The 72,089-nt window shown below is 40.1% G+C and overlaps 3 protein-coding genes across 3 annotated transcripts; 1 reads left to right on the top strand and 2 right to left on the bottom strand.

The window, feature by feature from the left end:
• Positions 1-15,598: 15,598 nt before the first annotated feature.
• On the top strand, positions 15,599-18,894 carry LOC131227500 (membrane steroid-binding protein 1-like). The gene is made up of 2 exons (XM_058223285.1): positions 15,599-15,908; positions 18,309-18,894. The coding sequence occupies exons 1-2, from the start codon at positions 15,692-15,694 to the stop codon at positions 18,359-18,361; spliced, it is 270 nt and encodes an 89-aa protein (XP_058079268.1). The 5' UTR covers positions 15,599-15,691; the 3' UTR covers positions 18,362-18,894.
• A 9,195-nt stretch (positions 18,895-28,089) lies between these two features.
• Positions 28,090-29,541, bottom strand: LOC131226970 (uncharacterized). Its single transcript, XM_058222661.1, has 2 exons — positions 29,254-29,541; positions 28,090-28,713 (listed from the first exon to the last, which is right to left on the bottom strand). The coding sequence occupies exons 1-2, from the start codon at positions 29,539-29,541 to the stop codon at positions 28,090-28,092; spliced, it is 912 nt and encodes a 303-aa protein (XP_058078644.1).
• Positions 29,542-32,199: 2,658 nt separating this feature from the next.
• Positions 32,200-62,129, bottom strand: LOC131226969 (uncharacterized). The gene is made up of 3 exons (XM_058222659.1): positions 62,003-62,129; positions 32,822-32,979; positions 32,200-32,736 (listed from the first exon to the last, which is right to left on the bottom strand). Exons 1-3 carry the CDS (start codon positions 62,127-62,129, stop codon positions 32,200-32,202), a joined length of 822 nt encoding a protein of 273 aa, XP_058078642.1.
• Between the last annotated feature and the right edge of the window lie 9,960 nt (positions 62,130-72,089).

Below are 72,089 nucleotides of genomic sequence, written 5' to 3'. Positions count from 1 at the left end.
AACATGGCTGAGTTTTTATTACGACCCATGGTTTTTTACATTTACTATTTTCTTCTCCACTTTGCATTGCTTCTTCTCTCTAGCCCTCCTCTTAAGCCCTTCTTCAAAGCCCCTCTTCCAAGTCGTTTGGAGTATCAGAGGCCATCTTTTATGTCACGCCCCAAACTCGAAAACCGGGCTCACAAAATTTTTTATCGCCGAATCCGGTGCCAACAGCCTCCATAGTACCCCATTCTCGGCTCCTGGTGTCCATACGCTAGATTCCGATCCTGGGATCCTACAAGGAAGATTTTTCAATGTACATTTTACTCATAAGAAGCATAACCACAAGTATACCCAAATCACAAAGGCAACATCATCATCATCACATATCCACTAATATAAACATTTGAATGCAGTGCTGAAAGGGAGATACATATATCAAAAATCAAAGCTCCAGAAGACGGATACATGCTCCAAGCTCGACGTTGCTACAACCCTATGCAACCTGCACGCATCTATCGTGCATAAGCTTATAGAAAGCTTAGAAGGAGGTGTAAGTGTGTGCGCAAGGTAAGTGTCAAGTACTCAATACAATGCCATAATCATACAATATTAGAATTACTGGTAAGATCATGAATCATACGATATCAGAGTAAGCGGAAATACTGCAAGTCTATAAATCATACAATCAGAGTACGCAATACAGATCGGCTATGCAAATGAGGAGTCATAGAGAGCCAAATATTAGATGCCGAGGATACAATGCAATATGTAAATCCTGATAAGTCCGTCTAAGCCATATAAGTGCAGAAAAATAGCAACCCAAAATGCTATATGCCTGCGGATGTTAAGCAATATGCGATGCGAATGAAATGATCAAGCTAGAGCGTGAAGTTGAGATGATAGTACGTAGTATCGCAGGCTATGGGGTCCATCACAAGGGACTTCTATCCAAACCAGTCTCATTCCTAGATTTGGATAGTCAGACTCAATGTGGTAAACTCCTGATCTCAGGTTAGTCGCGTGCCCTACCCGAAATCCTAGCCATTATGAAGGTACACGTAACAAATAGTTACGCACTACCAGCCCGAGTGGATAGTGAATGAATGAATGAGTATGTAACTCCTGCTCAATAAGTCCACATATTAGTACTGTACATCTCTGGGATCATCACCGGGGTCTAGTACACTCTACACCAGCTTACCGCCCCATCAAGCGCACAATACAACTGGGTAAGTGGAAGAGACCTCACTACCCGCCTACCAATATCGGCCCAGCTCGTCGATAGTGAACCCATTTATGAGCTGGTCAAACTCAGTCTAACATTGCCTACTCCCCCAGGCGGGTAAGGTCATACCCCCTCTTAACCGACCACGGCACAGTGGGAGACGTGGCCTACTGGTATACGGCCCTCATGCGATCATATATATCCACTCGGTCTAGATGTTTGGGCGACCTCTGGCACCAAGAGGATTTAGAGATTTTTATCCAGGGCCATTTATAGCGGCCCGATGCTAGTAACAGATTTTCGATGTCCCATCTGGTCATCCACGACATGTCTGTGGATGCTACGGCCCTGATATCGCTAAGGCGTACAGTAATCACAACACACAATGCAAGATGCATGAGTCATACAATCCAGTCATGCATCAATCCCGCGTATACCGTGCGCTCATGTGAGATAATCTCTGCCTATCAGGGAGTCTCATAACAATCTTCCTAATGACATATGCAATGGTCAACCACATCTCACAATAAACATATAGATGATGCGTATGGGTATATATCATGATGTTATGCTGTCATATACTCATAATTGGTACTAATAACTGGCAATGATAATCAACATCGATAATCGGCCTCAATAATCGATATCGACAATCGACTTCGACAATCAGCCTCGATATCCGGCCTCAATAATCAGCCTCGATATGCAGCTTAACAAAGGGCCTAAGGGAAGGTCACAATGTGGACATTTAACCAACATTGCTCCCAAGAAGTGGCCCGCATAGGGCCGAACATATAGTGGGACCATGGCCTCACACAAGGGCCTAATATACAACATCATGGGCCTCACTCAAGGGCTTAATACACATCATGATGGGCCTCTCACATGGGCCTAATATACATCACAATGGGCTCCATCGCCTGGCCCTCAAATGCATCACAACATGCCTCATCACATAGGCCTCATATACATCACGTTGGGCCTTAAACATGAGCCGAATACACATCACAATGAGCCTCAAATATGCGCTGCATATATATCACATTGGGCCTCGACAATCGGCTTGGGTAATTGGCCTCGATATCTGCCCTCGACAATCAGTCCCGACAATAGGAATCGGCTTCGATAATCGGCCTCAACAATCAGCCTATATAATCGAAATCGGCCTTGATAATCGGAATTGGCCTCAATAATCGGCCTCGACAATCGAATTTGGCCTCGATAATCGAAATCGGCCTCGACAATCGAAATCGGCCTAACGAAGGGCCTCATATAATCACAATGGGCCACATTCAAGTCCCAATGGGCCTTACACAAGGGTCTCATACATCAAGCGGGCCGCGCATGGGCCTTATACATCACAACGAGCCTCGCTCATGGGCCTCATATACACAACAGGTGGGCCCTGCACATGGGCCTCAGATACATCACACGGGCCACAACCCATGGGCCTAATGCACATCATAATGGGCCTCATTAAATGGGCTACAAAAACATCACAATGGCCACGCCATATGGGCCAGAAATACATCTCAATGGGCCTTACCAAATGGGCCAGAAATACACCACAATGGGCCATGTCTCACGGCCTAATACACACCGTAATGGGCCTCATCACATGGGCCGCAATTGCATCAAGGTGGGCCTTAGCGGATGGGCCACAAATACATCAAGATGGGCCTCGTGGATGGGCCGCACTAATGGGCCTCAAATACATCTAGTCGGGCCCATCGTTCTAGGTGAACTATCTACACCATACATCTATTTTTTAGAGATCATTTACCCAAAAATGAATCGTATCAAAAGATCATCTAGACCATATCACAAATAACAGTGGTGATAATGATTTCCACTGTTTAAAATCCACAGGGCCCACCATAATGTTTATTTACCATACAATCTATTCATACGGTCACAAGGACCTGAACTAATAGGAAAAACTAATTTCATATAGATCCAAAACTTCTATGACCCCAATACGGTTTCAATGGTGGACGTTCAATCTCCACTGATATTTGCAGTGTGGTCCACTTGAAAAATAGATCTGTCTTATTTTTAATCTCAAGCCTTAAGACGAGCTCACCATTTGGATGGACAGTTTGGATGTAACACATACATCATAGGTGGGGGTACAAGTCCCACATGGACAATGTGGATCACATACCTCCTAGTGGACCCCACTCGAACTGCAGGTGGGTCCCACCGTCCCAGCGTGGACGGTGTGGATATACAACACATATATCAGGTAGATCCCACCGTCCTTTGCTAGACGGTGGGGATATCAAACACATACATCGTGTAAGTCCCACCGTCCACGTGTAGACGATGCTAGACACCATACCTCAGGTGGGTCCCACTGTCCCACGTGTGGATGGTGGACAGAATACACACATCAAGTGCGTCCCACACAGATGGACGTTCTGGATATAAGACACGTGCATCAAGTGGGTCCCACCATCCTTTGCTGGATGGTGAGGACACCATATCATCAAGGTAGGCCCCACGTCCAAATGGACGGTGAGGGATATCATGCATACACTAAGGTGGGTCCACACGTGTGGCCCACAAGCAAACCAAAATTTGAGTTTTCTCACCATCCAAACTCCACTGTCTGGACATTCTGGATGCAACACGTGCAACAGGTGGGTCCACGCACACATGGCCCCCTGATGGATGGTGGATGTACATACCTCATGGTGGACTCCACACGGATGGACGGTGCAGTTAACACCCATACATCACAGTAGGGTCCATGTGAGTGGGCCATCCCACTTCAGATCAATCTAATATTTGTGGTTTCCCCTTTAGATAGGGTCTGTCCAAACAGGCAGTAAGATTGGCCATGCCAAGCATCCAGCGTCAAGACAGCAAGGCTGTCTACTTGGATGGACAGCGGGGATCAAATCCTTGCATCGAGGTGGGCCATCAAACCAGAGAGAGAGAGAGAGAGAGAGAGAGAGGGAGAGAGATGGTGTAGTGGAGGGACCCCGCCATTATGGTTCCCCTCAAACGATTACAACATATACATCAAATTAGGTCCCAGCACAAGTGGGCCATCAAATTGAAAATCAACAGTAGATCACCCACATGAGGCCTCCTTCTTTAGCTCCTTGGATTCCTATGCTCCTTATCTTTGATCTTAATGGAGGTTGATGAAGAATGGAGGGTTAAGATGGGAGATGAGAGGGTAGGAAAGTGGGCCACACTTGGCTTTGGGAGAGCTTGGACGTTGGGTGCTTCTCTTGGGAGTTTGGAGAGTTGTTGTTTAGAGAATGAGCGAGAGAGGAGTGATGGATGAAAAGAGATGGATGGAATGGGTGTTGTAAGGAATGGGGATGGGAAGGTATGGGTTTGGTTGAAATTTGAGTAAAGAAGGAATGAGTGGGGGGAGAGAGAGAGAGAGAGAGAGAGAGAGAGAGAGAGTTGACTTGGGGGAAAAGAGGGAATGGGTGCTTGTACTTGTGATAAGATGAGGTGGCATGGGGTATGGATGATGTACTTGATTGATATGACGGATCTTAGAGAGTCCCTCAGAATTCGCAACGCGCGACGTTTATTCGAAATGAACGCGGGCCCACATCTCCTGGTTTGGGTATCGCATCGGCGTGCGAGACACAGTGTTGGAACCGCGACAATGGCGCGGTCGCTAGAGTATAAGTTTCGGGTCCAGCTGACTCAGGTTTGCATAACTCAGCTTAGGATCGCACGCAAACATCGGATATAAGTCAAGGGTTACCGAAATTCGACCGGGAGGACAGCAGAAGCCTACGGAACAGTACAGTTTAAGATACGGGTCTTACATTTTAAGCCCTTCCTCAAAGTATTTGTATTGTTTGGGTAAGATTCTCACTATATATTCGTGATTCTCTCATACATTTCGGTAGTGTGCTACAACCGATTTTGGGTTTTACAGATCTTACTTTATCACTCTTTAATCCATCCAAACAGTCGTAATGCCGAAGGAGAAAGGGAAAAGGACTGCGATTGGAGATCCTCGAGGAGTGCTCCCACTCAGGCTCCTCCTCCACCTGTTCAACCAGAGGTATTGATCCCATAGGTTCCTCCTCCTCCTGAGAACCTGTATGACAAATTTCGTATCAGAAAAATGGTGTACGAGAGAGATCGATCGCGAGTGCATCCGACCATTTGGGATACTTGAAATTTTGTAGAAAGTTGGTTAGAGTAACGTCCTAGATTTTGGAGGGACAGTTAGAAATGAACAAGTGATCAGATTTCTGTCCTACTGTCACTCACCGGTGTTGCACCCTGCTTCTTTTGTAGTCACCATTAGAGAGACCTCCACTACCATTACTCCTGGGGTAGTTGCCTCGCTTATAGGGATTCCAGCCACATTTCGAGGGTTAACTAATCACAACATTGATTCTGTAGATGTACGAATACAAATCACCAAGTATTTCTGTAAGGGATAGAATGTGTCATGGTATCAAGGTAATGCATTGAGAGCATCAAATATGGAAGACAAGTACAAAGTGCTCCACAATATCTTCTGCCTGAATGTTTATCCGAGTGGAACAAATAAGTCTGACATTACCCCGTATATGTTAGATATTCTCTACAGCATCTGTGAGGGTATTCCTTTGTGTCTTCCCAGCATCATGGTTCACCTCATTGCCGACTACATTCACAACATGAGATGCACATACATTCCATTCTCATACGTATTATGTTAACTCTCTCACCATGTTGGCCTGATGCCCACCACTGACCAACCCAGACCCATTCGCATGTTTTCAAAAACAATATTAAACGCATGAAGCTGGGGATGAAAAGGGCATCAACATCAAGAGTGCGCAGTGAAGATTTTGAGGAAGAAACAGAAGTAGAGGCAGCGGAGACAGAGGCAGCAGAGACGGATGTAGCTGAGACGGAAGCGGCCGACACCGACTATCCTACAGAAGGAGAGCAACGTGAGGTGCCACGAACCTTATATAGTCATACCAGTCAGCGGATGTCATACCGTGACCGCAAGGAATCCATTCTTTTGCGAATGGATGAGAAGGGCAGATGACTTATACGATTGGAGCAGCTTATCCAAAAGAGTTTGAAGTGGGTGGAGTAGAAGATTCAGACCCTTATCGCCACAATCACCTACCAGCGTGATGAAGTCATTCCGCCAGAGGGGGGATCCATCTAGCTAACCAATAGAGGACTTAGGCTTAGTAATGAATGTTCGCTTGCGCATCAAATATCTTTTTTAGGATGCCAAGCCATACTGATCTTATTTTGGAATTTTTTCCTTAGGTAATGACGTGAATATTATTTTGACTGATGATTTTACTACCTAAACTTGGGGTTGTCATTTTGGTTACAGTATGTGGTTTTATGATGATCTGTTTTGATGCACTTCATGTTATTTTGCATGTTCTCATTTATCCCACTACTGAGTTTGGAAATCCCTCTCTATTTTATTAATTTGTAGTGAGAAGATTATGTTGATAACAGGATTTAAATTATCTCCGATATTATCTTTATCTCTAGCTCAATTTGTTCAATTTGTATCGTGTTTAATTTGTCATTGATAATATCTCGATCTTATCGGTATCGCAACATGCGCGATATTGAGACCACAATCTTTCATTTTCCTTCCAATTGTTGATGGATTCCTTGCTGAAATATCATGTGTTGTTGATATTTTACAATATCGATGCATGTTTGGATGGAAGGTTGGATGGTTAAATAGGTAGGATGGGATGGTTCCACTGATTTCTTACAAGTGCGCATGCTTTTAAGGCCCTAATAAATGAAAAGTTGTGATGTATGTATTCTTTTTTTTGCAATTTTTTATTTCTAAATATACAAATATGTACATATTAACATCTCATGAAGTTCCAGTGCAAGTTCCACAGTTTTCCCGCATTTCCTGTTATCAGCGATATTATCGGTGATATCAATATTGTTTCTGCATTCCTGGCCAGCCAAAATGTCTAGCGATACTGATGTTTTGAACACTAATTGGTAATAGCAAGTTAACACCCTACACTTTATCTGTTTCTAACAGTTCTAAATTTTGTATTAACAAAACAGGCTTGCTATACGTTTAAGCAACAAGCACGAGATAGTATACTTATATAACTAACATGTTGCTAGCTGCCCGGTTAGGACTTTTCATACATGACATCTACTTTTGTTAATAGACATTCAGCGGGGCAAACTAGACATTTAGTGGGACAAATGGAAAATTGAGCGGGACAAACTAGAAATTCAGCGGGGCAAACTAGAAAATCAGCTGGGGAAACTGAAAATTGAGCGGGGGAAAATAGATATTCAATGGGGCAAACTAGAAAATCAACAAGGCAAACTGAAAATTAAGCGGGGGAAACTAGAAATTCGGCGAGGCAGACTAGAAATTCAGCGAGGCAAACTGAAAATTAAACGGGGAAAACTAGAAATTCAACGGGGCAAACTGGAAAATGAGCGGGGGAAACTGGAAATTGAGCGAGGCAAGCATGAAAATGAGTGAGGGAAACAAGAAATTCAGTAGGGCAAGCATGAAAATGAGCGAGGCAAACAGAAAGTTGATTTCATATTCCATCAAAATTTAATTATAAAGTATGTATCATACAAAACACTATATATCATACATCAAGTATAGGAAACTTGCACTTCCGGCGATTATGTCATGTTTGTTTACATCGACCGCATTTTACTATTTTCTTTTCCTCTCCACGCAAGAGAATTCTTAGCTTTTTTTAATCTTTCATACGACCTCCTCTATCCCGGGGGTTTAATCTGCGCATAATACTCCTTGAAGGCCACTGAAATTTCTCATTAGCTCTTGTCACGTACTAGGTACACCGATTCGCTATACGTGGTTAGGTAATTTTGTGCCATGTAGAATGGAAAGCAGTATGAGTAATGAGGAAGATTATAGTTTAGATATGCTGATAGGACATGTATACAAGGGTATCACTTCACGTCAAACTCACGACATGTACACGTAAACTCACTGAGCTTAACTATATCATTATAATCTCCCACAAAAGAGTACTCATCTCAAGAAATTGCGGCACAACCAACATCTCGCACCTTCTACACAAGATTCTTTAACTGTTCTTCCGCCCATAGTGTTAACGGACCTACAAACGATGCAATAGATTCTCTTCTCTTGTAAAGCAATTCTTGTATCTTAAATCTTACCGCCTCTATCAATTTAGTAACAGCGTATTCGCGTGCTTCTTTGAAGAGGGCATTAACACACTCGGATATGTTTGTAGTGACCAAGTTAAATATTTTTCCTAGAAAGTACGAAGATGCCCATCTTTTGCCAAGAATGATTGTTCAATATGTGTTTAGATTTATGGGTGATTCGGAAAATGATGCATGTGAAATTTGCCCCATTGTATTTGATGCCCAAATGTAAGAAGAATGCATCATGATGCATGATTTTGAAAGAAAAGATGTAGCAGAGAGGTGTTTGTGGGCCATCTCAGTTCAGCAAGTTAAAGATCTCATGAGGGGGAATGGCAGTTTTATAAAGTTTGTGGGGATTTAGATGGCTAATTATGTTGGATTGGTCTGCTAGGTGCCAGAATAGTGGACCCATTACACAGTTTGTGGGCCCCTCACGTCTGCCAATGGGACTCAGGATGGTGGCAGCCACGGGACAACCGCCATTGCCCATAGATCATGTAATGTTTATGAAAGAAAACTCAGTATTTGAGGCACTAAATTTTCACAAATTGTTGTGTATTTTTCAAGCTTATTTTACTGTGTTGTTTGGAGAACCTGTTTCGATACAAGGAATCCAAACATAGACATGGATAAATGGTAGTCTTTTACTTTTTCCAGTTATATATCAGCTTGGATGCAACAAATCTAAGCTGGAAGATGAATAAATGGGAGTCATTACTTCCAACTGTCTATGGATTCCATTCTTGGGGTCATATATGTTAAGTAGAAATCCTAGAATCAAGTCATTGCTTGGCTAGCATCTCATATCTTGCACCAGAGAAATGCTATTTAAGTCACAACTGCCACTTTTCATCTTGCATTAGAAAAATGCTACTTAAATCAAATTAATGGTTATAATGTGGGAATTCATGTTGTTGCAATCCAAACAAATAGCATCAATCCAACCTGACTCAAGTACATGTGATTGTACCAACCTGACCTAACCTAACATGAATTTGCTCAAACTGGAACCCAATCGGGTTGGCGTTCTCCAACCCAGACCTGACCAAAGGACTTTGATAACCCGAACACTCGGGTTAGGTCAATTGGCTTAGGGTTGACCCAAACCCAAGTTGTGTTAGTTATTGATTATTATTTTTAATTTCAGGCATATTTCAACTGTTTGGCATGGAATGTTGTTTTCTATTTAAATTTGATTTCATTTCCATATGTGCTGTTTGGAATGATCATACTTGAATCATGAAGAACTTGTGGTTAGTCCAAATTATTGGTGTGCAGGCATACACTAATATTTTTCTTGCATATTACTTAGAATGCTTAAGTGGAGGTAATACACTACCAAAAAGGGTGGGTAATACAATGGTAGAAAGTTTCCCACCATTGCTCAAGGTTTCTTCGGAAAAATGTTTTGATGCCTCTTTTTTTTTTTTTTTTTTTAACTGTATGATTCTGTGGAAATTGATTTTTACTATTTATGGGTGATTTAGCCATGAGAAGGCTAGAATGATGGAAAGAAAGGTTTTCCAAGAAACAGTTTCTCTAAGAAAGAGATTCTATTTTCATATTTGGGCTGTTGGAAAGAGGAGAAATTATAATTGCTTGCAATTACAATAACCCGACATTGCAATACTTGGTAATTGAAATATCCAAGGCATCCAAACAAAAAGAGTCTTTTAATATAGAGGAAAGTCTTGCATCTAATTGGACTCTTTGTCTGAATTGAAAGCCAACATATAACCTTTAATGACCTGATCCATAACTCAAGTGGTAAACTGAGTGAGAATAACCTTGTTTTCAACACTGAGATCTTGGTATCGATTACAAAGTGGGGCATATGCTTACTACATACTAACCAAAAAAAAAAAAAACCTTTAAAACGTTGGGCCATTTCCATCATCATTGGTGGCAATATTTATAGTGATCTTAACCGTTTATATAGTACAAAGTGCTTTACCTTATTTATTAAGGATTTGTACTCATTAGTTGAATTTACAACTAATGCATGATTCTTTATTGTCGATTAAACTCATGTTTAGGACTTCTTGAATAAAGTGACTGTGCAACAATTGGCTGTGTGTTTTGTAAATAGTACAAAGTGCTTTACCTGCATTTTTTACTGCTTTGGGTAGAGGCATTTGATCAGTAAAACTAAAATGGTGAGGATCGATCTTAATGGAGAACTGTGAATACCTAAATGGCCACTGAGTGAAACAGAAATGCTTACCGAAATGATTGGAAATTAAATAATAAAATAAATAAAAATAAAATAAAAACTATAAATTTCTGATTTAAAAATAAGATAAAAATGACTGAAACAAAACAAGGACGAATGAATTGTATGTACGGAAATACTTAATTCCAAAGGCATAGAGTTGTTTTCAACGAGGCAAAATTGATCAAGGACATCAATACATAAAATACATTACAAGCTGTATATCATACAAAACACTAAATAAATTACAAAATATGTTATACGTCAGGTATAGGAAACTTGCACTTCCAGCAATTATGCCATGTTTATTTGCATCACCCGCACTTGATTGTTTATCGTTCTTCTCCAAGCGAGAGAATTCTTAACTTTTTTGGTCGTCTGGATGACCTCTTCTGTCCTTGGGGTTTAATCTTCGCACAATATTCCTTGAAGGCAATTGTAGATTCCCATTCACTCTTGTCACGTACTGGGTACACCGATTCATTTTATGTGATCAAGTAATTTTGTACCTTATAGAATAGGGAGCAGTATGAGTAATGAGGAAGATTGTAATTTATACATGCTAACATGATATGGATACAAGGGTACCCCTTCAGGTCAAACTCCCAACATGTACACGAAAGATTGTCTTAAAATGTTGAACGTCCACAAATCATTTAAGACAGTCGAAGACTGTCTTACATGCGGTCATCTAAGACGGTTAAGGACCGTCCACATCAGAGACGATCTTTAACCATCTTATATGCGGTCATCTGAGATGGTCACTGGCCGTCTTTTACTTGTAATATGAGACGGTCAAAGACCGTCTCTAATAGAGACGGACCTTAGCTGCCTTATAGCCCTGGTAAAGTCCGTCTCTATTAGAGACTGTCAATGATTGTCTCTATGAGGGACTGTCAATGACCGTCTCTATTAGGGACTGTCAATGACCGTCTCTATTAGGGACTGTTCAGGACCGTCTCTATTAGAGATGGTCCTTAGCCGTCTTATAGCGGTCTTTCGAGACCGTCTAAGACCGTCTGCATTAGAGACAGTCCTTAACCGTCTCTAATGCTCAGAAAAATATAATTGAGAAGCTTAGAAAAAAAATAATGAATTTCGAAAGAAAAAAAAAAAAAGAAGTTAAGAAGCTTAGAAAAAATTATGAATTTCTAAAAAAATATATTTAAAAAGCTTAGAAAAAATAATTAACAATGTTTTTTAAAAAAAAAAACCGATTTTATAAAAATCAGGATTTTTAAAAAAAAAAATTAAGAACTTTGAATAAGAAGCTTAGAAAAAATAATTAACAATGTTTTAAAAAAATAATTATGAATTTTGAAAAAAAAATTTATGAATTTCGAAAAAAAATAATTAAGAAGCTTAGAAAAAATAATTAAGAACCTAAAAATTAAACAAAATTGTGAAAAAATTGACAAAAATAGTTAAGAAGCTTAGAAAAAATTAAACAAAAATAGTTAAAAAGCTTAGAAAAAATTAAACAAAAAATAGTTAAGAAGCTTAGAAAATAATTAAGAAAAAATTAAACAAAAAATAGTTAAGAAGTTTAGAAAATAATTAAGAAGCTTAGAAAATAATTAAGAACCAAAAATAGTTAAGAAGCTTAGAAAATAATTAAGAACCAAAAATAGTTAAGAAGCACCAAAAATAATTAAGAAGCTTGGAAAATAATTAAGAAGCTTAGAAAAATAGTTAAGAAGCTTAGAAAATAATTAAGAAAAAATTAAACAAAAAATAGTTAAGAAGCTTAGAAAATAATTAAGAACTAAAAAATTAAACAAAAAATAGTTAAGAAGCTTAGAAAAAATAATTAAGAACCAAAAAATTATGAATTTCGAAAAAAATAGTTAACAAGCTTAGAAAAAATAATTAACAATGTTTAAAAAAAAAAAAAAAAACTTATTTTATAAAAATCTAGAATTTGAAAAAAAAAATTAAGAACTTTGAATAATATTGATAACTTTGAAAAAAGAAAGATTTCGATAAAAAAATGATATTTAATAAAAATATAAAAAAATTAAACAAAATTGTGAAAAAATTGACAAATTGTAAAAAAAAATATATTTTAAAAAAGAAAACTAGATTTTGTATTTTGACAAGAAAATTGAAAAGTTATATAACAAAGTGAGATTTAAAAAATGATATTTTGAAAAAGAAAATTTAAAAAATTAAACAGAATTGTTAAAAAATAGAAAAATTGTAAAAAAAAATATATATTTTTAAAAAGAAAAGTAGATTTTGTATTTTGACAAAAAAAATTGAAAAGTTATATAATAAAAGTGAGACTAAAAAAATGATATTTTGAAAAAGAAAATTTAAAAAATTAAACAAAATTGTAAAAAAAATTGACAAATTGTAAAAAAATATATATTTTAAAAAAGAAAACTAGATTTTGTATTTTGACAAGAAAAATTGAAAAGTTATGTAACAAAAGTGAGATTTTAAAAATGATATTTTGAAAAAGAAAATTTAAAAAATCAAACAGAATTGTGAAAAAATTGACAAATTGTAAAAAAAAAAAATATTTTTAAAAAAAAGAAAACTAGATTTTGTATTTTGACAAGAAAAATTGAAAAGTTAGATAACAAAAGTGAGATTTTGATGATGTGTTATATATCCTTGCCACCCTATGTTTCTCCAACCCATTTTTGGGCCGGCTATAAAAAATTATGTAGATTTAAACATTAAGTGGACCACACCACTGGAAAGAATGAGAATATAGTACCTCGCTATTAAAAATTATAAAGAGCCCATCGTAAGGTTTTACTAATGTTTATTTGCAATCCAACTTGTTGATAATGTAAAGAAGATCTAGATGAAGGTAAACTATAAAGATCAAATTGATCCAAAACTTTTGTGGCCTTCAAAAGGTTTTTAATAGTTATTTATCATTGTTTTGATTGTTATGACCCACTTGAGATTATTGAGTTTTTATGATTTGAAATCACATCCTAAAATATGATGGAAAAAATATATGGACAGTGTCAATTACATAAAACATATCAAGGTGGGCCCTACACGGTTAGAGTAACACCCATGAAGGAGTTACCTAAAATAGTAAAATGGTACTATAAGGTCACCTCATGGGAACTTCCCATGAGGTTAATCTGTGTGCGCCCCACCATGATGTGTGTAGAACATCAACACCATGCATTTGATGTGTCCCCTTTAAGTCCAAAAATCAGTCATATACGAAACTCAGGTGGGCCATAGCATCTAAAACTATGTGAAAACATCCCTAAAACATATAAAAGCATTTGGTGGGGCCCACATGAGTTTTTGATGTGTATGAAACTTGGTTTGACTCCTCATCCAAGTGGGACACACATAATGAATAGGCTGGATCTATGAACCACATCCAGGTGGGCCCAATAAATGATTGTTAATGTTTTAATGGGAGGGTAACCCTCTCAACTATAGTATGTAGTGTGGCCCACCCAAGTCATGGATTGACTTTATTTTTAAGCTCGTAGCCTACCATGGAATGGTGCATCTGACTGATGGGGCAGATCCAACGTTCAAGGTGGAAATCATTATTCCACATTGTTTTGTGTGGCATGGTCCACTTGAGTTTTGGATTTATCGAAAATTTGGGATCAACACACACCGTTCATCCATTTTTTGAGATCATTTTACAGAATTATCAAAAAAAATGAATCATATTCAAAGATTAAATGGACCACACCACAAATAAGGGGAACAGATTGGCTACTCCCCCTACACCATCCAATGGCTGGTGGTTGGTGCTGTGTGGGCCCCACCATGATGTATGACCCCACGACCATTTTTTATTTTTATTTTTACTTTTGAACCAGTTGGATTTCAAATAAACATTACGATGTGCCTTAGGATAGTTTCAACGGTGGGAATCACCTTCCCGTTGTTTTCTGTGGTGGGGTCCAATACAGATTTTTATCTGTCTCATTCTTTGGCTCGTGACTTAAAATGATATCTCAAAATGGATGGACAGTGTGAATATAACAAATACATCATAAGTTTTTACATATATATGGAAAATGTTCTATTCGTCGAGCTCATGGGAACTCCCATGAGGTCGAGTTATGTGGGCCCCACCATGACGTGTGTCGAAAATCAACACCGTGCATTTGATGGGTCCCTTTTAAATTATAGGATATCCTAAAAATCAGCCATATACAGAACTCTGCTGGGCCATACCATCTAAAATCACATGAAGACATGCCTAAAACATATAAAAGCACTTGGTGGGGCCCCACCTAAAATTTGGATGCGCCTGAAACTTGGTATGACCCCTCATCCAAGTGGCACACATATAATGGATGGGCTAGATTTGTGAACCACATCTGTGGGCCCAAAAAATAATTATGAATGTTTTAATGGAGGGTAACCCCTCTCAACTTTTGTGTTCGGTGGTCTGTGGGCCCCACCATGATGTATGTGTTTCATCCATGCCGTCCATCTATTTTTATAGATCATTTTATGATATTACAAAAAAAAATGAGTTATATCCCAATCTCAAGTGGACCACATTACAGGAAAAAGTGTTAAATGAATGTCGACCATTAAAAACTTTTTGAGAGCCATAAAAGTATTGGATCAAGTTGATCTTTGTTTTCTCCCTTCATCTCGGCCTTTATGACCTAATCAATAGATTGGATGTCAGATAAACAGTACAGTGGGCCTTAGGAGGATTTAAATGATGGATATCCAATCATTATTGTTTTCCTATGGTGTGGTCCACCTAAGATTTATATCCCTCTTATTTTTAGGATGAAGGCCTAAAATGATCTTTAAAAATGGATGAACGGTTTAGATGAAACACATACATCATGGTGGGGCCCACAGACCACATGGGGAGTAGCTAATCTGTTCCACCCCAAAACCCACTCCTGCGCGCGCCCATCTCCCGCAACCCCAAATCCCTCTCGCGCGCCCGCCCCTCCCAAAACCCAAACCCTCTCTCGCGCCCGAAATCTCTCTCTCTCTCTCTCTCTCTCTGAAATCTGGCCATGGCTACTCTTGTCTCAACCGTCGATCTCGTCTCAACCGTCGATTAGCTGTGGGCCATCCTGAAAGATTCCATCACAGCTTACACAGGCCTCTCCCCGACTACCTTCTTCACGGTCCTAGCCCTAGCGATGGCCTTCTACTATGCCGTCTCTAACTTCTTCGATTCTCCACCTCCTCCGCAGAGATCAAGGGATTACGAAGAGAAGATGGAGCCTCTGCCGCCTCCGGTCCAGCTCGGGGAGATCACGGAGGAGGAGCTAAAGGTGCACGACGGATCAGACCCTAAGAAGCCACTGCTGATGGTGATCAAGGGCCTTCCGCTGCTCGTGAATCTCCGATTCTCAGGTATGATGTAAACCTTTTCCTTTCTTGCTATTGCTTTCTGCACAGGTGACAGCCATGGATGATGGCGAGGAGTTCCACATCCGTCGCGAGATCGAACGAAGTTCACTCCAGGTATGACAATGGAATCCCCAATCTGGCAACTGGATTTGGGGTTCGAATTCAAAATCCCTAATTGACTGATTTGAATCCAAAAAAAAAATCCCTATTTTCAACTGGATTATGGGGTAGTATGACTGGAATCCCCAATATGGGACTTAGGATTCGAAATCCCTAATTTCTGATTTGGAGATTCAAATCAGAAAACCCTAATTGTTGGATTTAGGATTCGAAATCCCTAATTTCTGATTTGGGGATTCAAATCAGAAAACCCTAATTGCTGGATTTGGGATTCGAAATCCCTAATCATCCTGTATGGGATTTGAAAATCCCTAATTAACGGATTGGAGGATTCTGACTTGAAAATCCCTGATTTTCTGATTTGGGGTAATTTTGTTTTTTTCCCATTTCTAACACCTTCAAATTTGGACTACTCACTATTTACTTTTGACCATCTACTTGATAGCCATCAATCAGATAGTAAGGATTGCTTGATCAGTGTAATTTTTGAGATGCTCCACTCATAATGAGTTATGAGACCCACAATTTCGATGATCTGGTTAAATCTACTAGATGTCTTTTCATTAGATTTTAATCGCCTGTGTATAGCTGAGCATTTAATAATAATTATTTTGATTTTGTTTAGTTGGGCAGTTTGAAATTTTCAATCGAAGAATATAGGCATCTCCTTTAGTAGGTCTTATGAAACTGCCTCAAATCGGAGATGCATCAACTGTAGTAGGGGTGTTTTTGCCCTAAACTTGGCTCGAATCTTGGGATGTTTATGGCTTAATCATGCTTTTTTTTTTTTTTTAAAACTTTCATAGCTCTGATCTGGTCGAAATGTTAGGGTTTTAATTGTTGATTGTAGATCTGGTTTATGTGTTTTCCTTTTTTTCCAGCTAGAAGATTTGATTGTAAGAGGACTAGAAACAAAGAATACCTTCATGAGCAGCCACCTCAGGAAAATATGTTATACTGTGCCTTGTGTTATAATCAGGGTCTTTTGCATGGCAACTTCTTCTTCTCTACTTTTGTTGCAGGCAAGATAACCTTTCTACTAACCCAGAGGTTTAGGTTGATTTTACAAAACGGGATTGACTTTTTTTTTTTTGGTATATATGCATTGGATTAATTGCAAAATAAGGTCATAAAGGTTTTTAAGTTTAAGATTCAGATGTTGATCTATTAGAGCAATCGGTGAAACAAAATCATAAGTGATGTATCATCCATTGATTACAGGCAATAGACAATTTTCAGATATATCACAAGCTCACGTGACACAATCTGGTGACTCTTAGAGCAGTAACCCATGACAATTTCCAGATTAGTACAACTCTTAGAGCAGTTACCCATGATAATTTCCAGATTGGTATTCTAAGTGTGATTGTGTATGCTTGCTTGCGAGGAATTTCAGGTTTAATTTGTAATAATTGTCTGCATCTCATTTTATCATTTGCAATCCTATTCCACTGATTTGGTATTGGAGCAGATAGCAACAACCATTTCAATGGACATGCATCTATTCCTCAGAATTTTAGAACTCCACTATTGTTACAAGTGGTTGCATCCTATTCCTCAGAATTTTAGAAAGAAACAAAACAATGTATAGAATTTGCATCTCATGTATGGTTTATGAACTTTCAACATGCCTAATAACTTTTGAAGGTCAAGTGGTGGACATGGGACTAACAACTACATGCTTACTGAATTCTGAGAAGTTTCTTGTCATAGTCTCAAATTCATTATTTTCCAGTCAGGTACATACTTTATTTCTTCCAAATTTGTATTCTTTGGCCCTTTCTGTAACCATTAGATAGATGATAATCTATGAAGAACAGTATGTCAGGCACTGGCACTCTTAACAATTACATACTGCTGCACTTTACACACTGCATGGAGACAGATTGATGGCAAATACATCTGTTCAAAGATGGCACATGTGGGCATTCATGTCTTGTGGCTGCAAGTAGTATTCCTCTGTTATGTAACTTTTGTGTAACAGTAACATGTATTGGTAACTAATAACCAACTCCACCTAGCTAGTTGTCTAGTTGCCAACATGCTGCAAATGAGTAATCCTCATCTTGAAAATTAGTCTGATCCACTCAGTAGTGGACCACAACTGATGCTTATAAGAGATGACTGTCGAAAGCTTTATTCGAGTTTTGGTTCATTGTAAGCTTTTCAAGTGACCTTTTTGCTGCATTTTTTGGCTTGGAATTACTAACTAAGTTCCTACTATAGCTGATAGATGGTGTGTTCATGGCTGTAGCTGATAGATGGTGTGTTTGTGCCTCATAGGTATCCATTTGGTCATGAGGAACTTGTTGTTTGTGAGGACATTGATCAGGTAAGTTTCTATGAAAATTGCATGAAAACATTGTGAGAAAGCACCATTGATTTTCTCATGTGTGGTTTAAGGTCACAAACATAAACAGAGAACAATGGAATCACTCTACATGGAACCTGCTTATCTGGATTCTCCTCATCTAAATAATTCATAAAATTGTACTTTGAAGGATTTTGTTTCATATTTGTCATTGATGATGCTTCTCTCTGTTTCTTTAAAGACAGCTATTGAGGACATTAGAGGTAATTCATTGCAATTATGCTACAATATTAGATGGTTTTTTTTTCCCGATAACTGCTTTAGGCATTTTCACAGTTTACACTACTTGATGAATGGTCAGATCTTTGGCATGTGTACTATCTGATGGTGGGAATCATTTTTGCATTTTTGCTATCTGATGAATGGTCAAATTAGAACACAAATTGCATTTTTGCAGGCAATCGAGATTGCTTTCAAAGTTGAAATCATGCAATTTTTAGGTTTTTCATAGTTTTTTATTTTTATTATTTTTATTATAGTTCAGACATGGTGATTTTGGACTCCAAATTTTGCCTTACAAATCTTCGAAGGCATTTTTGCCGGTGCCTTTTTTTTTTTTTAAATAGCTGATTGCCGCCTCTAGCATGTTTTAGATACATGATGCTCTAGACATGTGAAAATATGTTTATGTCTACATAACACTGCTTGTTTCATTCTGTGCTTTCCCCAACATGTTCACATAAAAAATCATTTGTGCTGTATCCACAGCTACATGGAGTCAGACCCTGTAAAAATTGCAGCAGAAGGTGTAGAACGGTTTAAGAAGGAAAATTGTGATCTGATAATTGTAGACACAAGTGGACACCACAAACAGGAAGCGGCTCTGTTTGAAGAAATGCACCAAGTGTCTGAAGCAACGGTATTCATTTTCTTATCCTAAAGGTTTATCACTCTTATTCATTTATGTTGGTTGCCAACATGCTGTCTATATCTAATTTAAGTTCCTTGATGTTGTAGAAACCAGATCTTGTTATATTCGTTATGGATAGCAGTATTGGCCAAGCAGCATTTGACCAAGCTCAAGCTTTTAAACAAAGTGTCACGGTTGGTGCTGTGATTGTTACTAAAATGGATGGCCATGCAAAAGGAGGCGGTGCACTTAGTGCGTAAGTGTTGTTTTGAAATCCACTACACATATAGGCCCCACATTGATGCATGCGTTTATCCCTAAGGTACTAATAGTCTTCTACTTGCAGTACCACTGGTACTAAAAGACACCAAAGTACACAAACAAGGTAAGAAAGACAGGGCAATACTTGAACAGAAATAGGTAGCTTTGTTAATACAGATGAGTAAATAGAAAGTACGTATAGTGAGTAAGGGGCTTGGAATTGTTAGGCAGGAATGGTCCATTAGGTAAGAGTGTCACTTAGTGAGCACACCTCTCCATGTATCAACATGGGTATATGCATCAGATTAGATGTGTTGATGCATTGAAATGGATGATCAATCTTAATGGGACAATCATTCTCCTTATGAGTGTCTCAAGATTTACCGGCAAGCTTTGTAGGCCATGCAGTTGCACAAATTGCCTAACTTGGTAGACATGATTAATGTGTCAGTTATGCATTGATGTGTATTGTGTTTATGTTGTAAGTTAAAGTTGTAACAAACTTATGGTATGCATTGATGTGTATTGTGTTTATGTTGTAAGTTAAAGTTGTAACAAACTTATGGTATGCATTGATGTGTATTGTGTTTATGTTGTAAGTTAAAGTTATAACAAACTTATGGTATGTAAGCCATGCAGTTACAACTTTTTTCTCCTTTGAATTGTAACAAACTGTATCGGTTGCATTTTTCTCTGTCATACAGGTTGTGGCTATCAAAGATATAATATCCCCTCCTTATAGGGAAACATTTAATGATGTGTACAGGTAAATTCATTTTTTCTTATTCCTTATATTGTTTCCCAGTTATATTCCAAATGTATCGGTTGCATTTTTCTCTGTTATACAGGTTGTGGCTATCAAAGATATAATATCACCTCCTTATAGGGAAACATTTAATGATGTGTACAGGTAAATTCATTTTTCTTATTTCTTATATTGTTTCCCAGTTATATTTGTGTTGGTTTCAGAGTACAGGTAGCAATAGAAAGTGTTGGTCGATTGTGGCTTATAGACAAAGGGATGAGTAACCAACAATACGAATATGGGAGGCCTTCCCCAGGTATCCAGATGCTTTTAGATATAATTATGTTGTTTTTAAATGTATTAGCTCGAAATTGATGGAGTAGACCCGGATGTGCGTCGGAGCTATCCGGATGTTGAGCGGGAGTCCCTGGAAGGTGGGAACTATTGTTATGACCATCATGAAGCTGTCCATTTCCTATGGACAGCATTGGAGTGGCCTGTCCATTTGGACAGTCCATGTTTATGTATTTACTCGAAATTGATGGAGCAGACTCGGATGTGCGTCGGAGCTATCCGGATGTTGAGCGGGGGTCCCTGAAAGATGGGAACCGCTGTTATGACCTAAACCTGAACCTAAAACTAAACCTAAACCTAAACCTATAATCTTAAGCTAAACAAAACTTATGACCTAAAACCTTAACTTATAACCTATAACCTAAACTTGTAACCTATAACCTAATTTTAACCTATAACCTTAACCTAAACCTAAACCTTAATGTAAAACCTAAAACCTAAACCTAAACCTAAAACCTAAATGTATTCTCAAATCCCTAGACCCAAACCTACACCTAATCATAATCTTAAATCCCTAACCTAAACCTATACCTAAACTTGAAAACACAAACATAAACCCGATCCCGAACCCGAACCCGATTTCCTAAACCTAAACCTTAACCTATACCTATAACCTTAACCTAAACCTAAACCTTAACCTTAACTTAAACCTATAACCTTAACCTAAAACGCAAACCTATAACCTAAACCTAAATCAAAACATATAACCAAAACCAAAACCTATATCCTAAACCCGAACGCATTCTCAAATCCTATAACCCATAATCTAAACCTAAACCTAAACCTAAACCTATAACCTATAACCAAAACCAAAACCTATAACCTAAACCAAAGCCAAAACCTATAGCCTAAACCCGAACCCATTCTCAAATCCAAAAACCTATAACCTAAACCGTTAACCTATAACCTAAATCAAAACCTATAACCTAAACCAAACCTAAACCTAAAACCAAAACCTAAAACCTAAACCTAAAATCTATAACCTAAATCAAAACATATAATCAAAACCAAATCCCAAAACCTAAACCTAAACCTAAAACCTAAACCTAAACCTATAACCTAAAGTCCAATCCCTAAACCTAAACCTAAACCTAATCCTATAACCTAAACTCAAATCCCTAAACCTATACTTATAACCTAAAACTATTCTCAAATCCCAAAACCTATAACCTAAACCTAACCTTTCCCTAAACCTATAACCTAAACTCAATTCCCTAAACCTAAACCTAGACCTAAACCTAAACCTATAGCCTAAACTCAAATCCCTAAACCTTAACCTATAACCTAACCTAAACCTATACTTATAACTTAAAACTATTCCCAAATCCCAAAACCTATAACCTAAACCTAAGCTTTCCCTAAACCTATAAGCTAAACTCAATTCCCTAAAGCTAAACCTACACCTAATCCTAATCTCAACTCCCTAACCTAAACCTAAACATAAACTTGAAAACTCAAACTTAAACCTAATCCCGAACTTGAACCCGATTTCCTAAACCTAAACCATAACCCATTCTCAAATCCAAAAACCTATAACCTAAACCTAAACCTAAACCAAAACCAAAACTTATAACCTAAACCCGAACCCATTCTCAAATCCCAAAACCTATAACCTAAACCAAAACCAAAACCTATAACCTAAATCCGAACCCATTCTCAAATCCCAAAACCTATAACCTAAACATAAACCTTAACCTAAACCTATAACCTATAACCAAAACCTATAACCTAAACCCGAACCCATTCTCAAATCCCAAAACCTATAACCTAAACCTAAACCTTAACCTAAACCTATAACCTATAACATAAATCAAAACCTAAACCTAAACCTAAACCTAAAACCTAAACCTATAACCTATAACCTAAATCAAAACCTATTACCTTTCCCTAAACCTTAACCTAAACCTATAACCTATAACCTAAATCAAAACCAAAACCAAACCTAAACCTATAACCTATAACCTAAACATAAACCTAAAACCTAAATGTATTCTCAAATCCCTAAACCTAAACCTACACCTGATCCTAATCTGAACTCCCTAACCTAAACCTAAACCTAAACTTGAAAACCCAAACCTAAACCTGATCCTGAACTTGAACCTGATTTCCTAAACCTAAACCTTAACCTATAACCTAACCTAAACCTATACTTATAAACTAAACCTATTCTCAAATCCCAAAACCTATAACTATAACCTAAACCTTAACCAAAAACCTATAACCTAACCAAAACCTAAACATATAACCTTAACCTAAACCTAAACCTATAACCTTAACCTTAACATATAACTTTAACCAAAACATATAACCTAAACCTATTCTCAAATCCCGAACCCGATTTCCTAAACCTAAACCTTAACCTACTCTCAATTCGCTAAACCTATAGCTTATAACCTAAACCGAAACCTAAACCTATACCTTAACCTAAACCTATAACCTAAACATAAACCTAAAACCTAAATGTATTCTCAAATCCCTACACCTAATCCTAATCTCAACTCCCTAACCTAAACCTAAACCTAAACTTGAAAACCCAAACCTAAACCTGATCCTGAACCCGAACCCGATTTCCTAAACCTAAACCTCAACCTATTCTCAATTCCCTAAACCTTAACCTATAACCTAACCTAACCTAAACCTAAATCTATAACCTAAACCTAAACCTATAACCTAAGTGTATTCTCAAATCCTTAAACCTAAACCTACACCTAATCCTAATCTCAACTCCTTAACCTAAACCTAAACCCGATCCCGAACCCGATCCCGATTTCCTAAACCTAAACATTAACCTATTCTCAATTCCCTAAACCTATATCTTATAACCTAAACCTAAACCATAACCTAAACCTAAACCTAAACCTATAACCTATAACCTTAACATAAACCTAAACTTAAACTCGTAACCTATAACCTAAACCTAAACCTAAAACCTAAATGTATTCTCAAATCCTTAAACCTAAACCTACACCTAATCCTAATCTCAACTCCTTAACCTAAACTTAAACCTAAATTTGAAAACCCAAACCTAAACTCGATCCCGAACCCGAACCCGATTTCCTAAACCTAAACATTAACCTATTCTCAATTCCCTAAACCTACATCTTATAACCTAAACCTAAACCTAAACCTATAACCTATAACCTTAACCTAACCTAAACCTAAACCTGTAACCTATAACCTAAACCTAAACCTAAAACCTAAATGTATTCTCAAATCCCTAAACCTAAACCTACACCTAATCCTAATCTCAACTCCCTAACCTAAACCTAAACCTAAACTTGAAAACCAAAACCTAAACCCGATCCCGAACCCGAACCCGATTTCCTAAACCTAAACCTTAACCTGTTCTCAATTCCCTAAACCTATAGCTTATAACCTAAACCGAAACCTAAACCTAAACCTAAACCTATAACCTATAACCTAAACATAAACCTAAAACCTAAATGTATTCTCAAATCCCTAAACCTAAACCTACACCTAATCCTAATCTCAACTCCCTAACCTAAACCTAAACCTAAACTTGATAACCCAAACCTAAACCCGATCTGAACCCGAACCCGATTTCCTAAACCTAAACCTTAACCTATAACCTAACCTATACCTAAATCTATAACCTAAACCTAAACCTAAAACCTAAGTGTATTCTCAAATCCTTAAACCTAAACCTACACCTAATCTTAATCTCAACTCCCTAACAACCTAAACTTGAAAACCCAAACCTAAACCCGATCCCAAACCCGAACCCGATTTTCTAAACCTAAACATTAACCTATTCTCAATTCCCTAAACCTATAGCTTATGACCTAAACCTTAACCTAAACCTAAACCTAAACCTATAACCTATAACCTAAACCTTAAACTAAACCTAAACCTAAACCTATAACCTAAACCTAAACCTAAAACCTAAATGTATTCTCAAATCTTTAAACCTAAACCTACACCTAATCCTAATCTCAACTCCCTAACGTAAACCTAAACTTAAACTTGAAAACCTAAACCTAAACCCGATCCCGAACCCGAACCCGATTTCCTAAACTTAAACCTTAACCTTTTCTCAATTCCCTAACCTATATCCTAAACCTAAACCTATAAACCATAACCTTAACCTAAACCTAAACCTAAACCTGTAACCTATAACCTAAACCTAAACCTAAAACCTAAATGTATTCTGAAATCCCTAAACCTAAACCTACACCTAATCCTAATCTTAACTCCCTAACCTAAACCTAAACCTAAACTTGAAAACCAAAACCTAAACCCGATCCCGAACCCCAACCCGATTTCCTAAACCTAAACCTTAACCTATTCTCAATTCCCTAAACCTATAGCTTATAACCTAAACCTAAACCTTAAAGTAAACCTAAACCTAAAACCTAAATCTATTCTCAAATCCCTAAACCTAAACCTACACCTAATCCTAATCTCAACTCCCTAACCTAAACCTAAACCCGATCCCGAACCCGAACCCGATTTCCTAAACCTAAACCTTAACCTATTCTCAATTCCCTAAACCTATTGCTTATAACCTAAACCGAAACCTAAACCTATACCTTAACCTAAACCTAAACCTAAACCTATAACATATAACTTAAACATAAACCTAAAACTTAAATGTATTCTCAAATCCCTAAACCTAAACCTACACATAATCCTAATCTCAACTTCCTAACCTAAACCTAAACCTAAACTTGAAAACCCAAACCTAAACCCGATCCCGAACCCGATTTCTTAAATGTAAACCTAAATGTATTCTCAAATCCCTAAACCTAAACCAACACCTAATCCTAATCTCAACTCCCTAACCTAAACCTAAACTTAAACTTGAAAACTCAAACCAAAACCCGATCCCGAACCCGAACCCGATTTCCTAATCCTAAACCTTAACCTATTCTCAATTCCCTAAACCTATAGCTTATAACCTAAACCTAAACCTAAACCTAAACCTATAACCTATAACCTTAACCTAAACCTAAACCTAAACCTGTAACCTATAACCTAAACCTATACCTAAAACCTAAATGTATTCTCAAATTCCTAAACCTAAACATACACCTACTCCTAATCTCAACTCCCTAACGTAAACCTAAACTTGAAAACCCAAACTTAAACCCGATCTCGAACCCGAACCCGATTTCCTAAACCTAAACCTTAACCTATTCTCAATTCCCTAAACCTATAGCTTATAACCTAAACCTAAACCTAAACCTAAACCTATAACATATAACCTAAACATAAACCTAAAACCTAATATATTCTCAAATCCCTAAACCTAAACCTACACCTAATCCTAATCTCAACTCCCTAACCTAAACCTAAACCTAAACTTGAAAATCCAAACCTAAACCCGATCCCGAACCCGAACCCGATTTCCTAAACCTAAACCTTAACCTATTCTCAATTCCCTAAACCTATAGCTTATAACCTAAACCTAAACCTAAACCTAAACTTAAACTTTAATCTAAACCAATAACCTATAACCTAAACCTAAACCTAAACCTAAAACCTAAATGTATTCTCAAATCCCTAAACCTAAACCTACACCTAATCCTAATCTCAACTCCTTAACCTAAACCTAAACCCGATCCCGAACCCGTACCCAATTTCCTAAACCTAAACATTAACATATTCTCAATTCCCTAAACCTATAGCTTATGACCTAAACCTAAAGCTTAACCTAAACATAAACCTAAACCTATAACCTAAACCTAAACCTAAAACCTAAATGTATTCTCAAATCCCTAAACCTAAACCTACACCTAATCCTAATCTCAACTCCCTAACCTAAACCTAAACCTAAACTTGAAAAATAAAACCTAAACCCGATTCCGAACCCGAACCCGATTTCCTAAACCTAAACCTTAACCTATAACCTAACCTAAACCTAAACCTATAACCTAAACCTGTAACCTAAACATAAGCCTAAAACCTAAACCTAAACCTAAAATCGAAATGTATTCTCAAATCCCTAAACCTAAACCTACACCTAATCCTAATCTCAACTCCCTAACCTAAACTTGAAAACCCAAACCTAAACCTGATCCCGAACTCGAACCCGATTTCCTAAACCTAAACCTTAACCTATAACCTAACATAAACCTAAACCTATTACCTGCACTTATAACCTAAACCTATAACCTAAACATAAGCCTAAAACCTAAACCTAAACCTAAAATCGAAATGTATTCTCAAATCCTTGAACCTAAACCTACACCTAATCCTAATCTCAACTCCCTAACCTAAACTTAAACCTAAACTTGATAACCCAAACCTAAACCTGATCTCGAACTCGGACCCGATTTCCTAAACCTAAACCTTAACCTTAACCTATTCTCAATTCTCTAAAGCTATAACCTATATACTATAACCTATAACTAAAACCTAAACCTTAACTTAAACCTATAACCTAAGCCTAAACCTTAACCTAAACCTAAACCAAAACCTATAACCTAAACCTTAACCTATAACCTATAACCTATAACCTAAACTTATAACCTATAACCTAAAACCTAATCCTAAACCTAAACCTAAACCTAAAACCTAAAACCTAAACCTAAACCTAAACCTATTTTAATGATCAATTTTATTTTTAAAAAGTGTCCACTTTTTTGGAAGAAGTTTATACAATTCTTCATGATTCTAAATTATAATGTTTTGTTGGTTTAAATTTTTTTTTTCAGGTGAAAGACACAAAAAGAAAATTGTTGCTGATTTTTTTTTTTTTTTTTTTTTTTTAATTTATGATGTTAAACTTATATGTATTTAAGTGTGGATGAATGTAATGTGGATAAGATTGCTTGTGTTTGCATGGATGTAGTTTATGTTTGGATGAATGTAGTTTATGTTGGATTTACATAGTTTGGGTTGTTTAGATGGATGTGAATGTGAATATGATGAAATATATTATATAACAGGTGTATATTAGGAAGAATATGGTGAAATATATTGTAATAGGTGTATATTGACTCTCATAAAAAGCATAGTCCTATGGCCGTCCTTTGAAGGCCCACAAGAGACGGTCCATGATAATCCTTTTAAGGATGGCCCATGACCGTTCCTTTTAAAGGACGGTTTATGTCCGTCCTTTGAAGGCTTATCGGAGACGGTCTACGGCAGTCTTTTTTAAGGACGGCCTGACCTTCCCTTTTAAAGGCTTATAAGAGACGGTCCGAGACCGTCCCCCTTTTCGCCAATAAAAATGACGCTTTTCGACCGTCCTTTAAGTAATATGACACGTCAAAATTTGACAGCCCTTGCGACGGTCCATGACCATCCTTTTTGGTCATTTGAGATGGTTTTGGACCGTTCTTTTTTCGCAGTTTTGGCGTAGTGTCAATAGTAACATGATATGGATACAAGGGTACCCCTTCAGGTCAAACTCCCAACATGTACACGAAAGGTCACTGAGCTTGACTGTATCATTATAATCGCCTACAACATAGTACTCATCTCGAAAAATAGCGTGACGGTGAACATCTCGTGCCTTCTATACAAGATCCTTTAATTGTTCCTCCACCCATGGTGTCAACGGACTTACAAATGATGTTGCAAATTCTCTTCTCTTGTAAAATAATTCTTGTATCTTAAATCTTACCGCCTCTATCAATTTCGTAACGGGGTATTCACGTGCTTCTTTGAAGAGGGAATTGACACACTCGGCTATGTTTGTAGTGACCAGGTTGAATCTTTTACCTGTAAAGTGTGAAGACGCCCATTTTTCGTACCCGATTTCTCTTAACCATGCATGAACTGGGGGATTGGCCATTTCAATATCATGTATTAACTTTTCAAATTCAACCATTCTACATGTCTCCACAGCCCGCCAGTAGTACATCTCCAATGACTTGTCTTTAAAGGTGTCCACCAAGTTTCTATAGATATGGTACGCGTAGTAGCCATGGATTGCATATGGGAAGACTTGAGGAACCTCTTTCATTAAACCTTTGTGTCGGTCGGATATTATCACACGACCCGAAAGAAACCCTAACGTATGGTTGGGGTAGTTAAGGAACCAATTCCAGCTGTTCTTGTTCTCTGATTCCCCGATGTCAAACACAAATGGAAATATATGATTGTCCCCGTCTAAGGCCATGGTGATGAATAGAACACCCTTTTATTTGTCATTTAAGTGTGTCCCCTCAATGGCCAATACCCTCCGCATAGAATTCTGAAAACTTCGAACACATTGTCCGAGCTCTACAAAACACCTCTCAAACCTGAAAGTCTCTCGGTTAACATCCAGGGCAGTCATCGTCCCCGGATTGACCGCCCTCGACTCATGCAAATACAAGGGGAGTTGACTGTAAGAGTCTTCATAAGTCCCCATCACGTGATTAATTGCGAGCTCCTTAGCTTTTCATGCCTTCTTATAACTGATAAGAATATTATATTTCTCTTGCATAACGAAGATAATATCACGTGGCATCAACCCTAGTCGCTGCTCTATACGGCTAACTACCAGATCACACACTAACTTGCTGCTTGCTTGCCATTGATCGCTCTTTATCCATGACATGCCGCACGTGTGTTCCGATGTATAATTTCGTATCTTGAATATCCCCGCAACATTCGCCCGAGATGCATGAACCCTTCATTCACATGACTTTTCATAGCACACCATGGTGAATCTCCTAAAATTTGAGTACAGTACCCTATACTGAAACTTATTGCGAATTGCAAAGTGGCTCAAAACATACTGGCACCGATTCTTGTCCTTAAACGTTTGCCCAACGGCTATATCAATCGGTTCACCTAACGAATCCGTATATTCCAGCAGTTCTGTATTGGTGAATGTAGCATCATCAAATGGCTCGGGAACTTGACAAGTGATGAAGTTTGATGTTTCAACAAGATCTAGAAGCGGAATGTCACTTACACGTACAGCTCGGGTGGTGGATGATGATGGTAGATCTACTGTTGTTGCTAAAGGCGATGCCATGTATTCATAAATGAGGCTAAGGTCACATGCCCCGCTAACTTGGCAAGTCACAAAGTTTGATATTTGAGGCAGCTCGGGTAGTTGATCGTTGCTTACTCCCACTTGTAATGACGATGTCATATATTCAAATTTCACACTATGCTCCTCAACCACACTATCCACGTGTATTGTCCTATTGATGTGTTGCGTTGTCTCGATGACTAAAGGGATGAATTTATCCGAATGCTCCCACTGTGTTGCTAGGAACTCTCTCACGTCATCGTCGTCTTCAATTTCGGTTGGAGGGATTGATTCGTTTGAGCAAGGATACAATACTTTCTTCCTAATATCACAATCTGTTGGGTTACTCTTAATAATCCTGTAAATTCTAGATAGAAGCTCCTCGTACGTAGTCTCGACACGTAGCGTAAAAGTTTTCAAATTTCCACTAGTGTACGAGTATCGCTTGTTTTCGCATTCTAACTCCCCGCCATAACAACAGATGATTCTCGTAGCCATTATCTGAAAACCAATATAATGACATTATATCAGTGAATCGTTAAGCAATGTAAGCTTGCCATAATACAGAACTCGATTAAATAATAGAGGACCAAGTACTCATGTTTTATAATAGATGAGAATGATACAAAACTTAAGGAAATAAAGAGTAAGTAATGTGTTAATTTTTTAAATAAACAAATCTGAAATATGAAGCTTGAATATGAAATCTGAAGCCTGAATCTGAAATTTGAAGTCAAAAACTTGTTTGGTAACTATGGCTAAAGTCTGAAAATTAAGTACTGAATTTGAAATAATCTATTTGTTAACAAACATCTGAAATGTCTGAAATATGTTAATTTGACACATTTGCCCCTATCTATCTCCTGTTTGGAAATGCTTTACATTATAAAGAAATTATTTTTTATTAAATGAAAATAAAATTATTCTATTTAATTCAAATAAATTATAAAGTACTTAATAGAAAATTAAAATATCATTATTCATAAAAACAAATAAAAAATTAATGATTTGCATGTATAAGTGTGGCGGCAATTTCTTCTCGCACATTAGACATAATAGTTTGTTCAAAGTTTCTAAAAACTCCTTCCACTTCAGGCATATCATTCTCTGATTCGATATTCATCTCTGAAAGAACATTTTCATTATTGTATTGATGGAAGAGTGGATCGAAGATGGATTCTTTTCTGATGTAGTTGTGTAGTGTCATGTATGCAATAACTATGTCTCTTTACGTCGAGAAGAAATATGGTGTCATCCGCTTCAAAATTGCAAAACGTGCCTTCAACACGCTAAAAGACCTTTCGATTATATTTCGTAACTTTGCATGCATATGATTAAAAACCTCATCTTTACTAATAGGCCGCCCACCACTATAAAAGTCACCCAACCAATACCGAACATTACAGTATGGTGCCATAAATCCTCTTGTGTGAGTGTAAGCAGCATCAACAAGATAATATTTATCTACATAAAAACAAATGACAGTTTAGCAAAATTTCAAGTTATAATTTTACCAAGTTATATGAAAAAGTATATTAAATATTACCAGGAGGGGGCAATGGAAATTTCTTTGTTGGATCAAGTACAGCATCCATAAGTACCCTTGAATCATGTGCCACCCCTTCCCATCCAGCTATGACATATGTAAAAATCATATTAAAGTCACAAATGGCCATAACATTCTGAGCACATTCACCCCTTCCTCTTCCTCTATAAGGTATTTGTTTATCTATCGGGATACATGCAAGAATGAGGGTTCCATCTAACACACCAACGGCACCCTAAACATTAAAGGTAAATTGTTAACCCTTAAGTAGGATGATTCAATTATAAGTAAATATATTTATATTTTTTTATATGAAGTTTTACCTTAAATATTTGCCGAAGATGTCGGTGTGTTCTGATTTCTTGGACATTTTGATCAAATGATGGAGTGACAATCATTTCTTTGGCAAATTTTAGCATAGCAAATAATACCTCATGAAAGTACTTATGCACCGTTTGTGTTGAATGTACAAATCGATTTCTTACCAATCTATTCCGAAGGTTATGACTAATTGTCATTATAAACATGGCAATCTTTTCCTCGAGTGATACATATCTACTATCAAATAACCACCTTCGAATGCGAAACAAGTTACACAAACTATTGAATGTATCTTTCTCCATTCTAAACAATTCGTAGCAAACTGAAGATGGACCATCTAGCAATTCTTTCACAAAATATGATCCAGGTAATGCAGGAGAACTTGCTTGTATTCTGTTGGTAAACGTCTCTAAATAATTAAATAGCAGCTTTAATACAATAATCTTCAATAATTTCTTCTGTTCATTTGTTAATGCCATAATTCTGTCAACATCGAAAGTAAAGACTTCAATTAGATGTTTAAACAATTAACTAGTTAAGATTAACAAATCTCTTAAATATCTTATATCGATAAAAATCGATATGCTCTATATAATAATCTTCAGCATATCGATAAATCAAGAGTTACAGTGGAATTAAAGACATGTGAAAGAAATAAAACTATTAAACTAATATTAAAATTATTCAAACCGAACAGCACTAATATAAAGTCTATAAGCAAAGCTAATGTCAAAACATTAAAGAAAAAGAAATAAAACTAATGTAAAAAATGTGAAAAAATAAACCACACACTAATCTAAAGTCTCTATCCAAAGCTTCATATCCTCTTCTTCCTCTAGAAGCATCCACACTTCTCTGTTCTCCTTCTTCTGGGTAAACGATTTTAGAGCTTTAAAGTACAATGGATCTGGTCTTCTTATTGATAACATGCTGTTTAATTTCATTAAACATTCTTTGATAGTGGGTCCTTCTGCATTTGTCTTTTCCAACTGATGTATGAGTGCATCTACGCTGCTTTGGATATCCTTCTTCCTATTTGGTTTGTGCCGTTTGCGTTGATGAGCTTCTAAATCGACAAGCGGTGCCTGTTGGCATTCTTTAGTAGCTAAATTTATGTTAACATCGAGACTGCCTAAATTAATTTCATTTTCACTCATAGGTGTATTTGAAGGTATTTGAGATGACGACCCAAAATACTCCTCGGGAAGATTGTAACTATGTGTTGTGTAGGCTTCAGCACCAGTTGCAACAAAACCTTCAAATAAGGCCCTCAATTCGTTCTTAAATGCTAGTGGTCTATTTCGGAATTGAGCTGCATTCTTATTTGCCTACAATAAAAATATCATAAAATCATGTCTTAATTTGATGAAAGGCAAATTCTTATTTAACTATATAACAAAATTTCATAATTACCTTTATGTACTCATCCCATCTTTCTTCAGGCCAATCGAATTGGCCCGTCAATGCATTGTACCCATGTCCCGTAATGCTTATCAATTTTATCCACGCAGTATATTGTACTTTCAGATAATCCCATAAATTCTTCAATTGCTTTTGATTAAATTCTTTTCCTGTACGCTTTTTCAACTCAATTATTAATTTGTTCCATGCTTGTTTGGTCAAGCTTGAACCTGACCTACCACCCTTATGTGCTTCTTCAAGACAACAATCAATAAATATTTTTTTTCTCCAAATCACTCCATCTTGCCCTGCCACTATCCCTTGAAGTCATCGCTACAATAGTCTACTATAAACTGAGAATTGTTTAAAGAAGAACAATTGAGTAAAAATCTTTTAATAAATTTACTTGATTAAAATAAATAGAAAAGACAAAAACTCATGAAAATCAAGTCAATTTTCAAAGATAAAGAGACTGTAATACTTGTCGAAGAGAAATATTTATAATCTTTTATAAAGATGCTGAAAAAATAATTGATGATGCAGTGGAGAAGTAAATGAGAAGCCTGTTGTATTTTAGAAAAAAATAAACGTGAATTGGTACTACACCAGATGATTTCCCACCAACTTTGATATCCTCAAAACTGTTCGTACAACTTGAGCTCGATGAGCCCCATATAGGCTTCCAACGCAGGAACTTCGTGCAAAGAGGAGCAGACGCGGACTTCTTGCTAAAGCCTTTCGTAGGAACTTCGTGCTCTGTTAGCCCCTCCATGATGTATGTGTTTCATCCATTCCGTTCATCCATTTTTATAAATTATTCTAGTGCATCACCCCAAAAATTAGAGGGATATAAATCTCAGTTGGACCACACCATAGGAAAATAATAATAATTGGATAAGCATCATTAAAATCCTCCTAAGGCCCACTGTACTATTTATTTGACATCCAATCTTTTAATTAGGTCATACAGGCCCAGATGAAGGGAAAAAACAAAGATCAGCTTGATCCAAAGCTTTTATGGTCCCCAAAAGGTTTTTCATGGTTGACGCTATTCAACACCGTTTCCTGTAATGTGGCCCACTTGAGATTTTGATATACCTAATTTTTTGTCCCATTCCATGAAATGATCTGAAAAAATAGATGAATGGCATGGATGCAACACATACATCATGGTAGGGCCCACAGAGCACCGACCATCAGCCACTAGCCGGTGGCAGTGGAGTAGCCAGTCCGTTCCCGTCTTGGAGCTGGACGGGAATTCTTTCCCAGGAAGTTTCCGTGTTGGGATGCATGGTGAGGGCCACCTTGATGTTTATCTTCCATCCAAGCCGTTTAAAAGGTCATTTTCATTAGGATGAAGTGAAAATACCAAAAATTAGACCCCTTTGTGGCCATATAAATGTTTCAACGGTGGTCACTAATCTCCACTGTTTCCTCTCGTGTGGTCGATTCAAGTTTTGAATATACCTTATTTTTGGCTGCATAACCTAAAATGATCTGTAAAATTGGATGGACGGTGTGGCTTTCACACAAACATCTCAGTGGGGCCAACCCAGATTCCCTGCGCAGGAACTTCCTGTGTAAGGCTTTTGCGGGAAAACCGCGTCCGTTTTTAAGGAGGACGCGGATTGCGTACTACCCTCGCCCGTCCCTGGCTTCGAACGGGCAGTTCTGTGGACGGGCCCACCGTGATGTATATGTACATCCAAACCGTCAATCGCCTTTCTCAAATTATTTTAAGGCATGGATACATAAATGAGGCAGATCCAATGCTCAAGTGGACCACACCAAATAATAATTTTGGTTGCATTAAAATGCACCAGGTGCATTAAATGCAAGAGTCATCTGTGATGTGGTCCATTTGATTGTTAGATCTAACTCATTTTTTCCTTGATGCCTTAAAATAATATGAGAAAAGGGATAGAGGGTTTGGATGTACAGATACATAATGATGGGCTTGCCCACAGAACAGCCTGTTCAGAGCGGGGGACGGGCGGGGGTACAAAGGATGCTGCAGTGATAATGACATCCACCATTAAAACCTTTCTAAGAGCCACTGTGACATTTTTTTACCATCCAACCTATTCATTAGGTCATGTAGACGTGGATGAAGTGAAAACACAAAGATCAGCTTGATCTGAAACTTCTCAAGCTCTCAAGAAGTTTTTAACGGTGGACGTTCAATCCCCACCTTATAGTCCAATTAATCATTGGACTTGCTTCTTTTATTGGATCACACCTTAAATTATCTAAAAAGGTTGATGGACGATGTGGATCAAACACATAAATCATGGTCGGGCATAAAGAAGTTCTACAAGTTAAAGGTTGATTTTGTATTGCACAAGCAATTGAAAAGAAAACTTTCCGTAATAACTTAAAAATGGGTACTTTTGAAATCAAAAAATTTTTGTTTAATGAAAAATCACGGAGCGCATTCCGCTTTCACCATTAAGCCAGACTCCTATCACTGAAAGAATTCAGTGAAAAACCACTTAGCGCTTTCCGTCTTTCGCATTAACAACGCATTAACAAACACCACTAAACATGGAAAATTTTCCATATTCCGCGTTAAGTGCAAAAATTCAGCGTTAACAAACACAGCCTAAGTAATGTGTTAATTTTTTAAATAAACAACTAAAGAGAGTAAGCTTATATGAATTAGGGCTTCAAAGATACGAATGACTTCATGTGGTGCTCGTTAAATTCAGCGACGCTATCTATCATGGAATTAAGTGAGGCAAGCATGAAAATTAAGCGAGGCAAGCACGAAAATTCAGCAAGGCAAGCTAGAAATTGAACGATGCAATCAAGAAAATTGAGCGAGGCAAACTATAAATTGAGCAAGGGAAGCATGAAAATTCAGCGAGGTAAGCTAGAAATTGAGGGAGGGAAGCATGAAAATTGAGCGAGGCAAACTAGAAATTGAGAGAGGGAAGCTTGAAAATTCAACGAGGCAAAGTAGAAATTCAGCGGGGCAAACATGAAATTCAGCGAGGCAAACATGAATTTCAGCGGGGCAAACATGAAATTCAACAGGGCAAATATGAAATTCAATGGGGCAAACATGAAATTGAGCGAGGCAAACATGAAATTCAACGGGGCAAACATGAAATTCAGCGGCAAACATGAAATTCAGCGGGGCAAACATGAATTTTAGCGAGGCAAACATGAATTTTAACGGGGTAAACATGAAATTCAGCAGGGCAAACATGAAATTCAGTGAGGCAAACATGAAAATGAGCTAGGCAAACATGAAATTGAGCGAGACAAATACGAAATTCATATAAAATAAGACATAAACACATAAACTAAACAATCAAGCACTTGATAAATTTGAGCGAGCTTCAGATAAAATGGAATAAACCTCAACTAAAATCGAGCAAGGCAAACATCCAATTTAATAAGGCAAATTTGCATTTCAACGAGGCAAACTACAAATTGGGTGAGGCAAACTTGAAATTGAGCGAGGGAAACATGAAATCGAGCGAGGGAAGTTCGAATTGGAGCGAGGCAAAACAAATAATTGAGCGAGGGAAGGAAGCATGTAAATTCAGCGACGCAACCTATAAATTGAACGATGCAAACACTCAATTAAGTAAGGGAAGAGCGAAAATTCAGCAAGGCAAACTAGAAATTGGGTGAGGCAAACTATAAATTGAGCGAGAGAAACATGAAAACAAGCAAGGGAAGTTCGAATTTGAGTGAGACAAAATAAATAATTGAGCGAGGGAAGCATGAAAATTCAATGAGGCAAGCTAGAAATTCAGCGAGGCAAACTACAAATTCAGCGAGGGAAGAGCAAAAATTGAGCAGGTAAACTAGAAATTGAGCATGGCAAACTGAAAATTGAGCAAGGCAAACTGAAAATTGAGCATAGCAAGCTAGAAATTTAGCACCGCAAACATGAAATTCAGTGAGACTGATGAGATGGTCCCACAATGATCCAGTCCATTCATAATTTGGGTCCCACAATGGTGAACGGACTGCAAACATTAAATTGAGCGAGCCTAGCATTAAATTTATCGAGGCAAATATTAAATTAAGCGAGCCTAGCATGAAATTGCGCTGGGCAAAAATTAAATTGAGCAAGCCTAGCATGAAATTGAGTGAGCTTCAAATGGAATTGAGCGAGTTTCACATGAATTTGAACGATCAACGCATAAAATTGATTAAGCTTAACAAATGAAATTGTAAAAGCCTGACATGAAATTCACCGATCGTAATATGGAATTGACCGAAATTCACATGAAATTGAACGAGTAGTCGATCAATTGTCATCGACTTGGGCTCGTCTCAATTTCCGTGAGTTCTTCTTCAAATTCAAGCGTGCAATGGCTAAGTTTGACCAAGCACCCTCGGTGAATTACTAGCTAAATATCCCTATGTAGTCAGTGAATTATCATTGATTTGTCATTCAATACTTCAAAGGGAAGTAACCATAAACCACACAGGTTTTTTAAAATATCTCTACCTCCAGCAACCATAGTACCGGTCAAATGCAAGTTGAGGAAGGGTGCTTTGGAGTGAGGGAATAATTTAAACCTTTTCAGAGATTACAGATGCAACTAGATTGGAGGATTCCACGTAACCCTAATCAAGATGGAAAGCGGCAAATGTAGAATGATAATATGTAGATTGATAAATAGAGATTTTAGTAGGGAAAATGAAAAGAAAAAAGAAACATGCGTGCGTCGGTTTTTTACGTTGCAATGGAGTGGAAGGCACGTGATTTGCAAATGTGCGCGCGTGGTTTTCCGTTAAATGAAAAGGAAGTGAATGGCAGTGAAAAAGAGGGGTATTTTCATCTATCCGTACGTGCAGGGTCAAGTTGGGAAATTAAGTTTCAGATGCTCCATGAAAGACCACTGAGTAAAAGGTGGCGTCTACAGTGGTCATTTTCTCTTATTTGGGAGGGTGCTGACAACCATAAAAACTTCCGCATGGAATATGAAGTCACCATACTGTGTATATTCCATCAGAACCAGTCATCATGTGCGCCCCATCTAGATGAAGGGACACACTGACACTCGGGCCATTCCAAAACTAAGGTGAGCCGCAGTATGAGAATATACAAGTTTTAGGCAAGATTGTTCATCGCTCGCTCCCTGGTGCGTTGAATCTGAGTTTTGGGACCCAGGATGATTCTTGGTTTGTACGGTTAACATAAGGAGGGAAACCAGATCTACGGTTTGGATTCCACCTAGGCATCAAAGGTGGGCCCACACACAGCTCAAACAATGGTAATTAACATACTATATTGAAACCTAAGTAATCATTTCACGTGTTCCACATGGGAAACATCTAACCATGAGAAGACTTCAAGTCTCTCACCTTTCCCCACCCAATGGTATCCTCTTGTCACCACGTGGCACAATCAAAGGACCACATACAGAAAGATCCAACGGCTCGAGGTCACTGTAAAAAATCACTCATGTTTCGTCTCCATGTGTGAGTGTCCATTTGAAGTACTTCCTTTGTCAGAGGAAGGATAACGTGATGCCAGTAGCTGCATCAAAGAGTATGGCAGAAATGCTAACTCCTAGCAAGGGAGTGTCCAACACAGGGCACCTTGGATGGGATTTTCCAATGGATCATGATCGGTTAATAGAGTTGTGATCAATACATTACATTTCATGTGCTATTTCACGTGCATATTGAATCTATGTTGTACATAACATTCATCCTCTTATTGACCCAATTGAGTGTGGGATCACGTATGATTTATACATTTTATTAGTTCATTCAATTCGGAAACCCATGTACATTGTTTTCTGTCTCTTATTTATGGTTTTTTAGCACGTGGGCCCCACTTACCATTGGATCTATTTCTTTTCCTTTGCACTCTCTGTTTGCTGAAATTTTTCTAAGTACATAACTTTATTGTATATAGGCCTCTTTGACACCTTGTAGTGGGTCTCATGATCTGTAGTTAAGGGTACCACTAAGGGAAATGTTTAATTCTTATATCAATGATATGGGATGTCCCAACCTTTTGTCTAGAATGATCTCTAAGTATTTGGAAATTAGGCCCTAAGTTGTAACGGACCCCATTGCTAAAAACTGCCTGATTATTTTTTGTGTTTTGTACCAACTTTAGGCCTCTGTAGTGGACCCCACGTACAAGATATGAGTAGGCCACCACTTGGAACCTTTAATCTATACCAATGAATAGAGAAATTATATTTTACTTGGGCCAAATAAGACCCCACATGATTAGGGAGTGGATCTCAAAATGGGGCAAGGCACAGTTATGCAGAAAATTAAAATATTTATGTTTGGCCCTATACCAAATATTATGTGTGCACAACCAATTGGTCTCAGCTTATACTTTTTGAAGTTCATATAAAGTACTACCAAGGTCACCTCACGTCACACTGAAAGGTGGTCCCTTGAAATCATGGGACATACTCAAAATCAGGCCGAAACTAATTCTACATTGTATTTCTTATGCATTTCTTTCAAGTACCCAAGTTTGAGTTTTCACCAAAAATTGTATATGCATAATTAAGTAAGGTTACCTTGTGGGTTTTGAAGTACATATATAACTCTACCAAATTCCCTTTTTCCTTCGAAAGTAGTAAACCCCATATAATTGGATTGTGGATCTCAAATAAGACCGGACATAGTTGTGTAGAAAATCCTGAGCAGAAAAATTGAAATGCCTATGTTTAGCCTTATGTCAAAACTCATATGCGCAAATCCAGTGAACCGAACTATTTATATTTTAAAGGCCACACATAGGGCTACCAAATGAACCTAATGAAATGCCAAAAGGTAGCCCCACCTGATCATAGGACACGCCCAAAAATGCCCAAGGGTCATTTCTGCACATCTCTTCTAAGTACCCATGTTTGGGCCTTCACAAATACTCGTGCATGCATGATTAATGAGAACTGAATTTTAGTTTTTTATTCTTATACACAAAACTATCATATGGATATTTTTTTCCTTCGGAAGTAAGTCCACGAAAGGAAACAACCTGACAACAAGAGAGGGCACCGACACGCTAATCAATGGACCTTAACCCTAGGGCGACACGAAAAATCGACGAACCACTTTTAGGTGCGGACCATTACCCTTAGGTTGCCAATTATCAAACTTATGCCGTAATTAATGGTTTATGTAGTGAATAGATGAATGTATGATAGTGTTGATTTGTGAATGCGTAAACGGATGCATGTTAACCGGTGTTGATTATTGATTTAGGTAATGTATGGGCCTATGCATGATAATTAGTGTCGATTTATGATTGTGTAGTGTGTAGACGGATGCATGCTAACCACTGCTAGTTACTATTTGTTACGCATGGATGTATATGTGATAATCAGTGCCGATTGATAATTGAGATACTACGTAGATGAATGCTTACTAACCAACACACTTGCATGCCTTTTGTTTGCCCATATTAGCTAAAATATCCTGAGGTACTGATGAATTTGGTTCATTATTCCTGAGTAGAATTTTTTGTGGCATGCTATAGAATTTTAGTCTAACGGTAATTGGGTTGGCCAACAAAATCAGAAAGATTAGCAAGGGCAGCCTTACTGGATCAGCTGCCTTAGGCCAATCTAACCGATTCAGGCTGAAGATGGACAACCGACAGTAGTTGGACTACACAGGATGCTTGCACCCAGTGCTGATTGTGTCGTAATTCGCTTAAGTCATCTGAATTAGTACACTAGTTGGCCAACCATATATATTCACCATGTATGGTCACGCTTGCCTAAATCTGAAGCACCTCATACCTTTAAGAGGCCTACTGATAACCGTTAGTGATACGATCCCACCAAGACTCGTAAACTAGGCATGGTGGAATGGGACACCGTGTCCGATCTATCGGCCTACGCTGAGGTGACGAGCCTTCCCGTAATGACCAGTGAGTAACCAAGTCTCGGGAGCTGAGTATGGTGGAATGGGACACTGTGTCCGTGTTGTCGGCCTATGCTGGAGTGACAAGCTTCCCCATAGTGACCAGTGAGCACAGGAGGTGATACATCCTTGTTCAAATGGCCCCTGTAAAATTACTCGACCGATGGTTCTGTGTCAGAGTACCGTTCGAACGACTCGGGCAAGAATGAAATTGGGTGACAAGCCCTTTTTCTTGTGGTAATTTGGTTATATGACAAGTCCGCACCTCAGAACTAAGTGATTATACTCGGTGTTTGGGTGATGACCCATACCGAGTTGATCCTCATATATTTGGGTATCGTGCCCTACCTTTGGAATTATTGATCTGTGAGACAAATGGGTGATACCTAAATTTGGATCATGGATCGCAAGCTCAGAACCGCTACGGCCGCCCTAGGCCAAGTGATATGGATAAGGCCATTGATTAAATGAAGGTGTTTCAACTTTCCTAATATTATTGGATTAACGGACTTAATTAAATACTCTGCTAATATAAATATTCATGTGGTATTGCATCAGCATAGGTTGGTGACTCGGCAATCGAGGTTGCACTGAGGGAGTGTTGGGCATTGCAAACATAAGATGATGTCGCTTGAGGGAGTATTAGATGGTGAGAACATGTATCATATCATAATAACATGCATATGCATTAAAAAGAGTAGCTATAAGCTTTATGTTTGATGCTTTTCATTAATTGTGCCTATGAAATTGATAACATGTGAAACTCATTGCTAATGGAACCCGCTGAGTTGATCACTCACTCCCACTCTAGGACGGTATTTTAAAATACCAACTAGGTGATATTAGTGAGCAGGTACTATCGAGATTTCAGACGGATAGGCTTAGAGTGGCTTGCACTACCGATGTTGTATTTTAGAGGATTGGACCAAACCGAAAACTTACACTTTAATCATTTTTTGTATGTATATTGTGTCTTGTATAATCCTTGTTTAGCGGACATCATATTTTAATTGTATTTTTACTATTAGCCCCATATTTATTTATCTTTCTTATCTCTACCGAGCTTTGGGTCCGCTAATTTGAATTGCACTACTCTGATTGCTTGTGTGAAAAATGATTGTGAATATAAACGAGGTCACACGTATATTTTATTTGGTAATTAACACCCGAAAACTCGGAATCGGGGTCTCTGTACTCGGTTGCCGATTTTCAGGGTGTTACAGTCTTCCTCAAGGATAACTACTTCGAATGCACGGAGCTTCTCTGGACTCCTCACAGAGACTTCTCGAATCCACGAGGAAAAAGCAAGAAAATAAAAATAGTGTTCAAAAAATTTGTAAATTGATTAATAGATAAAATAAATAAGTCTACAACCCTTTAAATATGGATACCAAGACCTGGAATAAGTTTAGGAATTAAACTATAACTAAAACTCCTTAAAATTCGTAACTTACTATAAATAGTAAATTTTTATTTATTTTAAAACACTTTTCATGTTGGACACAACTCCTAAAGCCGAACGGATGAAGAGTTATAATCAAACTAAAACTTACTAAAAATAGTAAAAACTGAAATAAAAATGAAATTTGACCGTCGATCTGATGGAATCTCACAAATTTGGCATGGGCAACCTAGTTATGCGGGTCAGTTGGCTAAAGTAGCTCGTCCTACCCCAAAATCATATGTGGTACGTCGAGTAACTCATTCTAGTTTGTGAGATATGTCTGTTTTAAGGTTCTGACGGTCTTGATGACTTTTGTCGTCAACGAGGCCTTTTCTGCTGCATCTTGGCCATGAAACTATCCGCGATCCGCTCTACATCAGTCTCCTCCACTTCAAAAGAACTCATACTCAAGTTTTCGTGCTGCAATTCGGTTCTTGATACTCGGCCTGTGTGTCGTAACAATACCTAGATCAAAAGTTATGATCAATTAACTAATGGTGCACCTTCTTTTGGCCCAACCATGCTAAGAATACAGCCGTAACAGACGTTCTACATCATCACGTCAGGTCAGCTACCCACCCTTAAATGAGATTTATGGGACCGTGAGTGGGACCAAATTCACGTTGCATGCCATGCGCATTAAAAGCCCTTTCTTGTTTAAGTCTTCGACGACAGGTCCGCTACCCACCCTTGGTGAGATTTACGGGTCTGCGAGTGGGACCAATCTCACGGTGCATGCCATGCGCATTAAAAGCCCTTTTTTCGTTGAAGTCTTCGACGACCCTCAGTCAACGAGAAAATTCAATTCTATGGTGGGTAACAAGCTGACGATACATGCACCACGTTGTAGGTGAACGTCATTACCTTCCAGAGAAGATCAATCCACCCACGTGGTTTGGGCCAACTTGATTTGTTTACTAGAAAGTGGAAAGACGTGGTGGGCCCAACTTCCATCAAAGAGCACAGTACAGCGTTAAAGCAGTGTTTCCAGGGGGGAATGACGTACTATCGCTCCTAGCTTTCAAGCATGTGGAGCCCACCGTGATGTGTGAGTGACATCCAACTTATCCATTAGATAAGCCCATTAGGCTTAGATTCCAAAATCCAGCTTAGTCTATAATACAAGTGGGCCACACCAAAGGAAATGAGGAGGGACTTTTGGTGATGCATAACAAGATCAAGGAAAATCTCATGCACCGCTGAGATGAAGGAAATTGGGTTAGAAAGTTTAACTCAAGGGTTTAGCATACACTATAGCTTCTATTAGCTATTACTTCGTGATTTATTAACTATTTCGTAAGTTGAAAAAAAGCTATTGATGAACTCTACAAAATGCCCAATGCTGAGTGCAGTTGATCTTAAATGGTTTTCCAGACATTTGTTAAGGGTTAATTTTAATTTTAAGTTATAATTTATTATTTTTAATAAATTCTAAATTTTTAATTTTAGGAATTTAGTAGTTTGGTTGTGGTCCAGAGTCTTTGTTTTATGATTTTTTTATCGATAATATTAGTTTGAATTTTTTACAAAATAGTACTCTATTAATACGGTATTCACATCCTAGTACTTTTTTAATTAATTTTTCATTAAGCTACCTCATTAATCAAGTTATTGTAAAAAAGTATATTTCATTAGTTTTCCAACAAAATTCTTGATTGCATGAGCACCTAGTTACTTGTTGTGCTCGACAGGCCCCACCATGATGTAGTGTTTTATTCATGCCGTCCATCCAATTTTCATATTATTTTAGGGCATTAGCCGGGAAAAAAAAAAAAGCCAAATCCAAATCTCAGGTGGATTGCACTATAGGAAACAGGGGTGATTGAACGCCCGCCATTAAGAACTTTCTAAGGCCCACCTTAATATCCACCACAATGTTTATTTTCCATCTAACATGTTGATTAGGTCACACAAACTTGAATGAAGGGAAAACGCAGATATAAACTTCATCCAAAACTTTTGTGCCTCTAAGAAGTTTTTAACGGTGGGTGTTCAATCACAATTGTTTCTTATGGTGTGGTCCACCTGAGATTTAGATCTGCTTCATTTTTTTAGCTTAGGCCATAAGATGATCTAGAAAAATGGATGGATAGTGTAGATAAAACACATACATCGTGGTGGGCCCACATAGTACCGTATGCAATTTGCCTAGGTTAAAAGGGCTATGCTGCCACACGTTACGGTTTAGGTGTGGCCGTGACAGTAAAGCCTGCCTTGGTGTGTGTATTGTATATCCCCACCGTCTATCCATTTTTCCGGCTTATTTTAGGACATGAGCCCAAAAATAAAGTAGATTCAAATCTCAAGTGGACCATAACATTAGAAATGGTGTTGACTGAACACCTACCGTTAAAAACTTCCTAGGGCCCACCGCAATGCCCATCATAATGTTTTTTCCATCCAACTTGTTGATAAGGACACACTGACCTGGATGAATTGGAAAAACAAAATTAGTTTGATCCAAAACATTTGTAGCCCATAAGAAGTTTTTAACGCTACAGTGTGGTCCACCTGAGATTTGAATATGCATCATTTAAACACATAATTATGGTGGGGCCCAAAGACCATCAACATGTGGCTAAAACAAATGGACTACTAGTCCGTTGAGAGAAACATGTAGGAAAGTAGGGCGGTAAACGGGCCAGGCCTGGGGAGGTTTTGGCCCAAATTTTGAACTGTTTCGGGCTAGGCCTATTCAAATTCTGATTTTAAGGCACGAGTGCGGCCCATTGATACTGTACAAGAAAGAGAAAAAAAAATGTAATTCCCTACTAACCCCACTACTCGCTATTGGTTCGTGTTCTCTTAGCCCCGCCATGATGTATGTTGTTGATGCAAAAATCGGGTCCACCCTCTTTAGACCTTCAAGTACCTACACCCGGGAAAGGTCGATAGACTACCCCTAGGTCAGGTCGGCAGACTACACCCAGGTCAGGTCAGCAAACTACCCTTAGGAAAGGTTGGCACTACTACACCAAGGTAAAGTCGGCGGACTACACCCAGGTTAGGTCGGCATGCCTCGTACTGTACATTTCCGTTGATTCCGAATAATAAGATCTTATCTAAGAAAGATCCGCCCGAGATCTTCTCCAAAGATCCCGGGGGATATCTGCGATAGGATCGGGATCTCGAGATCTTCGCCAAGGATCTCAGGAGATTCCTCTAGGCATTCAGGATTCGAATCCCTCTACAGTATATCCCTACTAAATAGGGAGATCTCATTTATGCCACCACCTTCTTTCAACTATAAATAGGAGCATATCTAATGGTGAAAGGTATGCAGAATCTCTCACCCAAAACCCTTCAATACTACAAGACCCAGATTCATAGCCTGACTTTGGCATCGGAGGGTCCCCTACTCTAGTCAGGGTCTCCTTTGTCTTCTTCCTGTACAAGTACTCAAAGGTCTAAAGAGGATGGATCAGATTTTTGCATCAACATATGTATTTAATACCCACCATTCATCTGATTCTCTAGCTCATTGTTGGGCATGAGACCAAAAATTAGATAGACCCAAATCCCAGGTGGACTACACCGCAAGAAAAAGTGGCAATTGAATGCCCCATTAAAAACATCTTATGAGATAGACCCAAGCTGATATTTGTTTTTTCCCTTCATCCAGGTCCGTCGCCTTATCATGGATGGCTAATAAACATTACGGTGTGCATTATGGTGAGCCATTGCAAACTTTCAACGGTGGTCATCCAATAAGCACTATTTCCAGTGGTGTGGTCCACCTTAGATTTAGATTGCTTCATTTTTGCCATAAAATGAGCCAATAAAATAGATCGACGGCCTGATTTATCTTACATAAATAAAGGTGAGCCCCACGCTTAGGGCGGCAACATCTTCGGTGAGGACGGGGTGTCACCTAAACAAGGATAGTTGACGCAATGCGGCCATTAAGAGGATTGCATAAAGTGCTCGGTGAGCCTCACCATGGTGTATGTGCTTTATCTACGCCATCCATCCTTTTTTTTCAGATCATCTTATGGCATGAGCCAAAAATTGAGTCAGATCCAAATCTTAGGTGGACCACGTGAACTACCACCGTTAAAGGCATATTCTCATGGATTTTTTAAGATCCATCCTCTTTTTACTATTGCTGGTCATGGATTAAAAGAAAAATCTTGAAAAAATAAATAAATAATCTCTTCTTTTATCCATGTATCCGCTGCATTATTAAGGAGGGCGCCTGCAACCATAAAATCTTTCACACGGAATACGAGGTCCACCATGCTGTGTGTATTTCATCAAACCCAGTCATCAAGTGCGCCCCATCTGGATGAATGGACACACTAACACTCCAGCCATTCCAAAACTAAGGTGAGCCGCATGCACCACCAGAATATACAAGTTTCAAGCCTGATTGTACATCACTCACTCCTTGTGGCACGTCCAACTTGAGTTTTGGGTCAACATGATTCTTGGTTTTTACAGTAAACATAGGGAGGAAAACCAGATCCACGGTTTTGATTCCACCTAGGCATCAAAGGTGGGCCCCACACAGCTCAAACAATGGTGACTAACATATTACTGAAATCTTTGCGATCGTTCCACGCTTCCGCATTGCATCAAACAACTCGAAGACTTCAAGTCTCTCACCTTTCCACACCCAATGAAATCGGATTTCACGCTCTTATCGTACTGAGTAAACTCGGTTGGGCCCACCGTGAATACATGTGGTTTATCCACGCCGTCCATCCGTTTTTCCCGATCATTTTAGGGGTTGAGCCCAAAATTAAAACATATACAAAGTTTAAATATACCATACCACAGGAAATAGTGGAAGTATTGATTTCCACCGTTGAAACCTTTCTAAGGCCCTACAGTGATGTTTATTTGTCATCTAACCTGTTCATAAGAACACACATACATGGATGAAGGGAAAACAAAGATATCAACTTGATCTAAAACTTCTGTGGCCCCCAAGAACTTTTCAACGGTAGACGTTCAATTCACATTGTTTCCGGCGGTGTGGCCCACTCGAGCTTTGGATATGCTTCATTTTTTGTTTAAAGCCCTATAATTATCAAATAAAATGGATGGATGTATTGGATAAAATGCATGAATGACAATGGGCCCCACAGGGTTTACTCGGTACGCAATCCGTTTCCCCACCCTATGGTATCCCTTTTCTGCCACGTGGCACAATCAAAGAACTACACTAGAGTGATCCAACTCGTTGAAGTCACTATAAAAACTGTTTGCATCTTGTATTTCAAAACTTTTTAGTTGCTTCATGTAAATCTACTCTTCAAATTCCCTGTGCAGGAAGGTAGTCTCCACATCCATCTGTTCTAGCTCAAGATTATATTGGACAACCAGCGCTAATACAAACCTAATAAATACTTGCTTCACTATCGGTGCAATATCTCAATGAAGTCCACACCTTCTCTCTGAGCATATCCCTTCACTACCAACCTTAATTTGTACCTATCATGTTTCTTCTTGAAGATCCACTTGCACCTGATAGTTTTTAGGCTGACGGGGAGCTCCACCAACTCCCTTGTCACATTCTTGTACAGAGAGTTCATCTCATCATGCATCGCTACTTTTCACTTTTTGGCATCTGAGTCATCAAAAGCCTCATAAATACTAGATGGATCTCCCTCATCCGTAATGAGGGTAAATGCGACATTTAAGTCATTCATGTATCTCACCAGTAACCTGAGATCCCACGATAGATTCTTTCTCACGAGTGGTTCTCCACCTGCTCTTGTACCTATGTTTGTGTCTCGGTATCAACCTGTGTCTCATCGTTAACTAAATAAATGTCCACAACCAACTTTTCAACTTTCTTGTACTTATCCTTACGGAACAAGGATCCTTAGTTGAATTTGGCATCATGACTAAGGATAATTTTTTGTGGTCCGGCCTATACCCCTTTACACTATTTTCGTAGTTGATAAAGTTGTACTTTTTAGCCCTTTAATCCAACTTATCTCTCACAACTAACGATACATAAGAGTAAGCTCCATATGCCAGATTCCGAGCCTGGGATACTACAAGGAGGATTTTTTTTTTGTATATACATTTAACTCATAATAAGCATAACCACAAGATTACCCAATTGACAAAGGCAACATCATCATCACATATCCACTAATATAATCATTTGAGTACAATGCTGAAAGGGAAAATACATATATCGAAATCAAAGCTCCAAAATACAACTGCACGCTCCAAGCTCAACGCTGCTGCAACCTAATAACACCTGCACGCATCTATCGTGCATAAGCTTATAGAAAGCTTAGGAGGTGGTGTAAGTGTGTGCACAAGGTAAGTGCCAAGTATTCAATACAATGTCATTATCATAAAAACTGGAAGTACTGGTAATCCATAAATCGTACAATATCGGAATAAGCAAAGATACTAGCAAGATCATGAATTATCTGAGTAAGCAGAAATACTGACAAGAGCAGGAATTATCAGAGTAAACAGAAATACTCACAGGATCATAAATCATACGATAACAGAGTAAGCGGAAATACGAACAAGTCCATGAGCCAATCAATATCAGAATACGTAATAGCTACGCAAACGAGGAGTCATAAAGAGCCAAATATCAAATGCCGAGAATGCAATGGGGTATATAATTCCTTATTTGTTCACAAATACGTCATCCATATCTAGACCATATAAATGCGAAACAGGAACCCAAGATGTCGTATGTCGCGGATGTAATGTAATATGCGGTGCGAATGGAATGACCATGCTTTGGAGTGTGAAGTCGGGATGGTAGTGCGTAGTATCACGGCTATGGGGTCTATCACAAGGGACTTCTATCCAAACCAGGTCCCATACCTAAATTTGGATAGTCGATTCAATGTGGTAAACTCCCGATCTCGGGTTAGTCGCGCGCCCCAACCGAAATCCCGGCCATTGCGAAGGCACACGTAACAACTAGTTGCATACCACCAACCCGAGTAGATAGTGAATGAATGAATGCATGAATGAGTATGCAACTCCTGCTCACTAAATCCACATATCAGTAGAATTCTCATTCTGGATAATCACCGGGGTTTAGTACACTCCAAATGGCACTGCCGCTCTCCCAGCCACACAGTCCAAGTGAGCATAAGAAACCTCACTATCCGCCTGGCTAATAGTCTGTCAATACCTATCCAGCACGTCGATAGCGGACCCATTCACGAGCTGGTCAAACTCAGCCTAGTAATGCCCCCTACCCTTGGGCGAATAAGGCCACACCCCCTCCCAACCGACCACGACACAGTGGGAGACGCCGCCTCCTGGTATTCGGCACTCGGGCGCCTATGTATCCACTCGGTCTCGACGTTGGGGCGTCTCCTGGCCTCGAAGGTTTAAGAATTTTCACCCAGGGACATCTATGGCGCCCGTATGCTAGAACTAAATATTTTCGATGTCCCATCTGGCCATCCACAATATGCCTATAGAGGCTACGGCCCTGATGTCGCTAGGGCACACAATGTAAGATGCATGAGTCATACAATCCACTCATCCTGCACATACCGTGTGCTCATGTGAGATAACCTCCACCTACCAGGAGTCTCATAACAACATGCTCAATGACATATGCAATGATCAACCACCTCTCATAACAAACATGCAGATGATGCGTATGGGCATGTATCATGATGCTATGTGTCACATACTCATAATCGGTATCCACAACCAGCATCGATAATCGACCTCGACCATGTGGACACTTAACCAACATTGCCCCCAAGGAATGGCCTACATAGAGTCAAACATATAATGGGCCCACGGCCTCACACAAGGGCCTAATATACAACACAATGAGTCTTACTCAAAGGCCACATATACACAACAGTGGACCCCGCTCATGGGTCTAATACATATCACAATGGGCCTTGCCCATGGGCCATGAATACATCACAATGGGCCTTGCCCATAGGCCTCAAACACAGGACATGTGGGCCCTACACATGGGTCTTGAATTCATTAAATGGACCATGCATCATAGGCTTAATACATATCACAATGGCCCTCAACTACGGGTCACCTATACATCATGACGGGCTCGACAAGCGGCCAGGGCCCTCGAATTCGATACTCGAGAATCGGCCTCGACAATGGGCCATTCGCCAATACAATCGACCTCGACAAATCAACATCGATAATCTACATCGATAATTAGCACCAACAATCGGCTTCGATAATCAACACCGACGACCGGTCACATAGACAAGATCGGGTCCATAGATGAACATCTCGATCAATCATAATATAAAGATCACCCTCGACCATGGTTTTATCAAATGGTAGCATGGAGCCATCCGTCCATGGTAAATGGGGCCCACTTATTTGGGTTAACCCACTAAGAGAATGATGAGAATGGGCCTGATAAGGCCTAAGGAAGGGTCACAATGTGGACATCCAACCATCACTGCCCAGCAATGTGGACATTTAACCAACATTGCTCCCAAGGAGTGGTCCACATAGAGTCAAACATAAGATGGGCCCAAATATCCAACAAGTGGGCCTCAAATAGTCATCACAGGTGGGCCTTACACATACAGCACGTGGACCTACACATCACGGTGGGTCGATACATTGGGCCGCACGCCACACCAATGGGCCTCAATTCAACAAGTGGGCCGCATCAATGAGCCAGAAATACATCTCAATGGGCCTCATCACAAGAGTAGGAATATTTCACAATGGCCTCACTAAATGGGTCGGAAACACATCTCAATGGGCCACGACGTATGGGCCGAGTATATATCACAATGGGCCACGACCCATGGGCCGCAACCCGTGGGCCTCAAATACAAGTGGGACACATTAATGGGGCCCATATATAAACCTCAGGTGGGCCCTGCTCATGGGCTTCAAATACATAATATGTGGGCCCTACCCATGGGTCTTATACGCTTCAAATGGGTCACGCGTCATGGGCCCAATACATGTCACAATAGGCCTTGCATCAATGGGCCGCACTAATGGGCCTCGTACACATCAAGTGGGTTGTATCAAATAGGCAGCACTAATGGGCCTCGACCCTTGAGCCCTGATATATATCATAATGGGGTGCCTACCCTGGATGGCATGGATAAAAATACATCAAAGTGGGCCTGACAAATGGGCCACAACATACATCAAAGTAGGCCTCATAACATGGTCATACATACATCAAATGGGCCACACCAATGGGCCCCATATATATCAAATGGGCCACACTCAAATATAAGTGGTGATAATGATTTTCACTACTAAAATTTTCAAGGCCCGCCATAACATTTATTTCCCATCTAATCTAATCATAAGGTCTCAAGATTTCAAAGATAGCCGTTCAATCCTCACCGTGCACTATGGTCCACTTGATAAATAAATCTGTATTATTTTCATCCTAAACCTTAAAATCATTTTTCCAAAAATGGTTGGACGGTTGGATGAAACACATGCATCGTGGTGCGTCCCATTGGGATGGAAGGCATAGATAAGTCACATATCCCGCTATGGAGGTCCACAATTGTGGACACAACACATGCATAAATGGGTCTTAAGTAAGACCCACCAAAATGTTTATTTTCCACCCATCCTAGGGCCCAACATACTGTCCATCCAAACTGGGGCCAACATGATGTTTATTTTCCATCCAAACTAATCTGGTGATAGGGTCACATGGGCCTAGGGCCCGCTATAATATTTATTTGCATCCAACCTAGGCCACTGTAATATTTATTTGCATTCAACCTGGGCCACTGTAATATTTATTTGCATCCAACCTGTTAATAAGGTCATATAGACCTGGGGCCCACTACAATATTTATTTATTATTATTATTATTATTATTAGGGTCACACGACATTGGACCCATTACAACATTTACTTGCATCCAATCTGTTGATAAAGTCACATGGGCCAAGGGCCCACCGCAATGTTTACTTGCCATACAACCTCTTTATAAAGTCACGTGGACTAAGCCACTGTAATATTTATTTGTCCACCAAACTTTTGGTACGATTATGTGATCTTGGGGTCTACCATGATGTAGTTCACAAATCCAACCCATTCATTGTGTGTGTCCCACCAATTTAAGGGTCCAAACAGAGTTTCAGGTGGATCCAAGCTGCATGTGGACCCCAACAGTTGATTCCATGTGGCTTGACATACCACCGCATGAAAGATGATGGTGTGGGCCATACGAGAACGTTTTATAACTGATTTTTAGAACCAACGTATCAAATAAAGGGACCTATCAAATGAATGGCGTGGATGTAGAACATACATCATGGTAGGGTCCACCATTGGGGCCAATGGGATCCTCCCTACTTAACGTTGGACGTCCAGAGAGTCTGGACGTCAATGTACATGCATGCATATATATTTATATATTTTTTTTAATCCTAGGTGGGACCCACATTAACCAGATCTACTCCGTCCATTATATCTGTCCCATAAAGTTAGGGGTCCAAACCAAGTTTCAATCACATCCAAAACTCAAGGAGGCCCCACCAGATGATTTTATATTTTTAGGCATGTTATCACATGATTTTAGATGGTATGGCCCACCTGAGTTCCGTATACAGCTAATTTTTGGGATGGACGGCTGGTCCATGGGGACCCATCAAATGCACGGTTTCGATGTTCAAAATGCATCACGTGGGGCCCACGGCTGGAGCCGTGAGGTCCAGCCAAGCCGTCCGCCCGCCCATGCAGTCTTCTGACAGCAGCAGCGTTGCTGCCTTATGATTCTGTGTTTTTTTTTTTTTCTCTAAATCCAATTTTTCTAGGGAATTTCTTAGGTGGGGCCCTCATCAGGAAAATCTATCCTGACCATTGCATCTCACGGCTCAATATTGACCAAACAAGACCAATATTGAGTATTTTTCAGCATGTAGAATCGTTGGGTGAGTTTTCAACGGTAAAAATTTCCATTTCCTACAGTATGGCCCGCTTGATTGTCAGATTAGCCTCATCTTTTGGCTCAACGCCTAAAATGAGATGAGAAGTGAAATGGGCGGCGTGGATTTTATACATACATCAAGGTGGGGCCTGCATGAGCAGCCCACCTCCAAATACTATTCTTCTTCCTCTCCTTTGCTTATTAGTACACCACCATTTCAGTGCACGCACACCACTTTAGCCACTCTCTGTCCAGCGTCCCTTGGACGTTGGACAGCATAGGTATAACACAATCATCATAGTGGGTCCTACGTGTAGGTGGTCCACGTGTCACCAAGGTGGGTCCCACATGAACGTGGCCCACCATATTTAAATCAACTTGATATTTGTGTGTTTCCATCACTATAAAGTAGGGTCCACATGACTTGTACGGTTGGGATAAAACATACCTCAAGATGGGATTCATCCAAGTGGGCCACACATCACAAAAAAATGAGAGGAAAAGAAAGGAGCACCCACCTCGAGATCTCTTCTTCCTTCTTCCGCCAATGCATGATAGAGCCCCAAAGAAACAATTTCAATGGCGGAGATGATCATTGGATGGTGGAGATGGGAGATAGGGAGGTGGGCCACACTAGCTCTCTCATGGGAGCCATGGACGTGGGTTGCTCCATGGAGGGATTGCTTGGAATGGAGAGAAGTGAAAGAGAGAAATGATGTAAGGGAGTGATGGGAGAGAGGGATGGTGAGGTAATGGGAATTAATGAGTTGACTTATGGGGAAAAGGGAAGGTAAGGTGGTATGGTAGGGTGATGTCACCCCTAGGGTGACATCATAGTAATTAATGTTTTTAGGGAAGTACAACAATAGGGATAGGTGGGTCCCACAATCAAGCGATCAACGGCCTAGATAATGCACGGGCCGGATCTTATAATCTGAGCATCGTATTGACGCACAAGACGCATCGTCGGAACCGCGGCGACGACACGGTCAAAATGACATAGGTCTCATTTTGAGTCGGCTCGGGTTTACAGGATGTGACTCAAGAGCATGCGCCAATGCTATCTACTCGTCCCGGGTCGCCGAAACTCGACTAGAGGGAACCGTAGAAGTTTATGGAATGGTACAGGCTAGGTTACGGGTCTTACAGCTCTCCCCACCAAATAAAAATTTCGTCCTCGAAATTTACAGAACAGACAAGGGAAGATGAAACATCATCAAGTATATATGTTAAGGCTCAATCAATCTACAAAAGGATGAAGATAACGTTCTCTAATCGCAACCTCGCCCCCAAGGTGCATCATCAACACTATGGTGACCCTACTGATCTTCGGACGGATCAGAGACGATCGAGACTTGAATACTATGCAGCCTCACAATCCCAACGGTAGGGCGCTATATTAGAAAAATTTCTAGGTTATCTGAACTTGGGGATCTAACCATTCTAAGTTCTCAACAATCATAAAGTGTAGGGTAGCTATCAGCAGATATGTGATGTTATTTTCAGGTATTCCCAAGTTATGCTCTGATACCAACCGTCACGCCCCAAACCCAGAAATCGGATTCGCAGGAATCCGATCACCGAATCCGGTGCCAATGACCTCCGTAGTACCCCATTCTCGAGTCCTAGCGTCCATATGCCAGATTCCGATCCTGGGATCCTACAAGGAGGATTTTTTTTTTGTATATACATTTAACTCATAATAAGCATAACCACAAGATTACCCAATTGACAAAGGCAACATCATCATCACATATCCACTAATATAATCATTTGAGTACAATGCCGAAAGGAAAATACATAAATCGAAATCGAAGCTCCAAAAGACAACTGCACGCTCCAAGCTCAACGTTGCTGCAACCTAATAACACCTGCACGCATCTATCGTGCATAAGCTTATAGAAAGCTTAGGAGGTGGTGTAAGTGTGTGCACAAGGTAAGTGCCAAGTATTCAATACCATGTCATTATCATAAAAACTGGAAGTACTGGTAATCCATAAATCGTACAATATCGGAATAAGCAAAGATACTAGCAAGATCATGAATTATCTGAGTAAGCAGAAATACTGACAAGAGCAGGAATTATCAGAGTAAACAGAAATACTCACAAGATCATAAATCATACGATAACAGAGTAAGCGGAAATACGAGCAAGTCCATGAGCCAATCAATATCAGAATACGCAATGTATAACAGCTACGCAAACGAGGAGTCATAAAGAGCCAAATATCAAATGCCGAGAATGCAATGGGGTATATAATTCCTTATTTGTTCACAAATACGTCATCCATATCTAGACCATATAAATGCAGAAGCACAGTAACCCAAGATGTCGTATGTCGCGGATGTAATGCAATATGCGGTGCGAATGGAATGACCATGCTGGAGTGTGAAGTCGGGATGGTAGTGCGTAGTATCACAGGCTATGGGGTCTATCACAAGGGACTTCTATCCAAACCAGTCCCATACCTAAATTTGGATAGTCAGATTCAATGTGGTAAACTCCTGATCTCAGGTTAGTCGCGCGCCCCAACCGAAATCCTGGCCATTGCGAAGGCACACGTAACAACTAGTTGCATACCACCAACCCGAGTAGATAGTGAATGAATGAATGCATGAATGAGTATGCAACTCCTGCTCACTAAATCCACATATCAGTACGGTTCATCTCTGGGATAATCACCGGGGTTTAGTACACTCCAAATGGCACTGCCGCTCTCCCAGCCGCACAGTCCAAGTGAGCATAAGAAACCTCACTATCCGCCTTGCCAATAGTCTGCCAATACCTATCCGGCACGTCGATAGCGGACCCATTCACGAGCTAGTCAAACTCAGCCTAGTATTGCCCCTACCCTCGGGCGAGTAAGGCCACACCCCCTCCCAACCGACCACGACACAGTGGGAGACGCGGCCTCCTGGTATTTGGCACTCGGGCGCTCATGTATCCACTCGGTCTCGACGTTGGGGCGTCTCCTGGCCACGGAGGTTTAGGGATTTTCACCCAGGGACATCTATGGCGCCCGTATGCTAGAACCAAACATTTCCGGTGTCCTATTTGGCCATCCACGATATGCCTGTGGAGGCTACGACCCTGATGTCGCTAGGGCGTATAGTAATCATAATGCGAGATGCATGAGTCATACAATCCAGTCATGCATCAGTCCTGCACATACCGTGTGCTCATGTGAGATAACCTCCACCTACCAGGGAGTCTCATAACAACATGCTCAATGACATATGCAATGATCAACCACCTCTCATAACAAACATGCAGATGATGCGTATGGGCATGTATCATGATGCTATGCTGTCACATACTCATAACTGGTATCCACAACCAGCATCGATAATCGACCTCGACCATGTGGACACTTAACCAACATTGCCCCCAAGGAATGGCCTACATAGAGTCAAACATATAATGGGCCCACGGCCTCACACAAGGGCCTAATATACAACACAATGAGTCTTACTCAAAGGCCACATATACACAACAAGTGGACCCTGCTCATGGGTCTAATACATATCACAATGGGCCTTGCCCATGGGCCATGAATACATCACAATGGGCCTTGCCCATAGGCCTCAAACACAGGACATGTGGGCCCTACACATGGGTCTTGAATTCATTAAATGGACCATGCATCATAGGCTTAATACATATCACAATGGCCCTCAACTACGGTCACATATACATCATGCAGTCTCGACAATCGGCCATGGCAATCGAATTCGATACTCGAGAATCGGCCTCGACAATCGAAGCCAATACAATCGACCTCGACAAATCAACATCGATAATCTACATCGATAATTAGCACCAACAATCAGCGCTTCGATAATCAACACCGACGACCGGTCACATAGACAAGATCGGGTCCATAGATGAACATCTCGATCAATCATAATATAAAGATCACCCTCGACCATGGTTTTATCAAATCCAATAGCATGGAGCCATCCGTCCATGGTAAATGGGGCCCACTTATTTGGGTTAACCCACTAAGAGAATGATGAGAATGGGCCTGATAAGGCTTAAGGAAGGGTCACAATGTGGACATCCAACCATCACTGCCCAGCAATGTGGACATTTAACCAACATTGCTCCCAAGGAGTGGTCCACATAGAGTCAAACATAAGATGGGCCCAAATATCCAACAAGTGGGCCTCAAATAGTCATCACAGGTGGGCCTTACACATACAGCACGTGGACCTACACATCACGGTGGGTCGATACATTGGGCCGCACGCCACACCAATGGGCCTCAATTCAACAAGTGGGCCGCATCAATGAGCCAGAAATACATCTCAATGGGCCTCATCACAAGAGTAGGAATATTTCACAATGGCCTCACTAAATGGGTTGGAAACACATCTCAATGGGCCACGACGTATGGGCCGAGTATATATCACAATGGGCCACGACCCATCGCCCGCAACCCGTGGGACTAAAATAAAAGTGGGAAACATAAATGGAGCCCATATATAAACCTCAGGTGGGCCCTGCTCATGGGCTTCAAATACATAATATGTGGGCCCTACCCATGGGTCTTATACGCTTCAAATGGGTCACGCGTCATGGGCCCAATACATGTCACAATAGGCCTTGCATCAATGGGCCGCACTAATGGGCCTCGTACACATCAAGTGGGTTGTATCAAATAGGCAGCACTAATGGGCCTCGACCCTTGAGCCCTGATATATATCATAATGGGGTGCCTACCCTGGATGGCATGGATAAAAATACATCAAAGTGGGCCTGACAAATGGGCCACAACATACATCAAAGTAGGCCTCATAACATGGTCATACATACATCAAATGGGCCACACCAATGGGCCCCATATATATCAAATGGGCCACACTCAAATATAAGTGGTGATAATGATTTTCACTACTAAAATTTTCAAGGCCCGCCATAACATTTATTTCCCATCTAATCTAATCATAAGGTCTCAAGATTTCAAAGATAGCCGTTCAATCCTCACCGTGCACTATGGTCCACTTGATAAATAAATCTGTATTATTTTCATCCTAAACCTTAAAATCATTTTTCCAAAAATGGTTGGACGGTTGGATGAAACACATGCATCGTGGTGCGTCCCATTGGGATGGAAGGCATAGATAAGTCACATATCCCGCTATGGAGGTCCACAATTGTGGACACAACACATGCATAAATGGGTCTTAAGTAAGACCCACCAAAATGTTTATTTTCCACCCATCCTAGGGCCCAACATACTGTCCATCCAAACTGGGGCCAACATGATGTTTATTTTCCATCCAAACTAATCTGGTGATAGGGTCACATGGGCCTAGGGCCCGCTATAATATTTATTTGCATCCAACCTAGGCCACTGTAATATTTATTTGCATTCAACCTGGGCCACTGTAATATTTATTTGCATCCAACCTGTTAATAAGGTCATATAGACCTGGGGCCCACTACAATATTTATTTATTATTATTATTATTATTATTATTTTAACCTGTTGATAGGGTCACACGACATTGGACCCACTACAACATTTACTTGCATCCAATCTGTTGATAAAGTCACATGGGCCAAGGGCCCACCGCAATGTTTACTTGCCATACAACCTCTTTATAAAGTCACGTGGACTAAGCCACTGTAATATTTATTTGTCCACCAAACTTTTGGTACGATTATGTGATCTTGGGGTCCACCATGATGTAGTTCACAAATCCAACCCATTCATTGTGTGTGTCCCACCAATTTAAGGGTCCAAACAGAGTTTCAGGTGGATCCAAGCTGCATGTGGACCCCAACAGTTGATTCCATGTGGCTTGACATACCACCGCATGAAAGATGATGGTGTGGGCCATACGAGAACGTTTTATAACTGATTTTTAGAACCAACGTATCAAATAAAGGGACCTATCAAATGAATGGCGTGGATGTAGAACATACATCATGGTAGGGTCCACCATTGGGGCCAATGGGATCCTCCCTACTTAACGTTGGACGTCCAGAGAGTCTGGACGTCAATGTACATGCATGCATATATATTTATATATTTTTTTTTAATCCTAGGTGGGACCCACATTAACCAGATCTACTCCGTCCATTATATCTGTCCCATAAAGTTAGGGGTCCAAACCAAGTTTCAATCACATCCAAAACTCAAGGAGGCCCCACCAGATGATTTTATATTTTTAGGCATGTTATCACATGATTTTAGATGGTATGGCCCACCTGAGTTCCGTATACAGCTAATTTTTGGGATGGACGGCTGGTCCATGGGGACCCATCAAATGCACGGTTTCGATGTTCAAAATGCATCACGTGGGGCCCACGGCTGGAGCCGTGAGGTCCAGCCAAGCCGTCCGCCCGCCCATGCAGTCTTCTGACAGCAGCAGCGTTGCTGCCTTATGTTTTTTTTTCTCTAAATCCAATTTTTCTAGGGAATTTCTTAGGTGGGGCCCTCATCAGGAAAATCTATCCTGACCATTGCATCTCACGGCTCAATATTGACCAAACAAGACCAATATTGAGTATTTTTCAATCAGCATGTAGAATCGTTGGGTGAGTTTTCAACGATAAAAATTTCCATTTCCTACAGTATGGCCCGCTTGATTGTCAGATTAGCCTCATCTTTTGGCTCAACGCCTAAAATGAGATGAGAAGTGAAATGGACGGCGTGGATTTTATACATACATCAAGGTGGGGCCTGCATGAGCAGCCCACCTCCAAATACTATTCTTCTTCCTCTCCTTTGCTTATTAGTACACCACCATTTCAGTGCACGCACACCACTTTAGCCACTCTCTGTCCAGCGTCCCTTGGACGTTGGACAGCATAGGTATAACACAATCATCATAGTGGGTCCTACGTGTAGGTGGTCCACGTGTCACCAAGGTGGGTCCCACATGAACGTGGCCCACCATATTTAAATCAACTTGATATTTGTGTGTTTCCATCACTATAAAGTAGGGTCCACATGACTTGTACGGTTGGGATAAAACATACCTCAAGATGGGATTCATCCAAGTGGGCCACACATCACAAAAAAATGAGAGGAAAAGAAAGGAGCACCCACCTCGAGATCTCTTCTTCCTTCTTCCGCCAATGCATGATAGAGCCCCAAAGAAACAATTTCAATGGCGGAGATGATCATTGGATGGTGGAGATGGGAGATAGGGAGGTGGGCCACACTAGCTCTCTCATGGGAGCCATGGACGTGGGTTGCTCCATGGAGGGATTGCTTGGAATGGAGAGAAGTGAAAGAGAGAAATGATGTAAGGGAGTGATGGGAGAGAGGGATGGTGAGGTAATGGGAATTAATGAGTTGACTTATGGGGAAAAGGGAAGGTAAGGTGGTATGGTAGGGTGATGTCACCCTAGGGTGACATCATAGTAATTAATGTTTTTAGGGAAGTACAACAATAGGGATAGGTGGGTCCCACAATCAAGCGATCAACGGCCTAGATAATGCACGGGCCGGATCTTATAATCTGAGCATCGTATTGACGCACAAGACGCATCGTCGGAACCGCGGCGACGGCACGGTCAAAATGACATAGGTCTCATTTTGAGTCGGCTCGGGTTTACAGGATGTGACTCAAGAGCATGCGCCAATGCTATCTACTCGTCCCGGTCGCCGAAACTCGACTAGAGGGAACCGTAGAAGTTTATGGAATGGTACAGGCTAGGTTACGGGTCTTACAGATAAAGTTGTACTTTTTAGCCCTTTGATCCAACTTATCTCTCACAACTAACGATACATAAGAGTAAGCATCGTAACTAAATATACACAATCCCGAGTAGTCTACCTACTGACTGCTCCACATTTCTTCTAAAATTTTACATTCAATGGTTGTAAAAGGGGACCGATTCACCAATTAACAAGCCATGTTAATGGCATCTGTCCACAATTTCTTTCCTAACCTGGCATTAATAATCATACATCGGGCCCTCTTCAAGAGAGTCTGATTCATTCGTTCAACCACACCATTTTTCTCTAGTGTGTGACGTAATGTGTTGTTCCTTACAATCCCTTCATCTTTACAATATCGATTGAATTCCCCGTAAGTGATTTCCTCATCATTATCTGTTCTCAATATTTTCACCTTTCACCCTGACTGTTTTTCAACCAGCGTCTTCCACTGCTTGAAGTTAGTGAAAGCATCAAATTTATTTTTTATAAAATAAACCCACAATTTTTTAAAGTAATTGTCAATGAATGTAACAAACTATGACAACCCTTCACTAAAAACTAGAGGTAACGACCCCCATACATCAAAATGCACATAATCTAGAACCTCATTTCAAACATGTTTCCTAGACTTAAAAGACAACCTTGACTGTTTTCCATATATACAATGCTCGCATATACTAATATCAATGCTTTTAAAAAACTGAAATTAAACAACGGTCAGAAAGTACCTTCATTCCTTGCTCGCTCATGTAGGCTAAGCGTGTATGCCATGTACATGCAGACGTGGAATCCTCTATAGACGCTGCAGCTCTACTTGATGAAGTACTCCCAGTTAACTTGTAAAGGTTTTCATTCCTCTACGCCTTCATAACTATGCGTGCCACCTTTAAAACTTTTAGGACACGATCAAACCTGGTGAATTTGAATCTAAGATCTTTAAGTGCACCTAGAGATATCAGACTCTTCTTCAAATCAGGAATGTGTCTTACTTTGGTCAAGATACGCTCCATGCCATCAAACATCTTGATGCACCCTGATCCAATGCTTACTACTTTACAGGCATTTTCATTGCCTATAAACACCTAGCCACCATGCACTCACTGTAATTGGTGAACTAACTCCAATGAGGGGTCATGTGGTACGAAGCCCCCATATCAAAAATCCATTCATTATCGAAATAGTTGAATTTTGATGTGATTAGCACGTCACTACCATTTGTTTCCTCACTAAATTCCATAATGTTGGCTTCCCTAGAAGAACTCTCTGAATCTCCTTTCTCAACTTAGGATTCGTGCAATCCTTCTTCATGTGCCCAGTCATGCCACAATTCCCTCACTTCAACTTGCCTTTGCCCTTGCCCTTGCCCTTGGATTTGGACCTCGATCGTGAAGATTCACTGTCCTGCTCAGAATTTCTCTCTATTGTAGCCAGTGCATCTATAGAAGCACCCGCATCACCATTTTTCTTTCTCATCGCCTTCAACTGAAGGGTTGAAATAATGATTTCAACACTAATGGTCGTTTTATGGGTGCACAAAGAGACGTTGAATGACTCACACAATGCTGGGAGAGAATTAAGTAATATACATGCCCGATCCTCATCTTTCATTGTCTCTTCCACACCAACAATTCGTAAATCAACCTATTGAAGTTACTAATGTGGGCCTTAATGTCAGCCTCATCTGTCATCTTCAGATTGAATAATTGTAGCTTCAAGTACAAGTGATTCTCAATATATTTCTTCATAGAAATATTCTCTAATTTCTCTCATAAACTTGCTGCAGTTTTCTCTCTCATAACATTATAGAGGACATTATCTGTTAAGCACAATTGGACAGAGGTTTTAGCTTTTTTATCCATCTTGTTTCATTCTTCTTCTGTCATAGATTCTGGTCGCTTTTCAAAGAGTGCTTCATCTAATCCTTATTGAACTATGATATCATTCATCTTAATTTACCATAGTTCAAAATTGTTTTAACCAGAGTATTTTTCTACATCGAACTTCGGGTTATATGCCATTGATACATTGCTTTCAGATTCGATTTGCTTCTCAACGTTAGGTTTAATACCATTTGTTAGGTGTTGAGTATGAAATATTGCATATTTCACCTATTTATACCTTAGTTTTAAAAGCATGATAGTGCTTAATCAATTTAATTATGCATGTTTTCATATGCGAGGTGATTTCGAGAGCTTAATATGAAATTGATGTCAAAATGAAGATTTATGCTCAAAAGATTACTAAATGAAGATTTAGAGATTTGGAAGTCATCAATGAAGAATTCACATGCGAAAGATCCAAGAAAACCAAGTGAGAAATGAAGAGAATCAAATATTTAAAGTGAAGAAAATGAATCCTGAAATTGTCCTGAAAAAGCACATTATAAAACTTTGAGTCTATTTTGGAAAACTGCACAGAGTGCGTAAATTTAAAGCAGTTTCTAGATTTTCCAACTCAGTGCGAAAGTTGGAGTTCCACAACTATAAATATGACTCCCTAAGATGCTCCAAAGCATCTTATAGGGTCTGGAAAGGTCTCAATGAGCATACACAAGAGTAGAGCAGCCGCCAAAGAGTTTTTCTTCTTCCCTAGTTTATTTTTCATACTTTGTTTAAGATATTTGATTTTAATCATGTCTATTGTTGGCTAAACCTCTTAGCTAAAGCTAAGAGGTGAAGCTTGTAGCGTGTTTGGATGTTTATTTTTCTTTGATTCTTGTTTTTGTTGAACTTCATTGATTTCTAGTTTGATATTAAGGGAATATTTTTAATTTTCTATGATTTATTGTGACTCAAATTACAATAGATGTTGTGATAGCTTTGGATATCTTCTTTTCCTGTTTTGAGATAGTGAGATTGGTAAATCCCGTTATTCACCATCGTCTCCTGGGCTTGGTAGGGTGATGGAATCCCTTCCAATCATCACATTTCTCCTCCATTGAGAATTAGGTCAATGAAAAGTTCATATTTAATTTAAATTGCTTTATCTTCCAATTGGATAGGATAGGACTCCAATTCCAATTGTGTTCCTTGAATCAAGTAAGGTAACATCTTGATAGCTACAAGTAGATCCTTGGCACCCTAGTTCCCACCTTTAAATTCATAAGTTTTAATCAACATTATTCACCATTACTCTCAATTATTTAGATTTCAATTTAGATCTTTTCTAGTTCTAGTTCTAGTTATTTTTCGAATATGTACATGTTTAGTCCCTGTGGATTCGACCTCAGTCTTACCGAGTTATCGTGACCCAACACTTGGGGTTGTGAACATTGGGGACTCGTGAAAACACATAGGGTTGAATCAAGTAAAGTAATCGCAATCGCACAACCAAATCCAACATAGAACAATCCAAATTTACGTGGAAAAACACTTACGAGAAAAAACCACGACACAAAGTGAGAATGCACTATAAATAACAAAGATACAAGAGATGGAACCTTACCGATCAAAGCCTTAAGACCAAAACCCTAGATTTTCTTCTCTCCAAAACCATCCCAACCCTTAAGCATGTTTTCCTCCTTTCCCTAATCCCGTTTACACCTTTCTATTTAAGTAGAAATAGAAATAGAAATAATTTGTGAAAAATCGCGCAAACTATGTGACACGTCGATCGGTCAAATTCCCTCGACCTATCGACCAAAGTTTTTGACCAGTCAAAAACACCAAAAATTGTCCAGAGAGTTTTCCCCAAAAAAATGATTTAATTAAATATCCTTCGATCGGTCGACTAGACTGTCGACCAGTTAAAGGCCCCTATTTCAGGATGCAAAATTTGGAATTGAGTAAAATGAGCGACCATAGCAAACCGTTGCTCCGCGTTCTCCTCCACCCCCCAAATATCTCGATATTTGCTGGTAACCTAACCTTCGATACTTCGGCGGAAGACCTCCACCAGATTTTTGGGAGATACAGGAAGATTTCCGAAACTTTCATCCCTAGGGATAGGATTAGCAATCGATCCCGAGGTTTTGGTTTTATCAGATTCCATTATGAGTAAGATGCCCTTAATGCAATTCATTGCCTTAACGGCAGGAGGATAGATGGCCGGCTTGTCTCCATTGCATATGCTAAAATCCAAAGAAACGGAGTTTCAGCATCTCGAACCCCCAATCCTATCCCAACGTCGCAGACAGAGCCCTCTCCCTCCTCGGTGAGAACCTATCTACAGACGGCAGCTCCTCGTCTTCAGGCCCCTGCCCAAGCCCCTGTTCTTAGCAATGAAAATCCGCAAACTAGAAGACCGACTATGGTAGACCGATTTTTGATGACAGCTGATCTAAGAGAGACAGCAAGGCTTCGGGCTACACTATCATCTGCACTGGTGGCGATAGTTGTAGATGTATCGATTTCCATACTGCATCTCATTGATACTTTTCGCACCTCCAAGCTCTCAGCGTCACTGGCAAACTTCACCAGGATAGCAGCAAATAGATTCCTTATCAAATTTCAATCGAGAGAGGAAATGTCGGTTTTCTTGGGGGATTCTGATCTTCACCGCCAGATGAAACTATCAGGGGTTGATGTATGGAACCCGTCTGATACTGCTCTCTCTCATGGGGTTTGGATTTGACTGATGGGGATCCCCGCCCACTCTTGGTACCCTGATGCCATTCAACAGTTAGCCAGGACCTTTGGCAAGGTAGTGGAGATCGACAGTGCTGCGACTAACGGTAATTTTCAAGGATTTGCTAGAGTTCGGGTCATGCTCCATGCCGGATCGGACGTAACTAATGCTAGAATTCTCACTATTAACGATAAATCTTTTCCAATTCTGGGTTTCATTGAAGATTGCAGCGTTATGGCAGGCAGGAGGCCCATGGCCAAGGTTAACCACAGAGGATTTGGATCTACCAGAGAGTGGGTTGAAGCAACTTTCCAGGAGGTGGAAAAAACCAACAACCTACGCCCGAAACCTGTTTGTGTTAATTCCCCTCAGATCATTCCCCCCACCATTGCACCCCATAACCCCCAACTCGTCCCTGAGCAACAGCCGAGTTACAGTTGCCACCACAGCCTCTTACCCATCCTCCTACTAATCTTGTGCTCTCTCAAACCTCTCTGCCCACTCCCACAATCCCATATTCACTACTCCCTCCAACTATTTCTTCCCTGCTCCTAGGTATAGACTCAACCAATATAAACCATCCCAGTCTAGAAACAGCATCAGACCCTACCCAACATCCTCCTACCCGTCTTAATTCCTCTGCCCATCTTACTCCAGAAATAGTAACAAATCCTACCCAACTCCATACTCCTCCCCCCCTACATTCCACTAGACGTCATTCCTATTCTAGATGTTAATAGACTGGAAATTTTAGTTTCTTTTGGACCCCTATCATCAACGATAACATTTAAGGAACTTCGGGGACTTGCAAACTGTAAGGAAACGAGAGAAGAGTCTGTCTTAGACCGCCGACCAGACTGCTCTGGTGACCTCTAGACTAGGCACATTTAGGCTCTGGGAGAGAACATCGTATGCATGCCCCCGCTCTTTCTGTCCAGATCAGTAGGAAACTCCCCCATCAACCTCTGGAAGAGAAGGAAACCTCCCAATGAGAGTAATCAAATTCATCAACCTACATCCATTATCACTTAGGCAATGCAGAAGGTTCAGGTGTTTGAAACAGATATAGAGCCATGGCACACTACGGTGGACCTACCCCAGCTATAGGGCAATCAAGACGTAGGGTACGATAATTCCCTCTAACCAGAGGGGCAATATGCAGTCACCAGACCTCCCTCTACTACAGAAGAAACTCCATGTATGGTCCATCTGCAGCAAAGACTCATCCAAGCAAAGGAAGTTAGTGACGACCAGAATTCAGATGCTGATCTAGTCCCCCATCTTGAGCAGGCTGCTAATTCGCTAAGCATGGTCCCTCGAACCAGAATCTTGCTAGAATCTTAGAGAGCCCCAATAATGGGGAGAAAAAATCGGAGGAAGAAAAACATCGGAGGGCAAAAACATAGGGGTTACAGTAGAATGGAATAGGAGACTCAGGAGGCTAAAGAGGAGGGCGTTCAACTCGGGCAATGTGACTGATGGATAAAGCCATCATTTGGAACGCTAGAGGCGTGGCCAACTCTGCAATGTTAAGATCTGTGCATACACTAATTCGTATCCACAACCCCTGGTGGATAGCCATACTAGAGCCTATGGCGAGAGAGGAAAAGAGAGTTAACGTAGGTTTGAAGTTGGGCTTTCATTCCTCCTCCAACGCGGTGGTTGGGGGTAAATTTTAGTTCTTCTATAGTTCCTCCTTATCTGTCTCAGTTTTGCAATCCTCTTCTCAGATGATTTCATTTTCTGTCCATGTTAACAACTCCCCTTTGCATTACTATCTTTCCATTGTTTATGCCAAATGTTCTAAGTTGCAGAGGAGAATCCTATGGACAGATCTCCACATTGGCTAGCAGTATTTCTAGCCCATGGGCCATTGGCAGTGACTTCAATGCAGTCCTCTCTATCACCAAAAGAAGAGGCAATAGGAACTACAATCAAGGCAGTTCGACTGAGCTCACTGAGGCGATGGACAACATTGCTCTCCTGGATGCAAGTTACACGGGCAACAGATTCACATGGTGCAACAATCAGGTGGGCAACGCATGTATTTGGGCCAGGCTGGATAGAGTCTTTTGCAATGGAGAATGGGTTTCTCGTTTTCCTCAGTTTCAAATTGAGCACCTGCCCCATGTCAACTCCGACCACTCTCCTTTGCTGTTGGCGGCTCCTAGAAACACCCCATCTATTGCCAGACCTTTCCGCTTTCAACGTATGTGGCCGCTCCATCAGGGCTACAACCAAGTAGAAAAAAAAAGCCTGGTTGGGTGACCTTTTTTATCATCCTATGATCAACCTCTTGCTAACAATCAGGAAGGTCAAGAACAGTCTAAAGGACTAGAACAGGAATGTTTTTGGAAATGTTTTCTAGTAACTCAAGGCTGTCGAAGAGAACTTATCGTTTCAGGAGAATCAGGTGTAGCTCGGGTTGATCGAGATCAGCCAAACATCTCTCTCTGACGCTAAACTTCATCTCGTGAGAATGGAACTAGCTAAGGAAGTCTTTTGGAAGCAGAAAGCTCGTAACAATTGGTTGACGGAAGGGGACCGAAAACCAAATATTTCCACTTACAGGCCACAGAGAGAGCCAGGCAGGCCAGCATTGGAGAAATACAGCTAGAGTCAGGTACGTTTACCTCAGATCCGGCACAGATCAAGGCAGCGGTGGGAGACTATTTCTCTAAACTTTTTCTATTGAAAAATCTGGTTCAGGATGATCATCTTCTGGACGACATTCCGCGTTTGCTGACTGCAGCTAACAATGCACTCTTGATGCAACTAACCTCCATGGAAGAAGTCAGGGATGTAGTCATGGCCATCCCAAAAGATGGGGCCACTGCCCGGATGGGCTCTCAGGCGCATTTTTTACGGGCAATTGGGAGACTGTTGGATCGGATATCCTCAGGGCAGTCACCCACCTGTTTCAAGGTGGAAATCTACTAAGAGCGTTCACCACTACACTGATTTGTATGATCCCAAAGGTGACAGCCCCGAAGAGATTCTCTGATTTCAGGCCAATAAGCCTTTGCAACTATGTTTACAAGATTTTTAGCAAGGTCATTGCTAGTAGGCTCGCCCTCTTACTCCCAAAATTAATCTCGCTCGAACAAGGGGCGTTCGTGAGAGGAAGATCGATTGCAGAAAGTATCGCTTTGGGATAAAAGATATTCCGAGATGTCAGTAGAAAAAGTCCGTGGAGGTAATATTATCCTCAAGCTAGATATGGAGAAGGCGTATGATAGAATTGAATGGGTGTTTCTCAAGCAGGTGCTAGAACGTTTTAGCTTCGATATTCGTTAGATTAGTATGGTGGAAAAATGTTAGAACAATGTTTGGTTCACAGTCTTAATCAATGGGGAAGGTATAGGTTTCTTCAAATCATCCAGAGGACTATGCCAAGGGGACCCTATGTCTCCTAGCCTTTTCATCTTAGCCACGGAGGTCCTTAGCAGAGGATTCTCTAAATTGGTAACCAACGGTTGTTGCTCCCCTTTCAAGCTAAAGCGGGGATGCAAATAAGTCACCCACTTTCTTTACGCGGACGACACGGTGCTTTTTCTTAACGGAGGTAAAACTTCAATTACAACTAGGGCAAAATTCCTTTCCTCCTTCCAATCCGCTTCAGGTCAGAAAATTAACCTTTCAAAAAGTTGTTTCTACCATGTATCCTCTCTTCCTACTAGCAGAGTGAGGGAGATTGAAAGAATTCTTGGCATTTGTGGATCGGCGGCTTCCTTCACTTACCTCGGAGTTCCCCTAATCAAAGGTAGAACCAGAAGCTCATTTTTCCAGCCGATGATAGAAAAAATTGAATCTAAATCCTTAGCTAGATAGCTTGCTATTTATCCCAGGCTGGCAGATGCACTCTCATCAATCATGTCCTCTACAGCATCCCAATTCAAGTGATGGCAGCTGCTACCATACCTGCTCAAGTATTGGCTAAAATTGAAGCTAACATGGCAAATTTTTTCTGGGGTTGGCATGATGGTAAGAAGAAGCTACATTGGTTGAACTGGAACAGGATCGTGTTGCCAACAGAGGAGGGTGGGCTGGGTATTAGAAGGTTTAAGGATGCTTTAAAAGCTCTCAAACTTAAGATGGCTTGGACTCTGGTGATCAGTAACGGGTCAAGCCTTTGGACTGATTTTATGATTTCAAAATATGGGCTGCCTCGGTCAGAAGAAGCAGGCAACGTCCAACCTTACGGCCCTTCCCCCCTTTGGAAACAGGTTGTAAAACTGTCCCACCTGATTGATAACAATTCTCAATGGTATGTTGGCCAAGGGGAGATAAATTTTTAGAACAACTGGTCAGGCCTTGGCCCCCTAGTAAACTACATCCCCCACATGATTTCCCCTAAAGACCTTCTTCTAAGAGTCAAGGACGTACTGAATCGAGACGGCCTTGAAAATCTACATCATGTCATTAGCCTACTGCCTGATGAGGTCATTCAACACATCAACGCAAGGGGGTTCTACACTTCGACAGACCCGGATGAGTGGTTCTGGCCACACGATCGTACAGGGGCCTTCACAGTCAAGTCTAGTTGGCACATTTGCAGAACGAGAAGTCAAGAAATGGCTTAGGCCAGTAGAATCTGAAATCCTAATTTCCCCCTTAAAATTTCAGTTTTCATTTGGCGTTTGATTCAAGGGGCGATTCCAACAAACGACGGGATTCAAAGAAAGGGCATCAGTATCGCTTCTAAATGCAACTGTTGTGACATTGATCAATCATTAACCCCCCAACCAGAATCCATTAATCATCTGTTCATCAGTGGAAATCTTGTAAAGAGAGTGTGGTCAGTTTTTGATGGCATCTTTAGCCCCGGAAACGATTTGGGGGAGGCTCGGATCTTGGTGGAACATCCAGACCTCGTGCAGCATTCCCTCTGGTGTTCAGTACTTGAGTCCATGTTTAATCCTTCGGGAACTGTGGAAGGCGAGAAACGCGGATCGTTTTGATGGGATCAGCCCCAACGTGAACAAGGTAGTGGACCGGATCAAATGGTGGTTATCAAAGCTCAATAGCGGTCTCCCTAGCCCCAAGCCCAATAACCGGTCAGATTACACTCTATTCAAGAGCCTGGAAATCTAGTACCAACCCCCCATAGAAAAATCAATTCAGATTGTTAAATGGTTCAGACCGCGGGCAGGTTGGATAAAGGTGAACGTCAATAGCACAGCTATGGGAAATCCTGGCCCATCTGGAGGGGGCGGGATCGGTAGAGACTCCTCCGGCTCCCTCCTCTTTGCTTTCTCCTTTGGCTATGGGGTAGGTACGAACAATAGAGCTGAACTCCGGGCCCTATACGATGCTATGTCTATGTGTGTGAGACGGGGGTATAATCAAATTATGCTGGAATCTGATTCCAAATGTGTGGTGGATGCTTTCATTAGGAAATCATCTCCAGCGTGGAAATGGCGATATTGGTGGGCTAGGATTAGCAAATTGAGGGAAAGGGCCATTTTTTTTATTTCCCTAATTCCGAGGGAAGGAAACGGCCCAGCCGATGGCCTGGCAAAGGCCGCTGCGATGAACCAACTTCAGTCGACTTTGTTGTTGTTTCAGATCTCCCGATTTGTGTTAGGGGCCTATATAGGTTAGATAAGTTTGGTCTGGGCTCAATTAGAGAGGCCCAAAGGTAGGTTTAGGGTTTTTTTTTGTTTTGACTGTACAGGGTTATATCTGGCTCTCCTGGTTCCTTTTTGTCTCTAGGAGACCCATTTTGTTGTATATCATTTTTGGAATATATATACACCCAATTTTTATTTTAAAAAAAAATAAATAAATAAAAAAGGCCCCTGTTTCAGCATATATTTGAGGCATCCGATTTTCAATAGATTCATCGCTAGTGTCGCACCACGAACATGATAAATTGAGCTTTGTTGATGCAGAAATCTGGTTAACCCTTGTTGGACCTTCGAGTACCTGCACACGGAGAAGACAAAGGAGACCTTAGCTATACCAAGGGGACCCTCCGATGCCTAAGTCAAAATCAGGCAATCTAAGTCTAGTAGAACTTAGGGTTTTGGGTGTAATTTGTGTGTGCCTTTTAATGTAGAATGGCCTTCTATTTATAAGGGATAGGCATGGTGGCGTAGATGGCAATCTCCCTGTTTAGTAGGTTCATATTGGAGAGGGAATCGTATCCCAAGCGTATCGCGGTTATCTTTCGAGACCTTCGGCGAGGTAATCTTCTAAGATCTTCAATTGAGATCTCGAACAGATCTCTTCGATAAGATCTGAGTGGCCGGAATCAGAGGAAACATGTTGTAAGAGGCTGAGGTCAAGCATCTGGGGTGGCCTACATAGCCATCCCGAAGAGTAGTTTACTGACCTAGATTCTTTAGTGAGTCGTGGACGAGTTTTCCCTTAACATTGAGTATATCACCAACCTATCGACCTTCCCTTAGACATCGTATCCCAGCACTGAGATCGAGCTCCCTTCCATAGTAGAATATAAACGAAATTGAGTATGACCATCCTCTTCATCTTATCGTGTGGTGAAGGGCTTCCTTGAGTGTAGCAGCTCGGAGTCTTGTCCCGTACAAAGTCATACCTCGGGAGCCCTTACCAAGAGATGATCTGAGCAACAACTCAAAAATGGATGAGATTGTGGAAGGGCTCGACGTCTGATGGAAGTGGAAATACTTCATCTTTTAATGGTCGAGCTCGAGGAATAGGCGGTTTCCCTAACAGTGGATTACTGTTTTCTGGCTATTGAGGAGCTCCTTGGTCATGACCGGCGCTGGCTGATCACGCGACAAGCACAGATGTCCGAACTGACCCATTCTCCTTATCCAGTCCATTTTTACCCATAACAAGCTCCATTGCTAATCTTATGTTACTCATCATTACGAACACAAA

This window comes from Magnolia sinica, chromosome 15 (assembly GCF_029962835.1).
Source record: "Magnolia sinica isolate HGM2019 chromosome 15, MsV1, whole genome shotgun sequence".
NCBI lineage: Eukaryota > Viridiplantae > Streptophyta > Magnoliopsida > Magnoliales > Magnoliaceae > Magnolia > Magnolia sinica.
This window is presented reverse-complemented; position numbering and strand designations above follow the sequence as displayed.

Excerpts from the sequence above, each read along its gene's own strand:
- LOC131227500 (XM_058223285.1), top strand. The coding sequence starts at position 15,692 with ATGGCCTTCTACTATGCCGTCTCTAACTTCTTCGATTCTCCACCTCCT. Across the intron at positions 15,909-18,308 it reads CGTGAATCTCCGATTCTCAG|GTATCCATTTGGTCATGAGG; the intron begins GTATGATGTAAA and ends TGTGCCTCATAG.
- LOC131226970 (XM_058222661.1), bottom strand. The coding sequence starts at position 29,541 with ATGGCATCGCCTTTAGCAACAACAGTAGATCTACCATCATCATCCACC. Across the intron at positions 28,714-29,253 it reads GCAATAAGTTTCAGTATAGG|GGTGTTCTATTCATCACCAT; the intron begins GTACTGTACTCA and ends GACAAATAAAAG.
- LOC131226969 (XM_058222659.1), bottom strand. The coding sequence starts at position 62,129 with ATGAGAAAGAAAAATGGTGATGCGGGTGCTTCTATAGATGCACTGGCT. Across the intron at positions 32,980-62,002 it reads GGGCAAGGGCAAGGGCAAAG|GAAAAGAATTTAATCAAAAG; the intron begins GCAAGTTGAAGT and ends AAAAGCGTACAG. Across the intron at positions 32,737-32,821 it reads GATGGGATGAGTACATAAAG|GCAAATAAGAATGCAGCTCA; the intron begins GTAATTATGAAA and ends TTTTTATTGTAG.